This window comes from Hyla sarda, chromosome 11, assembly GCF_029499605.1.
Source record: "Hyla sarda isolate aHylSar1 chromosome 11, aHylSar1.hap1, whole genome shotgun sequence".
Taxonomy (NCBI): domain Eukaryota; kingdom Metazoa; phylum Chordata; class Amphibia; order Anura; family Hylidae; genus Hyla; species Hyla sarda.
The window spans coordinates 9331412-9403500 of NC_079199.1; the positions used below are offsets into that span (position 1 = coordinate 9331412).

Sequence of the window (72089 nt, forward strand, 5' to 3'; positions counted from 1 at the left end):
AAGCATAACCTCAAATTTATTCAGACCCCAGACTATACTCCTAAACTAATTCAGATCCTAAATTAACAGAACCATAACATGTATTCAGACCCCAGATCAGACCCTAAAATGTATTCAGGCTCCAGATCAGACCCTAAAATGTATTCAGACCCTACAATGTATTCAGACCCAAGATCAGACCCTAAAATGTATTCAGACCCCAGATCAGACTCTAAAATGTATTCAGACCCCAGATCAGACCCTAAAATTAATTCAGACCCAAAATCATACCCTAAAATGCATTCAGGTCCCAGATAAGACCCTAAATGTATTCAGACCCCAGATCAGACCCTAAAATGTATTCAGACCCCATATCAGACCCTAAAATGTATTCAGATCCCAGATCAGACTCTAAAATGTATTCAGATCCCAGATCAGACACTAAAATTAATTAAGACCCCAGATCAGATCCTAAAATGTATTCAGACCCCAGATCAGACCCTAAAATGTATTCAGATCCCAGATCAGACACTAAAATTAATTAAGACCCCAGATCAGACCCTAAAATGTATTCAGACCCCAGATCAGACACTAAAATTTATTCAGACCCCAGATAAGACCCTAAAATGTATTCAGACCCCAGGTCAGACCTTAAAATGTATTCAGACTCCAGATCAAACCCTAAAATGTATTCAGACCCCAGATCAGATCCTAAAATGTATTCAGACCCCAGATCAGACCCTAAAATGTATTCAGATCCCAGATCAGACACTAAAATTAATTAAGACCCCAGATCAGACCCTAAAATGTATTCAGACCCCAGATCAGACACTAAAATTTATTCAGACCCCAGATAAGACCCTAAAATGTATTCAGACCCCAGGTCAGACCTTAAAATGTATTCAGACTCCAGATCAAACCCTAAAATGTATTCAGACCCCAGATCAGATCCTAAAATGTTTTCAGACCCCAGATCAGACCCTAAAAGGCATTCAAACTCCATACCAGACCACAAAATTCATTTAGACGCCAGATAATGTATACAGACCCCTCAAGTTAACCATATCCCAGACAGGCCAAAGAAAGACATCCCGACCCCAGACCGTCAGCCGTCATCCATATACCCATAAGCCAGTGTTTCCCAACCAGGGTGCCTCCAGCTGTTGCAAAACTACAACTCCCAGCATGCCCGGACAGCCTTTGGCTGTCCGGGCATGCTGGGAGTTGTAGTTTTGCAACAGCTGGAGGCACCCTGGTTCGGAAACCCTTCCACAAACAGTGATCGGCCCTGGAAACCCTATTAAACAAGAACATGTGGACCGATCTTCTCTATTACTACAGAAGTGATGATCACTCACGGGGTAGATTTGCCCTTCAGGAGTTATGACGACCCCTCTGGTGGGTGACACGGTGGCCATTGTGGTTGCGGCCTGTCAATCCCATGTATAACTAATGTCCATTCTCACCTGCGCAGTCGTTCAAGGTCATAGTGTCATTGTAAAAGCATCGAGTAATCCACATCCTTATATCCATCTATTACAATGATCACACAGGGATAAAAGCCAAAAACGTATTTCACATTGGCAGTCGCTAAATCGCGGAGCTCCAGTGACCACATCCTGGACGGGATCCATATTGTTTTCGTTACCTTGCAAAGTCATTTTCCTTGGCTGGAGTCCAGGGATCATTAAAGGGGTATCCCTTTTCTTTATTTGACTGTGCTACATAAGCTGTAAAGTTAGTGTAGTTTATAATATAGTTTCTGTACCTGTGTTTCATGGTGGTCTTCTGTGATTTTTGCCCCAATGTTTATTTTTAACAGCATACAAAATGCGTGTCGTCTCAGATTTTCCCAGGTTGTAGTGAGGCCCGAGACATTACATCTCTAGTCAGGTGTTCAGAGGGAGCCTGCCTGTGCTTCAATGGGTGGAGCGACCGCTGGGTGGGAGATCATTCTGCAAGAATTTGCAACAGCTGGAGGCTCCCTGGTCAGAAAACACTGGTCTATTGCATTGGAGGCAGCACAGGTGTGTTTCAATGGGCGGGATGGCTGATGTTTGGGAGGAAGAAATGTGACCTCACACTTACAAATAAAGAATTATGGGATTTGTAGTTTGAGAGAATGAACTCCAACAGGAAATAGCCATTTCACAAAAAGATAGCCTCAGCGTTATGGTAATCTGACAACATAGCCATTTAACCCTAAGAGAAGTGCAGATCCTTCCTAAGCATGTCCATTACTGTCTGGCAGGTAATTAACCCCTTAAGGACCGGAGGTTTTTCCGTTTTTGCATTTTCGTTTTTTGCTCCTTGCCTTTAAAAAATCATAACTCTTTCAAATTTACACCTAAAAATCCATATGATGGCTTATTTTTTGCGCCACCAATTCTACTTTGTAATGACGTCAGTCATTTTGCCCAAAAATCTATGGTGAAGCGGGAAAAAAAATCATTGTGCGACAAAATTGAAAAAAAAAACGCTGTTTTGTAACTTTTGGGGGCTTCCGTTTCTACGTAGTACATTTTTCGGTAAAAATTACACCTGATATGTATTCTGTAGGTCCATACGATTAAAATGATACCCTACTTATATAGGTTTGATTTTGTCGGACTTCTGGAAAAAATCATAACTACATGCAGGAAAATTAATACGTTTAAAATTGTCATCTTCTGACCCCTATAACTTTTTTATTTTTCCGTGTATGGGGCGGTATGAGGGCTCATTTTTTGCGCCGTGATCTGAAGTTTTTAACGGTACCATTTTTGCATTGATAGGACTTATTGATCACTTTTTATTCATTTTTAAATGATATAAAAAGTGACCAAAAATGCACTATTTTGGACTTTGGAATTTTTTTGCGCGCACGCCATTGACCGAGCGGTTTAATTAATGATATATTTTTATAATTCGGACATTTCCGCACGCGGTGATACCACATATGTTTATTTTTATTTTTATTTACACTGTGTTTTTTTTTTTATTGGAAAAGGGGGGTGATTCAAACTTTTAATAGGGGAGGAGTTAAATGATGTTTATTCACTTTTTTTTTTCACTTTTTTTTTGCAGTGTTATAGGTCCCATAGGGACCTATAACACTGCACACACTGATCTTCTATGTTGATCACTGGTTTCTCATAAGAAACCAGTGATCAACGATTCTGCCGGATGACTGCTCATGCCTGGATCTCAGGCACTGAGCAGTCATTCGGCGATCGGACAGCGAGGAGGCAGGTAGGGGCCCTCCCGCTGTCCTGTCAGCTGTTCGGGATGCCGCGATTTCACCGCGGCTATCCCGAACAGCCCACTGAGCTAGCCGGGATGCTTTCGGTTTCACTTTAGACGCGGCGTTCAACTTTGAACGCCGCGTCTAAAGGGTTAATAGCGCGCGGCACAGCGATCAATGCCGCGCGCTATTAGCCACGGGTCCCGGCCGTTGTTAGAGGCCGGGCCCGACCCGCTATGACGCGGGGCCACGCCGTGGCCCCGCGTTATAGATCGGGAGTGGACACATGACGTTCCAGTACGTCATGTGTCCTTAAGGGGTTAATAAAATCACCTTATGGTGGAGAACCCTTTTAATACAAAGAACATAACCATTGTGCGACACATGATGATTAAAAAAAAATGGCGGCCTTTATTCAGAAACAGCGCCACTCTTGTCCATGGCTAAATCTGGTACTGTAGCCCAGCCCCATTCAAGTGACTGATGAGGTAAGAACAACTCTGTCATGACCTACTGGGGGACAGGGAGAGTGAGCCCTAACTGACCCTAAAAAGACTCTCCCTGCCTACTTGTCCTTCCATCCTAAACGATGGATCGACAACTGGGCACCGGTCCCTTCCTGCGCTAAAGTGCAGTGGCATAAAACACATAATATACATAGTCGGTCACAGACCAGAAACGGAAAACTACTAGACAACCAGATATACCAAACATGATACAAATACTAACAGGGCAGAATATAAACAGGCAAGAAGATAAGGAAACATAAGACACTGTTCACACTGGGACACAGAACAAACAAACTGGACACCCCACACCACAAAAGGAGTAGCCATTAATAATAAAGCCAAATAGGCTACTGGCCAGCGGACACACTCCACCGTGTGGACAAAATGCTGACCCAGTAGGAAACGGAAATAGAATACATGAAACACTAGACTAGAACAGGATGAGTCTGAATAGACTCCAGAATACAAAACAGGAATGTAACATACAGAGCACAGGGTACAAGCAAGACTCAGACACAGTGTGAACACAGACAGAGCAGAACGAACAAACATAATCCTAAAACTGACTAACGTAACACAGACTAAAATACAAGGAGCATGCTATATAACCATGGCTAATAACCCAGATAAAATGACAAGATAAATACAAGGTAAATGCTCAAACAGACATAGTCAGAATATTGCACAAACAGACATAGTGGCATTAAACTAATTAACCAGCCCTGAATGCAGGAGAAGTCTGGCTTAAAATAGACACACCCGAGTTTTGATTTGTTCAGAGCATTAAGCATTCCCGTCCTAGGAAGAATAGAAAACTGCTCTGAACATCCTAGTGTGTGAATACACACCTAAACAGAAAAATACAAAAGCAAATGAATGGACATTTCAAACTCGATGGGCATGCTGTGGTAAGGGGTAGACCCCCATAGACCCAGGGCCGGCTCTGCCTATAGACAAAATAGGCAGCCGCCTAAAGCACACTCTTGACAGGGGCGCTGCTCTGTCAGCAGCAATAAAGTTAGCCAGCATCTGAAGCACCCGCCCATCCCACTAAACTTCACCATCCCAGTAGTAAGGAGATTACATGAGGAGGAGATTTGTTACAGTGTGTCCCCCCAGTAGTAAGGAGATTACATGAGGAGGAGGTTTGTTACAGTGTGTCACCCCAGTAGTAAGGAGATTACATGAGGAGGAGGTTTGTTACAGTGTGTCACCCCAGAGTAAGGTGATTACATGAGGAGGAGATTTGTTACAGTGTGTCACCCCAGTAGTAAGGAGATTACACGAGGAGAATGTTTGTTACAGTGTGTCACCCCAGTAGTAAGTAGATTACATGAGGAGGAGGTTTGTTACAGTGAGTCACCCCAGTAGTAAGTAGATTACATGAGGAGGAGGTTTGTTACAGTGAGTCACCCCAGTAGTAAGGAGATTACATGAGGAGGAGGTTTGTTACAGTGGGTCACCCCAGTAGTAAGGAGATTACATGAGAAGGAGGTTTGTTACAGTGTGTCACCCCAGTAGTAAGGAGATTACATGAGGAGGTTTGTTACAGTGTGTCATCCCAGTAGTAAGGAGATTACATGAGGAGGAGGTTTGTTACAGTGTGTCACCCCAGTAGTAAGGAGATTACATGAGGAGGAGGTTTGTTACAGTGTGTCACCCCAGTAGTAAGGAGATTACATGAGGAGGAGTGTCACGAACCGGCAGGACTGGTAGTGGATCCTCTAGACCAGAGAGGCGATGGCACGGGCCGTACCAGGGGAACGGAGTCTAAGGGGTTACTGGTCTTCACCAGAGCCCGCCGAAAAGCGGGATGGACTTGCTGCGGCAGGTAGCCCCCAGGTCGTTCCCCCAATAGCGGCTCGACCTCTCTGGCAGCTGATATGGCGAAGTACACAGGGAGCAGGCAAAGGCGTAGTCGGACGTAGCAAAGGTCAGGGCAGGCGGCAAGGGTTCACAGGCGAGTAGACGGTAGCAACGGGTTCGGCAACAGGCAAGGAGATACAGGCTACTAGGAACTCTACAGTGTGTCACCCCAGTAGTGAGGTGATTACATGAGGAGGGGGTTTGTTACAGTGTGTCACCCCAGTAGTAAGGAGATTACATGAGGAGGAGGTTTGTTACAGTGTGTCACCCCAGTAGTGAGGTGATTACATGAGGAGGAGGTTTGTTACAGTGTGTCACCCCAGTAGTAAGGAGATTACATGAGGAGGAGATTTGTTACAGTGTGTCACCCCAGTAGTAAGGAGATTACACGAGGAGAATGTTTGTTACAGTGTGTGACCCCAGTAGTAAGTAGATTACATGAGGAGGAGGTTTGTTACAGTGGGTCACCCCAGTAGTAAGGAGATTACATGAGGAGGGGGTTTGTTACAGTGTGTCACCCCAGTAGTGAGGTGATTACATGAGGAGGAGGTTTGTTACAGTGTGTCACCCCAGTAGTAAGGAGATTACATGAGGAGGAGATTTGTTACAGTGTGTCACCCCAGTAGTAAGGAGATTACACGAGGAGAATGTTTGTTACAGTGTGTGACCCCAGTAGTAAGTAGATTACATGAGGAGGAGGTTTGTTACAGTGGGTCACCCCAGTAGTAAGGAGATTACATGAGGAGGGGGTTTGTTACAGTGTGTCACCCCAGTAGTAAGGAGATTACATGAGGAGGGGGTTTGTTACAGTGCGTCACCCCAGTAGTATGGAGATTACATGAGGAGGAGGTTTGTTACAGTGTGTCACCCCAGTAGTAAGGTGATTACATGAGGAGGAGGTTTGTTACAGTGTGTCACCCCAGTAGTAAGGAGATTACATGAGGAGGAGGTTTGTTACAGTGTGTCACCCCAGTAGTAAGGAGATTACATGAGGAGGAGGTTTGTTACAGTGGGTCACCCCAGTAGTAAGGAGATTACATGAGGAGGGGGTTTGTTACAGTGTGTCACCCCAGTAGTAAGGAGATTACATGAGGAGGGGGTTTGTTACAGTGCGTCACCCCAGTAGTATGGAGATTACATGAGGAGAAGGTTTGTTACAGTATGTCACCCCAGTAGTAAGGAGATTACATGAGGAGGAGGTTTGTTACAGTGTGTCACCCCAGTAGTAAGGAGATTACATGAGGAGGAGGTTTGTTACAGTGTGTCACCCCAGTAGTAAGGAGATTACATGAGGAGGAGGTTTGTTACAGTGCGTCACCCCAGTAGTAAGGTGGGCATATCAAGGGGTGGAGCAAATGGGCGGGGTCAAGGGGAAGCAAAATTAGCTTTCTCCTAGGGTGACATAAATCCTTGCACTAAGCCTTCATAGACCTATAACAGCATGGAAGGTTTGGGCAAAAGCTTTTCACCATCTGACAATACGACCTGATTTAACCAAGTGCGAGAGAAACCGTCAAGCTGTGTGCCTCTGCCAGAGACTGCAACCATAATGCCGGTGTAACTCTTAAAGTGGCAGTAACTACCCAGAGTGTCGTCACTCACCGTGATAAGAGAAATAAAGTTGTTTGCGTGCTTGCACCAATAAGTGTTTGTGACATTCCCGCCGGGTAATACCGCACCCTCTTACACACTGACCCCCATACGTTGCGCTCCTGGAGTTCATAGAAGTTACAGTTTAACTTTTTCAATGATAAATACTTCAGACCAGACACAGTCTGTTTATTGCCACAGTGTAAAGGATATATGGGAACACTGACAAACCCTCCATTGGTTACAAGTGACTCAATCTGAAGCTGCAGTCCTATGAAAGTGAGTGTGAGCGCGGAAGTCGTGCAAATGTTACACAACTTCAGTAATGCAACAATTTGTTGCAGAATTTCTCCCTATCCCTACAACTATTAAAGCTGTGTGTACACCTTTAAGGGGTATTCTGATATCAGAAAATTGTATTTAAAGAAGACCCATATAAATATCACCCCAAGATACAGAACTTCAGCATGTTTTTGTGTGATCACTCCCCCCCCCCCCCCCCCGGAAGTTGTGTAGTCCACTCATTGTCAGTGTGGTGTTGTCTCAGCAGCTCGCCAGCTCCTCCCACTCTCTTGGGAGGAGGCATCATCCTCTGCTGTCTCAGAAGGCGTGGCCGGATCCTATCCCTGAGCTCTAGCCCCGCCCCCGAGTGATCATCACCTCTGACCAGCCCCTACAGACTACATCACCATTTCCCTGTCATATACATATATATATATATATATACATACACACACATAAATATGTTATATATTTTTGGGGACATTTACGGAAGAATGAGGTGTGGTTACTGTATGCTGCCTTGTGCCGAGCAATGCCACCTCCAGAGGAGGAGACAGGGAATGAATACAGCAGGTGCTGCAACCTCTGCTGTGAAATGAGATGTTCTGTAGCAGCTCTGGCTGGGGAACTGGGGAGTAGGCACGGTAGGAGCTAAGGAAAAGCAGTGCATTCTGGGAATTGTACTGAGCAAGTGCAGCAGGAGGAAAAAAAATGGGATGATCTTGTTCGATTCAAGCACAGGCAGAACCGTCTAGCATGCACTGCAGCTGCTGAAGAACCTCTTTCTTGAAAACGGAGCAGTACGTACCAGACAATCAATGGTCAATACAGGAAAGAAGAGATGAGCAGCACTTGTGTGGCACCACCTTATCTCAATGTTTCCCAACCAGGGTGCCTCCAGCTGTTGCAAAACAACAACTCCCGGCATGCCAACGGCTGTCCGGGCATGCTGGGAGTTGTAGTTTTTCAACAGCTGGAGGTGCACTGGGGGCAGCCAACAGCTGTCCGGGCATGCAGAGAATTGTCTTGGCATGCTAGGAGTTGTAGTTTTGCAACAGCTGGAGGTGCACTGGTTGGGAAAACTATATCTCCCGGCATGCCTGGACAGCTAGGAGTTGTACTTCTGCAACAGCTGGAGATACCCTGATTGGGAAACTACAACTCCCAGCATGCCTGGGCGGCCAACAGCTGTCCAGGCATGCCAAGAGTTGTCTTGGCATGCCGGGAGTTGTAGTTTTGCAACAGCTGAAGGAGCATCAATTGGGAAACTACAACCAACAACTCCTGGCCAACGGCTGTCCTGGCATGCTAGGAGTCGTAGTTGCAACAGCTGGAAGCGCATTGGTTGGGGAAACAATATCTCCCAGCATGCCCGGACAGCTGGGAGTTGTAGTTCTGCAACAGCTGGAAGCGCACTGCTTAGGAAACTACAACTCCTGGCCAACAGCTGTACTAGCATGCCAGGAGTTGTAGTTCTGCAACAGCTGGAGGCGCACTGATTGGGAAACACTGCCTTATTTCTATAATCATCATTGCTATAGGAAACTTGTAGTTCTAAAGAAGATAAGTAGGGCAGTCACACACAGATCACCATTGTGCAGCACTACAGGAATCTTGGCAGCACCAACCTCCTGCCAGTGCCAGCTCTGGTGAAGTGCTGCCAGTGAGAGGGTGGCACCTACCCCCAGTGCACACCCTGCCTCTTCCCTCCTGCCTCTCCTACCATTGGTGTGTGTGTGGTTTGCAGCCCCAGCCCAGTAATCACACTGTGGGAGGAGACATCATAGGGGAAGTCACTGCTCCCTACTTTATAAAGTGCAGCCCTGCACCCTGCGCAGCAGAGACAAGATGTCCAAACCCCTGACCGACCAGGAGAAGAGGAAGCAGATCAGCATCAGGGGCATTGTAGGGGTGGAGAATGTCGCTGAGCTGAAGAAAGGATTCAACAGGCACCTGCACTTCACCCTGGTCAAGGACAGGAATGTCTCCACCACCAGGGACTACTACTTTGCATTGGCCCACACTGTCAGGGACCACCTGGTGGGGAGGTGGATCAGGACCCAGCAGTACTACTATGAGAAGGACCCTAAGGTACTCACTCAGTCATTGCATTCTTCGGTCCTGCTGCAAAACTCTGCAGCTTTCTGCAACCTATGTGGTGTCTGCAGGGGAAACATGGATACTTTGTTGTAGCTGTTGCTTTGTTTGTAGCAAATCACTAGGGATAAGTTGCATTAGAATATAGCAGTGTTTCCCCCAACCCACCCCTGGTTAGGAAACACTGATGATCAATAAAGCCCAATGCATCAACCAGTGTTTCCCAGCTGGGGTGCCTCCAGCTGTTGCAGAACTTCAACTCCTAGCATGCTGGAAGTTGTAGTTTTGCAACAGCTGGAGGCACACTGGCTTAAATGAATAGAGCATACTGGATCACAAAGTATAATGGTTATGATTTTTTTTCTTCTATATATATATATATATATATATATATATCTATATATATATATATATATATATATATATATATATATATATATATATATATATATGCAACTTAGAAGTAGTGATAAACATTGTAACAACAAAACCTAAAGACCAAGTGTTACTGTTTTCAAGTGTTGGTAATACTACAACTTCCAGCATGCCTGGACTGCTGTTGGCTGTCCAGGCATGCTGGGAGTTGTAGTTGTGCAACAGCTGGAGGCACACTGGATTGCAATGACACTTGGTCTTGTAGTATGTTCTGCCGGGATTTTTATTTTTTATTTATATTTTTTATATTTTTGCATTTTTTGCATTGTTGCAGTTCAACTCAATTGGAAAAAAACTGGGGTGAGGCTTAAAATAAAATAAAATATAATATATCAAATAAAATGATATAGTATAATAAAAGTAGCAGTTCAATGTACAACGTTCACTGCAACTTCTCCAGGTATCTGTGTCCTAATAATGCAGAGTGCACATGCAGGCCAGTTAGTTGCATCTATAATACATTAAACCCTATACTATAAAAATAAAAGGCACGTAACAAAAACCATTATACTGTGTCATCTGGTCTGCGCCATTCGATTAATCTAGTGTACCTCCCAGCTGGTGCAAAAAACTACAACTCCCAGCATGCTAGTTGTAATTTTGCAACAGCTGGAGGCACCCTGGTTGTGGAAACATTGATTTATGCAGTGGGCCGTTTTGATCCTCAGTTCTTCCTAACTAGGGGGGCCTCCAGCTGTGGCTAAACTACAACTCCCAGCATGCCCGGACAGCCGAAGGCTGTCCGGGCATGCTGGGAGTTGTGGTTTTGCCACAGCTGGAGGCACCCTGGTTGAGAAACTCTGGAATACAGTAACACTAAGATCTTGTCTTATAGTCTACAGGGAATGTTTAGTATTTGTTATGTTGTAGCAGCAGAGTCCTTAACCCTTTCCCTAACACTTTCTCTTGCCGGAAGTAATAAGACTCCATTCTCCACAGGCAGCAGGTCATGTAACCTTTTTAAAGGGGTACTCCGGTGGTACTCAACTGGTTCCAGAAAGTTAAACAGATTTGTAAATTGTTTCAATTTAAAAATATGAATCCTTCCAGTACTTCTTAGCTGCTGTGTACTCCAGAGAAAGTTCTTTTCTTTTTGAATTTCTTTCCCATCTGACCACCGTGCTCTCTGCTGACACCTCTGTCCAGAGTAGGAGAAAATCCCCATAGCAATCCTCTCCTGCTCTGGACAGTTCCTGACAAGGACAGAAGTGTCAGCAGAGAGCACGGTGGTCAGACTAGAAAGGAAATTCAAAAAGAAAATAACTTCCTATGGAGCATACAGCAGCTGAGAAGTACTGGAAGGATTACGTTTTTTAAATAGAAGTAATTTACAAATATGTTTAACTTTTTGGCACCAGTTCATTTAAAAAAAAATTTGTTTTTCACTGGAGTACCCCTTTAATTGTGCCTTTTTTTTATTTTATTTTTTTACTTAGCAGAGCTGCCTGTGTGCATATCAGTGTGTGTGTGTATATGACTTAGCAGAGCTGACTGTGTGCATGTCAGTGTCTGTGTGTGTGTATATGACTTAGCAGAGCTGACTGTGTGCATGTCAGTCTCAGTGGTTTCCAAATAGCGATCACCAGTCTGGAGACCACTAGTATACGTGATTATGACTCTACGGGAGCGATATTATACATACCCCGACCAGGGTCTGGCTCCACATCCTCTGCATGTATGGCTGGCATTGGTATTTCGGTATTTTATACTGCCCCGGGGCCAGAATGGTGAGAAATCAGTGTTTATTTGGGTGTGGTTGTTGAAAAGCTTGTTCATGCTCTGCAGAGAAGGTTTTCTAAACACTCAGAACAGAGTCTTGTAATCAGGGGCGGGAGATGCTGCGGGGCATGCTGGGAGTTGTAGTTGTGCAACCGATAAGCAGCCCCAGGTGGGTTTAGCTGTTGCAAAACTTAATTTCCCACCATTGACTGTCCGGGCATGCTGGGAGTGGTAGTGTTGCAACATCCAGAGGTCCACAGTTTGGAGACTACTGACCTAGTGTGATAGCAAACATTGCAGTCCAAAGTGATGTAAATCCTGCTAATATTGGTGCAGCGTTGCAGTGCGTTGTGTAGCCTTAACCCCATCATTTTTCACATTGGTGTCTCTTAGATTGTACTTTGCATTTGGGTCTACAATGGGTCCATTGGTGGCCCCTTAGCTGGCCATAAGAGGATAGTCGGCTTAAAGGGGTACTCTGCCCCTAGACATCTTATCCCCCTATACAAAGAATAAGGGATAAGATGTCTGATCGCAGGGGTCCCGCCGTTAAGGACCCTCATGATCTCCCTGCTGCACCCAACGTTGGTTTAGCGTGTCGAGTGCAGCGCCTGAAGCTTGTGTCACGGGCACGCCCCCTCAATGCAAGTCTATGGGAGGGGGTGTGACTTGCATCGAGGGAGCGTGCCCGTGACATCACAAACAGGCTGTGCTCGTGACGTCATGAACCTCCTCCCCCCCGCATCGTCAGTCATCCGGCACAGAGCGAAGATTGCTCCGTGCACCGGGTGTCTGGGGTGCCGAAGCCGAGATTGCGGGGGTCCCCAGCTTCGGGACCTCCATGAACAGACATCTTATCCCCTATCCTTTTGGATAGGGGATAAAATGTCTAGGGACGGAGTACCCCTTTACCACCTACTTGGCCGATAATTCTCTTTTGAGTCCAACTCTACCATATATGATAAACGTGCAAAGATACTTCTGGCGCCGCTTATCTTTGGAGCGTGTACTATGCAGTTATAGGTTTTACATGATTTGCATAGCCGTAAGGCAGTGTTTCCCAACCAGTGTGCCTCCAGCTGTTGCCAAACTACAACTCCCAGCATGACCGGACAGCCTTTGGCTGTCCGGTCATGCTGGGAGTTGTAGTTTGGCAACAGCTGCATGGGATGCTGGGCATGCTGGCAGTTGTAGTTTGGCAACAGCGGGAGGGGATGTCCAGGCATGCTGGGAGTTATAGATTTGCAACAGCTGGAGGCACCACTAGTTGAAAGCACTTTGGCCTGTGTCACATGAGCATAAGTGGCCGTAGGTCTGACAGCGTTATAGGGATCCGTGATTCTTCGCGTCTCTATCTAGACGTACGGTTAAGCTGGGACTTGCGGACATAATATGGATGCGCACAAAAAAAAAAATCACGTGCCTGTATTCTGCTCATGTGAACTGGATCCAAGATTGACACTAACATATATACCCAGTATACCCCCTGCCTGGTAGTGATTGGTGCTGTATAATCTCCATTAGTTCAGTAACCAGTTGCTCCTATTGCGTCACCAATAAAAGCGGCTCCATCTCACGTTCCTGGTCCCGGCCTCCTTGGTGACGCAGTAGGTAAAAATGTTGTAATCCCAGAATTAACCTTCACAGGAAAACATTGCTGACTCTGCATTTTTATGACCAACAGAACTGAAGAGTAAAACAAAGTTTCTCAGTCCTTAATTTACCATCCGACCCAAGTACAGATGTGTAATGAATGTCTGGAAATGGTATAAATTGAACATGAATATTTATAAAAAAAAAAAAAAAAATGGACAATCAATAATAAAATACTGTGATAAAAGCGCACAAACCGCAGGGCCCTATGCCTGTATGCTGCTAATACCCCCCCCCCCCCCCCTTATACATATATATGCAAATAACGGTCTGTAGTCAATGCACTTTATAGAATTGAATATACTGCGTTATTTGTTCTGAGAGCAGTCAGCCGATCACCGGCCGCAGCGATATCCTGAGCCCACTGTCATGTAAGAAGCCGGCTTCAGAACAGCACTGGCGGGTAACATGATTTGGGGGGGGGGGGGAGGAGAGCAGAACAGCGCTGGCAGGTAACACTATTTGGGGGGGAGCGAGCAGAACAGCGCTGGCGGGTAACATGATTTGGGGGGGGGGAGCAGAACAGCGATGGCGGGTAACATGATTTGGGGGGGGAGCAGAACAGCGATGGCGGGTAACATGATTTGGGGGGGGGGAGCAGAACAGCGATGGCGGGTAACATGATTTGGGGGGGGGAGCAGAACAGCGATGGCGGGTAACATGATTTGGGGGGGGAAGCAGAACAGCGATGGCGGGTAACATGATTTGGGGGGGAGCAGAACAGCGATGGCGGGTAACATGATTTGGGAGGGGAGCAGAACAGCGATGGCGGGTAACATGATTTGGGGGGGGGGAGGAGAACAGCGATGGCGGGTAACATGATTTGGGGGGGGAGCAGAACAGTGATGGCGGGTAACATGACTTGAGGGGGGGGGGAGCAGAACAGCGATGGCGGGTAACATGATTTGGGGGGGGAGCAGAACAGCGATGGCGGGTAACATGATTTGGGGGGGGAAGCAGAACAGCGATGGCGGGTAAAATGATTTGGGGGGGGAAGCAGAACAGCGATGGCGGGTAACATGATTTGGGGGGGGAAGCAGAACAGCGATGGCGGGTAACATGATTTGGGGGGGGAGCAGAACAGCGATGGCGGGTAACATGATTTGGAGGGGGGAGCAGAACAGCGATGGTGGGTAACATGATTTGGGGGGGGAGCAGAACAGCAATGGCGGGTAACATGATTGGGGGGGGAGCAGAACAGCGATGGCGGGTAACATGATTTGGGGGGGGAGCAGAACAGCGATGGCGGGTAACATGATTGGGGGGGGGGGAGCAGAACAGCGATGGCGGGTAACATATTATTAGTTCCCCGATGTGGGGACAGCGCAGCACTGGGCTGATAATTCATTCATTCCTGAGGGGGAGGGGCCAAACCGGTATTGCGGTATGGGGAAAATTCATATCGTGCAGCACAAAATTTGAGTATTCGATATGAACCGGTATATATACCGCCCAGCCCTAGAGCAGTTCAATTATTTATTCCTGTAAGAAAAGATGTTGGCACCAAGTACCACTCCCGCGACACAGCTGTAGACATCCGGTCCCTGGAGCACGCTGTCCCCATCTGTCTGCTGGAGGCGGCGATGGAAGCGACCTCGGTGCGGCCGTTGCTCCAGCGGGATGTCCACGGCATGTGACGTAGGTGGTCAGCTGACCGGGAGGGCCTGGGGTACAGATATCCCTATATAGTAGGATTGCCTAAAACTTAACTTTTATTCAACTGCAATTAAATAGAACAAAGGAATGGTGCTCAAAGTGAGTTAAAATGACATGTTCTATAAGCCATCCGCCCATGTAGTCAGGTGGAGAACAACTTTCTATTGTCAATTGATAGTGGGAAAACAGTGTTAGGTCCCACATGTATTGGCATATGAAACCTGCTCTAAAAACAAGATGTGCCTCCTACGTGTTTCGGTGAATCATCACCGTCCTCAGGAGATACGGCAACAGCTAAACCACGTGGATGGCCCGGTATTTATGGACGAACATCACTGTCACATGTCAGCACCTGATTAAACACCCAATAGACAGGTCGTTTACAAACAGCCAATCACTACCAGGCGGGGGGGGGGGGGGGGGGTATACTGGGCATATATGTTAGTGTCAATCTTGGATCCAGTTCACATGAGCAGAATACAGGCACGTGATTTAAAAAAAAAAAACATTTTTTTTTTACGCGCATCCATAATATGTCCGCAAGTCCCAGCTTAACCGTAGGTTGAGATAGAGACCCGAAGAATCATGGATCCCTATAACACGGTCAGATCTATGGCCACTTATGCTCATGTGACCCAGACCTAAGAGCTTTCAATTAGTGGTGCCTCCAGCTGTTGCAAATCTACAACTCCCAGCATGCCTGGACATCCCCTCCAGCTGTTGCCAAACCACAACTGCCAGCATCCCATGCAGCTGTTGCCAAACTACAACTCCCAGCATGACCGGACAGCCAAAGGCTGTCCGGTCATGCTGGGAGTTGTAGTTTGGCAACAGCTGGAGGCACCCTGGTTAGGAAACACTGCCTTACAGCTATAACTGCATAGTACATGCTCCAAAGATAAGCGGCACCAGAAGTATCTTCTGCACGTTTATCCCTGCTCACACCATAGGTATGTATGGTAGAGTTGGAGTCAATAGATAATTGTCGGCCAAGGAGCTGTTAAAGGGGTACTCCATCCCTAGACATGTTAACCCCAATCAGACCCCACATCACTTCCTCCTCATAGGTAAATACACCTATTACAAGAGGCCAAAACAGGTGCACAATTACCTGTGTGGGGGGGGGGGGGGGTGTATGGCAGTTAGGGATTTTGCTGTAAGGTATATCACGGGTATAATTAACTCTTGTCAGTCGTGACTCCAGGTTGAGGGTTAATACTGTGATGCTTGGCCTATCTCCACCCTTCCCAAAAGCGATATGGAGATGTAGAATGCAATGTCCACAACCAGAGCTTTGCTGAAAACTTTCGGAAACTTTACTGAAGATTTTCTGTAACATGGGATAACAGGAACAGTCTTTATAACAGTCTTTGTACAGCGCAGCTGAGATTGACGTATGGTTGGGACTCTTGCAAGTTCTTAAGATTAGTAGGATTTTATAAGCATAGATCCGCTGGATTTAGGGGTATGTTTAGGTCCAGAGGTCTCGCTAGCATAAGCGGGGAAGTTGTAAGAACTCACTGTTTCGTTTCAGGCCGAGGCCGGCAGGCTGTGGCCTAGTAGCAGTCGTAAGTTGCGGAGGTCCGTCCTCATGAAGTGTCGGCAACCCAAGAGACAAGAGAGCGACTATTGGCTGCAGCTCCCTTATATGGGCAGGGGCTGGCCATTTTAGGATTGGTCCAGACCATCTGTCAATCAGTTTTACAAAGTATTATGGGTAATCACATGACCCATGAACCTCCAAAGGTCCTCTTACCTACCATAGAGTACTAACCCGAATCGCATGACCTAAGGTCCTGCGACGCAATGAAGGTAAGCATACATATTATATACAGCGGGCGCTTTAAATCAATGAACTGCAGCGACTTTTGCGGGGCCAGAGACCACCGCCGCCACCCGCTGCTCTCCTCCTGCCTGTCTGGGGGTCTTCCTGAGTCCAACCACCACCACCGCTGCCCCATTGCCTCCCCCCATCCCCAGTGTTATAATTACCTGTTCCCGGGGTCCGCGCTACTTCTGGCTCCGGCGGCGTCCTGCACTGTCACTGTGCGCACTGATGGTGACGTCATTGCGCAGCGCAGGATGTCGCAGGAGCCAGAAGTAGGGCGGACCCCGGGAACAGGTAATTATAACACTGGGGATGGGGGAGGCGATGGGGCAGGGGCGGCAGTATGCAGCCAGAGGATGGGGGGGCAATGGGGCAGTGGCGGCGGTATGTGGCCAGAGGCGGTAATCTCTGGCCGGGGGCGGGGCATTACAGGCAAGGTAATTGCTGATACCGATAATGTCCAAAATCGTAAATATCTGCCGATAATTTCAGCCAAACCGATAATCGGTCGATCCCTATTTATTGTATTTTATTTTTTTCAAAAATCTGAGACAAAAGCAGAGAAGAGGGAATTTTGAAAACCCAACTGCCAGAGACTGGTGCAAAAACAGGTTAAATGGTTGGTTATTTCCCTCCAGCATAGTTATATGTATAAACTAGGTAAACCAAAATTATAAAGACTGGTTCACTTAGAGTACCTATCACTAACTTAAATTTCCCTGATCCCCCTCCCCATCTGCCCCTGACACTAACTACATCTATCACTGTATTTATTTTTATCACAATCCCCATAAAAAAAACTTTTTCTAGATCAGCTTCGGTAGCTCAGAGTTGAGCTCTCTGCGTAGGGCAGGAAGTGGGTGGCCCCGGCAGGCATGACGTCATCTGAAGCCTGGCCGGGGCTTGCTTCCGCCCGACTCTTCTCTCTCCTGCAGCTTGTGTGCTGCAATGAATGAGGAGAGGGAGATGTAGGGGGGCGGGATATTAAAATTTTGCGCGCATAGGAAACAGGCAGAGAGCGAGCACAGCGCTCGTGCATGCACGGCGCGCAAAATTTAAATATCCCTGCCCCCCCCCCTGCATCTCCCTCTCCATTCATGTGAACGCGCATTCCGGACACACTGTGCCACGCTGCCCGGGCAGCGTTGCTCAAAACGTGATCAACGTCGGGGGGCGCAAAGTGAGCCATATAAGGTGACACCTAGTGGCCAGGTTTTCAAATGTAAAAAAAAAACACATGTATAACATTATTATTTTTTATTCATTATTTATTTATTATTTATTATTATTATTATTATTATTTTTTTTTAAAATAAAATATATTAAACATTTTTCTTTTTGCATAATCTATTCAATAAAAAATGTTTTTAATGAGTACCCATTTGACTAATTTCATGAACTTAGGGGGAGATTTATCCAAATCTGTCCAGAGGAAAAGTTACTGTGTTGCCCATAGCAACCAATCAGCATTTTGCAGAGGCCTTGTTAAAATGAGTCCTCTGGTTGCTACGGGCAACTCGGCTACTTTTCCTCAGGACGGGTTTTGACGAATCTCCCCCTTGCTGTCCTTCAGTAGGAAGCTTCATGGTTCACTCACCTGGCAGGGGCATTGCTTGTGCCCCCATGCCCTTTAATGATCTGTGCCACTGCACCGCCCAACCCTAAAGCATTGTTATATTAATACATGGCTGCCCACATGTTGCAAAAACTACAACTCCCATCATGCCCTGACACCATCTGAAAAGCCAAAGATTGGGAAAACACTGACTCTAATTAACCTGTCGTCCTGGTAATACTCGCCTGTCCTGGCTCCAGCGCTGCTCTGACCTCCATTAGTTAGGTCTGACCACTGTGGATACAGACAGCACTAATCGTACCCGAATTACATAGCAAGCGCTGAGCGGCAGGACAAGGGACAAAGCCCTTTTATTTTCTTTTTTTTCTTTTTCTGCCTGAGCAGGACCCCTCATGCATTCCGTTGCTTGTTGTCTTCCTCAGGAGTGTTCCCCTAACACCAGGCAGTGGGCAATGTACGTTGTCTCCCCCCCCCCCGGCACTTTAATTATAGGCAGCAAGTATTGATATAGTCTAAGTTCTTTTTTATTACACATTTGGGATATTTCATGGTGTGCACATGTCTATTGAACCAAACTATGGCTACCCATACACAACAGTTGGTGATCCTTGCAGATTTTGGTGGGATCGGCCTAGCATCTGCCGTTGGCTGTTGGGGCATGCTGGGAATTGTAGTTATGCAACAGCTGGAGGCACCCTGGCTGGGGGCAATACCTGTTTATTGGACATTATTCTGACCACGTTTAGATCCTATGTCCTGTTGCCATAGAAATTATTTATTTAATTGTTGTTCCTTTATTGCAGAGAACATATTACCTGTCTCTGGAGTTCTACATGGGCCGCACCCTACAGAACACCATGATAAACCTGGGGCTGCAGAACGCTTGTGATGAGGCCATCTATCAGGTAAGGGATCCTTGGGATAGGGGATTAGTTTTCATATTCCGGAGTACTCCTTTTAAAATGTTCATCCTAGAAACTCTTCTGGTGAAAAATCATTCTGTTATACCTAGTGCAGGTCCTGAGGGGGCGGAGCATGACACCAGGTCAAAGGGGATCTACAGGTCCTGAGGGGGCGGAGCATGACACAGGTCAAAAGGGATCTACAGGTCCTGAGGGGGCGGAGCATGACACCAGGTCAAAGAGGGGATCTACAGGTCCTGAGGGGGTGGAGCATGAAACCAGGTCAAAGTGGGGATCTACAGGTCCTGAGGGGGCGGAGCATGACACCAGGTCAAAGAGGGGATCTACAGGTCCTGAGGGGGCGGAGCATGACACCAGGTCAAAGAGGGGATCTACAGGTCCTGAGGGGGCGGAGCATGACACCAGGTCAAAGAGGGGATCTACAGGTCCTGAGGGGGCGGAGCATGACACCAGGTCAAAGTGGGGATCTACAGGTCCTGAGGGGGCGGAGCATGACACCAGGTCAAAGAGGGGATCTACAGGTCCTGAAGGGGCGGAGCATGACACCAGGTCAAAGTGGGGATCTACAGGTCCTGAGGGGGCGGAGCATGACACCAGGTCAAAGAGGGGATCTACAGGTCCTGCACTAGGCACAAGTGTCTGTACTGACTGAAGGGTCCCATTTTGAGTTAAAGGGGTACTGCAGCGGAAATTAACTTATCCACAGAATATAGGATAATTATCTGATTGCGGGGGGTCCGACTGCTGTGAAATAGGATCTCCGGAGCGGGACCCGACTTCGAGGAGCGGGTGCGGTAGATGGCACACGTTCTGTTGATTTTTCTATGTGTGCTCCGAAGAGAACCCGGTATAGCTCTCCGGTATTATATGCACTTCCATAGAAATAATAAAGCCCGTGCCGTCAACCACACGTGCTCTCACTGAGCGAGACGGGGTCCCGTTCCAGAGATCCCACCCAGCGGACGGATCTCCCACGATCAGTTACTTATCCCCTATCCTGTGGATAGGGGATAAGTTAAACTTTGGCTGGTCTACCCCTTCAATGGGAAATTTTTTTTTTTTTTAATAAAACCACTATTAGATGAAACATGAGTTACCTTATCGGAGATCAGGCTTGTATTGGCACGCTTTGGGCAGGTTCAGAATTTTGTCAATGTGCCAATGTGGGGCTTATGTGTTACTTGGCATCTGTAGCTATGTCTTTCTTCTTCCATAGAATTTGTCCTATTGAGCGGCTCTCCGGTGTATACAGTCGGGTGCGGGCAGCTTTGTAGGGGTGTGATTTATTTTTTATTTTTTTAAATCCACTGATGACAAAGTTAAACAAATAAGTAAATTACTTCTATTAAAAAATCTTAATCCTTCCAGTACTTATCAGCTGCTGTACGCTCCCAGAGGAAGTTAATTTCTTTTTGAATTTCCTTTCTGGCTGACCAGTGCTCTCTGCTGACTACTCTGTCAATGTCAGGAACTGTCCAGAGCAGGAGAGGTTTTCTATGGGGATTTGCTCTTACTCTAGACAGTTCCTAAAATGGACAGAGGTGTCAGCAGAGAGCACTGTGGTCAGACAGAGGAAATTCCAAAAGAAGAAAACTTCCTGTGGGAGCATACAGTAGCTGATAAGTACTGGAAGGATTAAGATGTTTTTTAATAGAAGTAATTTACAAATTTGTTTAACTTTCTGTAATCAGTTAATTAAAATAAATAAATTTAAAATTTCCAGTGGAACACCTCTTTAAGGGAAAAATCTGATTCCATATATTCTAAAGTCTACATTAGGTCTTAGCTGTTTGGGCATGCTGGGAGTTGTAGTTTTGCAACCACTGAGTCTATTACATTAGACCATGCCCAAGGTTGTCCAGGCATGCTAGTCCAGAGTTTCCCGACCAGGGTGCTTCCAGCTGTTGCAAAACTACAACTCCCAGCATGCCTGGACAGCCGTTGGCTGTCCGGGTATGCTGGGAGTTGTAGTTTTGTAACAGCTGGCGGTTCAGTTTGGGGACCTCCAATTTATAGCGTTATTCATCCCAGAACTGTTACATTCTTCCGATATTGATGCTGTGCGCATTGATCACCTGACACAGGACCAGGCAGTAAAGAACCATCCACAGCCGTTCACGTCCATAGACTTCTATGGCAAAATGGACAGTGAAATGCACATGTTTCCAGAAGATTCTGTAATAACTAGTTCTGGGAAGTCTTATCGATTTCTACATAGGAATAATGTTAGGATGGAAGGTTTCAGTCTTGGTATCGGAAATTCCATGCATTAGTCTTGGAAACACTTTTTCCTCTAATGTTCTGTTCTAATGAATACACAAAGACTTACTGTGGTTAAGAGAAGGTCACCTAGATTTTTATTTTCTAATGTTGTTGTTGTTGGGTGTGTTTTTTTTTATTATTATTTTTTTTTTAATCTAAATACATTTTATAAATTTAAAAAATTACATATATAATTTATTATTTTTTTTTCCTTTTTTTGTGTACATTTCTATGGGGTGACCAGCTGGCTGTCTTTTATCTGTGTTTAGAGAGACTCTTTACTGCAAGCCCCATGGACACGGGCAACAATAGACAGGAGATACTCAATTTCACTTAAAGGGAACCAATCACTAGTTTTACCCTATATAATCAGTGGCAACACATAATAGAGGTTAATATCACGTGTTCTGCCATGTCTGGATGTCCGCTGGTACATCTATAAATGTGAAGTTAACAACTTTTATAAATGGTCACATGCTGTATGTTAATGAGGCTCTCGGGCGTGCGGCTGCTAAAGTAGTCATGGCTACCAGAGCAGTAATCGCACCTATTAAGGCTCAAATAATACCTATCTAGGTATGATTGAGCAGCTCAGTCAGGGTCTGACGTCATTTCTTAGAGGTAGGCTGTCAATCATGTCTAAATAGGAGGGATTAGAGCCTGAATGAGCGCGAGTACAGCGTGGGGAGCTGTGACTTCTTCAGCAGGCCGCATGCCTGGTGACTACTTGAGCATGCCTGGTGACTACTTGAGCATGCCTGGTGACTACTTGAGCATGCCTGGTGACTACTTGAGCATGCCTGGTGACTACTTGAGCATGCCTGGTGACTACTTGAGCATGCCTGGTGACTACTTGAGCATGCCTGGTGACTACTTGAGCATGCCTGGTGACTACTTGAGCATGCCTGGTGACTACTTGAGCATGCCTGGTGACTACTTGAGCATGCCTGGTGACTACTTGAGCATGCCTGGTGACTACTTGAGCATGCCTGGTGACTACTTGAGCATGCCTGGTGACTACTTGAGCATGCCTGGTGACTACTTGAGCATGCCTGGTGACTACTTGAGCATGCCTGGTGACTACTTGAGCATGCCTGGTGACTACTTGAGCATGCCTGGTGACTACTTGAGCATGCCTGGTGACTACTTGAGCATGCCTGGTGACTACTTGAGCATGCCTGGTGACTACTTGAGCATGCCTGGTGACTACTTGAGCATGCCTGGTGACTACTTGAGCATGCCTGGTGACTACTTGAGCATGCCTGGTGACTACTTGAGCATGCCTGGTGACTACTTGAGCATGCCTGGTGACTACTTGAGCATGCCTGGTGACTACTTAAGCCTCATTTACATACTGCATGTGACAGTTATTAAAGTTGTTTTTGCCACATTTACAGACGTGCCAGCAGACATCCAAACATGGTAGGAAACATGATATTTACCACTTGTTATATATGGTAAAACTTAATGACGGTTTCCCTTTAAAAAGGAAACGTTACTGGGCACGCTCTGAGACCTCATTCCACAGGGAGAGGGAGACTGAGCTGTGAGCTTCATCTTCTGTCTTCTCTATATACTGATGTCACCTTTCACAGAGAGTCTGTTTGGTAATGAAAATTGAAACATTTCAGGAATATTTTATAATCCTAAAGAGAAATGTACAAAAAGTTTTTAAATTTTTTAACGGAGAGAAAAAAAATGTAATTAGTGTCTGTGCAATCCTGTGTCTCTGTCGTCGTCTGTTTTTTTTTTTAGTTTTTTTTTTTGGTTTCCCCCCACCCCAATTAGTGACATATAGTGGTATACTACTATTTTGTGTTTTAGTTTTTCCGTGGTTTAATGTATTAACAAAGTATACTTTTAAAACTTGTAGGCAACATTGAGCCACACTGGTCGCGTTTTTGGTACGTGTGTGTGACCTAAATGTGATCCTACCCTTTATAGTGTCAAATGTTGTTTGTGGTACAGAAAAGTGATGTACAGACACTTTTCTATACCACAAAAAGTGTACAATCGTAAACAAAATGTAGCCAAGTGACATAATTTTGCCTACAATGGAAGTCTATGGGTAAACCACAGTATACCTTTTTAGGTGCCATTTAAACCTATATTCCGGCGCACAAGCCCTTCGCCAGCATTTAATAGTGTGTTTGGCGATGGCGGCCATGTTGGTTATTATCATGCAGCTTTTCTAATGCCGGCTCAATGTCTCCCATCAATCTCTGCAGCTCGGACTGGACATTGAAGAACTGGAGGAGATGGAGGAGGACGCCGGGCTCGGTAATGGCGGTCTTGGCCGTCTTGCAGGTCGGTATCTCTGTAGTAAAATGAGTTAAACAGATTTTTAAATTACTTCTGTATAAATCTTATTCCTTCCAGTACTTATCAGCTGCTGTATGCTCCACAGGAAGTTGTGTAGTTTTTTCCAGTCTGACCACAGTGCTCTCTGCTGACACCTCTGTCCGTGTCAGATACTGTCCGGAGCAGGAGTTGTCAGCAGAGAGCACTGTGGTCAGACTGGAAAGAACTACACAACTTCCTGTGGAGCATACAGCAGCTAATAATACTGGAAGGATTAAGATTTTTCAATAGAAGTCATTTTACAAATCTGTAACTTTCTGGCACCAGTTGATTTAAAAATTAAATTTGTTTTCCACCGAAGTACCCCTTTAATACTCCGTTCACAATTGAGGTGAATTCCAGCTATTTTATTTATCTTCTGTTATCCAAATATTTATTGTCTCGTGTAACAAAGTCTTTTGTAATTTCCTGAGATCAGGGCCCCGGAGCATTGACATCTGGGCCAAGGGGAGGACACTGGGAAATATTTTCTGTTCATTCCGCTGTTTATACAGATTCAGTTGAAATTTTTGGCTAGTTTGGTGAATGGGAGTAGTAGTCCTGGTACGCCAGATATCATCTGAACCCATAACCTTATTGATGATTCATTATATGGCCATGTGCATGATTCCTATGAGTTCTGCAAACCAGCATGCCTCCAGCTGCTGCAAAACTACAACTCCCAGCATGGATATTTTCCAGAAAGGAGAAGTTGTACAAGGACCTTTCTGAATTTCACTGGTTTATTTTGTGCCACTGGTCGGACCTGCCGAGGCGGCAACAGCTGGAGACAGTTTGGGAAACACTGGTTTAGAGCAGTATTTCCCCATTTAGCGTGCCTCTAGCTGTTGCAAAACTACAACTTCCAGCATGCCCGGACAGCCGGAGGCTGTCCGGGCATCCTGGGAGTTGTAGTTTTGCAACAGCTGGAGCTACACCCATTGTTGTTGGCAAAGATCCAATGCCTCAGATATCCCCCATTGTTATCTATTGGTTTTTGGTTTCCTCATTTGCTTAACCCTCTTGTATATATCTTTAGCCTGTTTCCTGGACTCCATGGCCACCCTGGGTCTTGCCGCCTATGGATATGGCATCCGCTACGAATACGGAATCTTCAACCAGAAGATCAAAGATGGCTGGCAGGTGCTGGACTTCACATATTACTATAAAATGTACTTTTAATTCTTTGAAGCTGTGGTAAACGGAAAGTGTGGCCCCCCGGGGACCCATCTAAGCTTCCATAAAATCCTATTTTTGAACAAGGTTGCTGAAAACAATGCCTAGTGTTCCCAGGGAGATGCCAACCGGTTTACCCCCTTTATTTATTTATTTTTTAAACTAGGGTTATTTATATTTTGTGTGTGTGTATATATATATATATATATATATATATATATATATATATATATATATATATATATGCATAGAACATGGTGCGTTGGGAAAAATAAATATATATTGTTTCCCCCCCCCCCCCCCCCAAGGCACCATGTTCTATGCATATTTTATTTCAGCTGTCAAAAATCTTGTTGCTTTGGGGTCCTTCATTTGGATCTTTCTAGGCTTTAGAGCTGTGTTTTGCAACAGTTTTAGGGGAGGTATATAACCACTATATATCCTGATCCTATAGAGGCAGCAGCAGTATACAGATAGAGCTGGAGGTGTATAAATACTATATATCCTGATCCCATAGAGATGGCGGCGGTGGCAGCAGTAGTATACAGATAGAGCTGGTGGGGAGGTGTGGTGTATAAATACTATATATCCTAATCCCACAGAGATAGCAGCAGTATACAGATAGCGCTGGAGGGGATGTGTATAAATACTATATATATTTCTATCCCATAGAGATAGCAGCAGTAATAGTAGCATACAGAGAGAGCTGCAGGGGAGGTGTGGTGTATAAATACTATATATCCTGATCCCATAGAGATGGCGGCAGCAGCAGCGGTATACAGATAGAGCTGTAGTGGAGGTGTATAACTACTATATATCCTGATCACACAGAGCTGGGAGTTAGCAAGAGAGATGTGGTAGATCGTTGTTACTTAATGGCATAGTAATGGGCCCCTTACCGGCTCCCATAGACATATTATTTCGTAGGAGCCCAGACTGCTCTACGCTCGGAGTCGGTGCCACCCATCTTTACACTCCCACCGTATATTATCAGTTTCCATCACTACTGACCCATCTTTCCCCATTGTGGTTTCTTGGCCGTTCTTACATGTCAGGAAGCATTTGGTAAATTGTCATTGAGAAACGTTACATCTCGTAACAAAAACCAAACTGCTGTTACCCAAGGCCGGTTCCCTTTATTCTTAATAGATCTTTCTCCATGTTTCCTGTTTAATGTTCTTATGTCAGCCCAGCCTGGATGTGGACGCCTGCACTGTGTATGGTGGGGGACAATGATCACGTGCGCGCAGATGTGATCGACAGGAGGCCCTGCTGCTCCATGTACATTCAGTGAGCTACTATAGAATGTTTTTTTCCTAAAGTGTGCCTCCAGCTGTTGTAGTTTTGCAATAGCTGGAGGCACACTGTTTGGGAAAACACTGCTATAGATGCACAGGGGAAAATTATAATATTAACCACTTCACTGCAATGTCTGTACAAATTGTCGTGACGAATGGAGTTGCAGATAATACACGGTCCACATTGGCTTATTGATGAGGATTTATACAGGTTGGCTTACTGTGGTGCAAAACTTATATTTTGGTTGTGACATGATATCCGGAGGGACGTACGCAGGAAACTTTTTGATGTGACAGCCCCTCAGCTCCAAATCCGGCCATGGGTCACTGAAGAGATTGGTGTGTGCAGAGGAGCCCTTGTTCAGCATTATTCTCCTGCCTAAGACTAAACTCCTTCTTGGAGCTGAAGACCTGAAGCGCTTGATCCTCACAGCGTGGACTAGAACAGGACGGTGACTTGCTTGTAGCAGGTTTTTCATTGAACATTATTCCTAGAAATAACACTACTTAAAGAACCAGTCTAGAACTCACTAGTTTAGCTTCATCTCTTCTCCTAGTAGAGTAGGTTGGACTAGGAACTCTTCCCACAGCCATAGGCTAGGGTGCGTCACATGACCAAGGCAATTCTCTCGTTGAACAATATATGCGCATATTCCATAAAGGGAAACTGAACATGCTTAAAGGGGTACTCCAATGAAAATTTTTAAGGTCTTTATAAGTCAACTGGTGCCAGAAAGCTAAACAGATCTGTAAATTAGTTCTGTTTAAAAAAATCTTTACCCTACAAATCAGTTTAACTTTCTGGCACCAGTTAATAAAATAAAAAAAAATATATATATATTTCCACCGGAGTACCCCTCTAACATTACAGTAAGATATAGTATAGCACAAAATCACACTAATGCAATGTGTATATGTCGCTCACCTGCGGCCCAACCCAGCAGCTGTTGGGTACATTCAGTTGGTGCACAATGAATAGATGGGGTCCATACATAGTCCTGCTCCACAGTGTTACTTGGAGTAGGTAGAACCAGCCTCATCACACTCAATTGGTTAGGATCGACCCCCTTGCTGAACTAGGGACTCTTCCCACGGCCATAGGCTAGGGGGCATCACTTGACCAAGGCATCATCCATCTGATTAAACAATATATGCAAATTTTAACCCTTACACTCTTGTTTTACCTGCACTGTGGTGCAGAGACGTTTTCATCCTCCGGGGTTTAGATGTGCAATCCTTATAAGAGTCCATACTGCAGTCTTGTCTCATACATTACTCGTCTCCTACAGGTTGAGGAAGCTGATGACTGGCTGAGACATGGCAATCCTTGGGAGAAGGCCCGGCCGGAGTACATGCTCCCTGTTCACTTCTACGGGCACGTGGAGAGCACCAGGACCGGCCCCCGGTGGGTGGACACTCAGGTGAGAATACCATAAAATTCTAAAGATCCCATCAGATTTCGGCTCCAAATGTTTGGTCCAATGTTTGACTTCTACTCTTCTAGGTGGTCCTGGCGATGCCGTACGACACTCCGGTGCCCGGGTATATGAATAACACAGTCAATACCATGAGGCTCTGGTCTGCAAGAGCTCCCAATGACTTTAACCTCAAAGACTGTGAGTATGTGGGGGACATGTCTGAGATGTGGGGGGATCTACAAAAACATTTTTCAGTTTTTGTAATGTCCAGTCTCTATGTGGGAAAATACAATGTCCGGACACTTGTCTTCAATAGGATTTACCTCCATAGTCTGTAAGCAGCAGGGTGCGTGTTCTTTAATTGTTTCCCAACCAGAGTGCCTCCAGCTGTTGCAAAACCACAACTCCCAGCATGGGATGAATTTTCCAGAAAGGAGAAGTTATACAAGGACCTTTCTTAATTTCATAAATTTTGGGGCTGTGGTCGGACCAGTGTCAGTTTGTCTGCCAAATCGGCAACAGCTGGAGGGCCACCGTTTGGGCACAGTTTGCTCTTGACTCCTTAACTGATCCAGTCGGAGGCTGTCGGGCATGATGGGAGTTGTAGTTTTGAAGGCACTAGAGAGCCACCTGTTGGGAAAAGGTGCTATAGACCAGTGTTTCCCTAATGGTGTCGCTCCAGCTGTTCCGAAACTATAACTCTCGGCGTGCACAGACATGCTGGTAGTTGTAGTTTTGCAACAGCTGGAGAAACACTGGTTGGGAAACATTGTTCCATACAATTACTAAGGGAGTCTTATTTGGGGGTGATGGGGACCCCGGAGCCCTTGCTGAGCACATTACTCTGGGCCCAGCCCCGTATGGAGCATTGTCTATACACAGTGCAGCTCTATGATGGTCTCATAATTGGTGCCTAAAATTTGTGCGATCACTAAATGCAATTTATTTTGCGCCATATAAATACTATATAACCAATTAGTCTTTTTTTATCCTGGTTTATTGGCGTTGGGAATCACCAGTGGTAAAGCTTAAAGGATGCCTGGGGGGGGGGGGGGCAATAAGCTACTCGGCCCTGGCCTGGATCTTTATTCTTCTATCCCAATGTATTAAAAATACATAAAATACATGCCTGCTCAGCCAAACTGAGCATGCACGTGTTCAGGGAGGACTAGAGGAAGTGAGTAGAAATGGCACGAAAATAGGCTAGTTATACCTCCTACACTTGTTTCCCTAGAGCAGTCTGTCCCAACCAGGGTGCCTCCAGCTGTTGCAAAACTACAACTCCCAGCATGCCTGGACAGCCTTCGGCTGTCCAGGCATGCTGGGAGTTGTAGTTTTGCAACAGCTGGAGGCACCCTGGTTGGGACAGACTGCTCTAAGGAGTACAGTTTGCTGGATATAGGAGTGTTGAGAGCAGTCGCTTCCCTCTGGAGGTGACCTAACATTTCATTGGTCAGGATGTGGTCGATTTACAAACCGTTGCAGCCGATCCCTCGCTTTGGCGTAATACTGTGTATTGATAAATTCATCTGGCGTATGTTCCTTGACTTACAGAATAAATATAAGTCGTCTTCTGTACTTCCCTACAGTCAATGTTGGTGACTACGTCGAGGCCGTTTTGGACCGGAACCTGGCGGAGAACATCTCCCGCGTCCTGTATCCTAATGACAACGTGAGTCTCGGCTCATTTAGTCGCCTGAACCGCGACAAAATAGTCCGGTTAACTTTGGTGTGAAGTTATTCAGCTACAGCAGTGTTCGCCCAACCTGGGTCTCCCCAGCTGCTGCGAAACTACAACTCCCATCATGCCCTGACAGCCGAAGGCTGTCGGGGCATGATGGGAGTTGTAGTTTTGCTGCAGCTGGAAAGCTCTCTGGTGTCGGGGCATGATGGGAGTTGTAGTTTGGCTGCAGCTGGAAAGCTCTCTGGTGTCGGGGCATGATGGGAGTTGTAGTTTTGCTGCAGCTGGAAAGCTCTCTGGTGTCGGGGCATGATGGGAGTTGTAGTTTGGCCGCAGCTGGAAAGCTCTCCGGTGTCAATGCATGATGGGAGTTGTAGTGTGGCCCCAGCTGGAAAGCTCTCTGGTGTCAGGGCATGATGGGAATTGTAGTTTTGCCGCAGCTGGAAAACTCTCCGGTGTCAGGGCATGATTTTGAATTGTAGTTTTGCAGCAGCTGGAAAGCTTTCCAGTGTCGGGGCATGATGGGAGTTGTAGTTTTGCCCCAGCTGAAGAGCTGTAGGTTGGACACTGATCTACAAAGTAAATGGCTTAAAGGGGTACTCTGCTGCCCCAGCGTTCGGAATTTTTTTTCCCATAAACTTTGGAAAAAGCGGGGGTTGTGAAGTCACATTCATGCCCCCTCAATGCAAGCCTATGGGAGGGGGTGTGGTGTGATAGCACGAGGGGCGTGGCCGTGACGTCACAACCTCCACCGTCTGCACCCAGTGTTCTAAATGAATGCAGGGTGATGCGCAGAGATCGCAGGGGTCCCAGCGGCAGGACCCCTGCAATCAGACATCTTATCCAAAGGATGGGGGATAAGATGTCTAGGGGCGGAGTACCCCTTAAAAGGAGCCATATGACACTGGATAAATATGGCAGTTATTACAGAAACAGTGAAACAGCACCACTGCTGTCCATAGGAGTTGTTTGAAATTAATTGTGGGTTGGCCCTATTTTCTTTAATTTCCGAGTACTCTGCATTAATTCGTTAGTCTTCAATTTTGGGGACTCGATTGAGATCAAGAGAAACTTGTAGATAAGTTTACATGCGATGTAATGTTCTGATATGGACAGCAGAGGGCAGTGTTGGTTATTGAAAAGTTGTAGTAGTTTTCCTGATACAAGTATTTTATGTTTATTTATATTTTGTCATTTTTACAAATTGAAATTTGGTGAAATGTTCCGGAATCGTTACATTTCTTTGGTCTTTTGATCTATATCCAGTTCTTCGAGGGGAAGGAGCTGCGTCTGAAGCAGGAATACTTTGTGGTGGCCGCCTCTTTGCAGGACATCATTCGCCGTTTCAAGGCCTCCAGGTTTGGCTGCAGGGACACCGTGCGCACCGCCTTTGACACTTTTCCAGACAAGGTCGGTTTAGCATTTTATCACAATTTCGCTTCATGTTCACTACATCACTTACCAAGCACCATAGTGACTTCTCCTTTCCTAGGTCGCCATCCAGCTGAACGACACGCACCCCGCACTGGGGATCCCGGAGCTGATGAGAATATTCCTGGATATAGAGAAGGTTCCCTGGGACAAGGTATAGTGGCGCTATATGGATCCCTGTACTATGTATAAACAATAGGAATAGATCATTCTGGAACATTTGGCTACACTACAGGGGAAATGTTATTTTCCTTTTTAGCCTCATAAGATCGTGTGTGTGTCTGTCTGTCTCTGTGTGTCTGTCTGTCTCTGTGTGTCTGTCTGTCTCTGTGTGTCTGTCTGTCTCTGTGTGTCTGTCTGTCTCTGTGTGTCTGTCTGTCTCTGTGTGTCTGTCTGTCTCTGTGTGTCTGTCTGTCTCTGTGTGTCTGTCTGTCTCTGTGTGTCTGTCTGTCTCTGTGTGTCTGTCTGTCTCTGTGTGTCTGTCTGTCTCTGTGTGTCTGTCTGTCTCTGTGTGTCTGTCTGTCTCTGTGTGTCTGTCTGTCTCTGTGTGTCTGTCTGTCTCTGTGTGTCTGTCTGTCTCTGTGTGTCTGTCTGTCTGTCTCTGTGTGTCTGTCTGTCTGTCTCTGTGTGTCTGTCTGTCTGTCTCTGTGTGTGTCTGTCTGTCTGTCTCTGTGTGTGTCTGTCTGTCTGTCTCTGTGTGTGTCTGTCTGTCTGTCTCTGTGTGTGTCTGTCTGTCTGTCTCTGTGTGTGTCTGTCTGTCTGTCTCTGTGTGTGTCTGTCTGTCTGTCTCTGTGTGTGTCTGTCTGTCTGTCTCTGTGTGTGTCTGTCTGTCTGTCTCTGTGTGTGTCTGTCTGTCTGTCTCTGTGTGTGTCTGTCTGTCTGTCTCTGTGTGTGTCTGTCTGTCTGTCTCTGTGTGTGTCTGTCTGTCTGTCTCTGTGTGTGTCTGTCTGTCTGTCTCTGTGTGTGTCTGTCTGTCTGTCTCTGTGTGTGTCTGTCTGTCTGTCTCTGTGTGTGTCTGTCTGTCTGTCTCTGTGTGTGTCTGTCTGTCTGTCTCTGTGTGTGTCTGTCTGTCTGTCTCTGTGTGTGTCTGTCTGTCTGTCTCTGTGTGTGTCTGTCTGTCTGTCTCTGTGTGTGTCTGTCTGTCTGTCTCTGTGTGTGTCTGTCTGTCTGTCTCTGTGTGTGTCTGTCTGTCTGTCTCTGTGTGTGTCTGTCTGTCTGTCTCTGTGTGTGTCTGTCTGTCTGTCTCTGTGTGTGTCTGTCTGTCTGTCTCTGTGTGTGTCTGTCTGTCTGTCTCTGTGTGTGTCTGTCTGTCTGTCTCTGTGTGTGTCTGTCTGTCTGTCTCTGTGTGTGTCTGTCTGTCTGTCTCTGTGTGTGTCTGTCTGTCTGTCTCTGTGTGTGTCTGTCTGTCTGTCTCTGTGTGTGTCTGTCTGTCTGTCTCTGTGTGTGTCTGTCTGTCTGTCTCTGTGTGTGTCTGTCTCTGTGTGTGTCTGTCTGTCTCTGTGTGTGTCTGTCTCTGTGTGTCTCTGTGTGTCTCTGTCTGTGTGTCTCTGTGTGTCTCTGTCTGTCTGTCTCTGTGTCTGTCTCTGTGTGTCTCTGTGTGTCTGTCTCTGTGTGTCTGTCTCTGTGTGTCTGTCTCTGTGTGTCTGTCTCTGTGTGTCTGTCTCTGTGTGTCTGTCTCTGTGTGTCTGTCTCTGTGTGTCTGTCTCTGTGTGTCTGTCTCTGTGTGTCTGTCTCTGTGTGTCTGTCTCTGTGTGTCTGTCTCTGTGTGTCTGTCTCTGTGTGTCTGTCTCTGTGTGTCTGTCTCTGTGTGTCTGTCTCTGTGTGTCTGTCTCTGTGTGTCTGTCTCTGTGTGTCTGTCTCTGTGTGTCTGTCTCTGTGTGTCTGTCTCTGTGTGTCTGTCTCTGTGTGTCTGTCTCTGTGTGTCTGTCTCTGTGTGTCTGTCTCTGTGTGTCTGTCTCTGTGTGTCTGTCTCTGTGTGTCTGTCTCTGTGTGTCTGTCTCTGTGTGTCTGTCTCTGTGTGTCTGTCTCTGTGTGTCTGTCTCTGTGTGTCTGTCTCTGTGTGTCTGTCTCTGTGTGTCTGTCTCTGTGTGTCTGTCTCTGTGTGTCTGTCTCTGTGTGTCTGTCTCTGTGTGTCTGTCTCTGTGTGTCTGTCTCTGTGTGTCTGTCTCTGTGTGTCTGTCTCTGTGTGTCTGTCTCTGTGTGTCTGTCTCTGTGTGTCTGTCTCTGTCTGTCTGTCTCTGTCTCTCTGTCTCTGTCTGTCTGTCTCTGTGTGTCTGTCTCTGTCTCTCTGTCTCTCTGTCTCTCTGTCTCTGTCTCTCTGTCTCTCTGTCTCTCTGTCTCTCTGTCTGTCTCAAAGAAGTGATCAATTTGGACCAAACTTTTAAGGGGCATTGCTCATTTGAAAGGAGGAGAGAAAAAACCTGAATTCGAAAAAACCAACCCAAAAAAAAAAAAAATGTTGCACAAAAATAACTTGGTGGGGTGTGGGCTCCATGCACTTGGTAGATTTCCTGATATTCTGTTCTATTGCCGGTGTAGACTTCATCCCCTGGCGCACAGTGAAAGATGCGCCATATTTATCAAGGGGCTCACATCTATCCATACAGGATTTTGCATCCTAAAGTCGTATTCCCATCTCAAATAGTTGTCTCCGACCCACAGGATAAGGGGTAACATGCTGGCCGCTGGCGGTCCGACCTATTAGAGGTTGGAGATGTAATGTCTGTAGCGCTGAGTCCTTCCCACTTGTATACAGCACCACACATGGCTTTATCCGTGTCTCTTCCAGGCTTGGGAGATCACCAAGAAGACCTTCGCCTACACAAACCACACGGTGTTACCCGAAGCCCTGGAGCGCTGGCCGGTGGACCTGGTGGAGAGGTTGCTGCCGCGGCATCTGCAGATCATCTATGAGATCAACCAGAGGCATTTAGATGTAAGTCTGCAGAACGTTCTCCGTTCCTAGTATAAAAAGTCCTTGTGTCGTCATCCGTAACCATCTAAAGTCTTTTCGAGCAGTGGTCTCCAAACTGTGTCCCTCCAGAGGCTGCAAAACTACAACTCCCAGCATGCCCGGACAGCCGTTGGCTGTCCGGGCATGCTGGGAGTTGTAGTTTTGCAACCCTGGTTTGGAGATCTCTACTATAGAGCATTGTATGAAATTAGAAAAACATGGCTGACCTCCTTCAAAAATGGCACCACTCTTGGCCATGGGCTGTGTATGGTATTGCAGCAAAGCTGCATTCACATAAATGGAGCTGATCTGCAATGCCAGACCCCTATACAGGCGGAAGGGGTGGAGTTCTACACTCCATAGGTTGAGTGCATAGCAATACCACTGCCGACTGTACAGTAAACAGCGGCGCGTAGCACATCGCTGCTGACTGTATTGGAATCCCTGCTGTGAACAGGGTTTCCCGCTTAAGAGCAGAAGGTGTCAGATTTGGCACACCTGCATCTCAGCTGGGCCTAAGCAAGGAGGCATACATTGCTGTGCATTTCCACTTAACTCGTTTGGTGCCAGACAGTAAGCAGCAATCTGTACAGGTTGCTGCTTACTGTCCCCTTTACACACTGGGGTAAGCGCACTGCATGTGTTGCAGAAAAGGGTTAAATGGTGCACAGCATTGCCGCTTGAGCCTTTAGAGGCCAGAAAGTAACAGAAATAACAATACACAATTTTATGAAATTATATTACTATTAACACATTACATTTATGTTAATATTACTACATTTATATAATCTTATTAAAGAATATAATTAATATAACAATATATTAGTATAATAATGTTAATAGTAGTATATTAAAATATAAATAAAAATTATTTTAATAGTATATTACAATTAACATATTAATTAAAAGTAATTAAAACATTACATTTATATTATATTAAGATATTAATATAAATGTAAAATATTATGTTAGTAGTAATATGGTGATATGATAAAAATTTATTTTTTTAAATGTAATAAATATTTTATGTTCTTGAAAAATCTGATAAAATAAAGCAGAATAGGTTGTTGGCGGGAGCAGCGAACCCTTCTCCTCTGGCAGCGGGAGCAGATTACAATGACCTTTGCCCCCTGGAACCCCATGGCAGTAGCTGAAAGCAGAAGAAGGGGGCGAACTCCACTTTGTTCCTATTGCTGTATTAATTAGATTCTTCTTTGACCCATAGAAATCGTTCAGTATTTTGCTTTCAGTCCCATAGTCGAGGCTTTGCCCAATTTATTGCATTTAACCCTTTCAGAGGATCTCTGCCGCCTATCCTGGAGATGTTGACCGTCTGAGGAGGATGTCTCTGATCGAAGAAGATGGGGGCAAGAGGATTAACATGGCTCACTTGTGTATTGTCGGATCGCACGCGGTGAACGGGGTGGCCAGGATCCACTCGGAGATCGTGAAGAACCAAGTGTGAGTTACCCTTCCTACACTCGCCCATCTCGTGCTGAGTACTGATGCCCAACCTGTGCTACTTTTTACTACCTTTTGTCCCATGCCACACCTTGACGGACTTGGGTTTTCCCTTTAAAAAATTCCAGCTATTCAATTCCCCAGCAGTGCCCCCGCAGGTGAAATGAGGTATTGCACAGATCCTATTAAAATTTTATTTGGCTGTTCACATAATGTATGGTAGAGTTCTGAACGGGGCGACCTCCTTCTATGACTGGGTATATAAGGTTTTTACCAGGAGTGCCTCAAATTTAAATTTATTCTCTCCTTAAGGTTTAAAGATTTCAGTGATCTCGAACCTGGAAAGTTCCAGAACAAGACCAATGGGATCACTCCCAGGCGCTGGCTCCTCCTGTGTAATCCGGGACTTGCAGAACTCATAGCAGAGGTGAGTAGAAGTCCAAATGGAGGTTCTTGTAGGCATCAGACTTTGGGCCTCATTGCGCAACAGGATGAGGCCCTAGAGTAGTGGTATCCAAACTGTGGTCCTCCAGGTGTTGCAAAACTACAACTCCCAGCATGCTCGGACAGCCGTTGGCTGTCCGGGCATGCTGGGTGTTGTAGTATTGCAACTTGGGGCTACAGAACTGAAGATGTGTTGTGTTGCCTTTGGTATCTAGATCAGGGGTCTCCAACCTGTAACACTTGTTCCATTCCAAAACTACAACTCCCAGCATGCTCCGACAGCTAGAGAGCTACAACCACCTACATCTTAAAGGGGTACTCCACTGGAAAACTTTTTTTTTTTTTTTTTTTTTGTAAAACTGACAAAGTTAAACAGATTTTGAAATTACTTCTATTAAAAATTCTTAATCCTTCTCGTACTTACCTGCTGCTGTATGCTCCACAGGAAATTTTTATTTTTGAATTTCCTCTGTCTGACCACAGTGCTCTCTGCTGACACCTCTGTCCATGTCAGGAATTGTCCAGAGCAGGAGAGGTTTGCTATGGGGATTTGCTCCTACTCTGGACAGTTCCTGACATTGACAGAGGTGTCAGCAGAGAGCACTGTGGTCAGACAGAAAATACATTCAAAAAGAAAACCACTTCCTGTGGAGCAAACAGCAGCTAAGTACTGGAAGGATTAAGATTTAAATTTTTTTTTTTTTTTTATAGTAGTAATTTACAAATCTGTTAAACTTTCTATCACCAGTTGATTAAAAAAAATTGTGCATGCGCCTTCATATCAAGAAAAGACATTAAAGGGATACTCTGGCGAAAAAACATCTTATCCCATATCCAAAGGATAGGGAATAAGATGTCTGATCTGGGGGGGGGGACCCCCCATGATCTCTGGCGTGGCAGCGCCCGGAACACTGAAGCTTCAAGATTTCGCCTCCATTCAGGTCTATGGGGAAGGGTGTGACAGCTAGTACATAACAGTCACGCCTCCTCCCATAGACATGAATGAAGGGGGCGTGGCGGCTGTAGTCTCCAGTCATCGAGCAGAAGACCAGGGTGCCGTGCTGCAGATTCCCCCCGGCTGATTAGATATCCTATCCCTTATATGGGATATGTTTTCACTGGAGTACCCCTTTTAGGCATAAGACAAAGGGTTAATTCTTGTATTCCAGAAAATCGGAGAAGACTATGTAAAGGATCTGAGCCAGCTGACCAAGCTGAATAAGTTTGTGGATGATAACATCTTCATCAGGGACATCTCCAAGGTGAAGGAGGTGAGTGACCACAATTCCATATATAGTCACTAATATTAATAATTTTAGGTTCTGTGTATGTGAAAAACTGAGCCCAAACTGCTATAGATGGGGTTCAGAGATTAAATTCCTGCTGTTACCACTAGGGGGAGCTTATTGTTATAGTCTATATCTGTGTAATGGGGTATTTGGGGCGTCTACCTATATCCCTGTGGTTCCTTGTTACCCCTCTGGGCTCAGCAGGCCGATCCTGAGCCTCTGGGGTACAAATCTGCGGCAGGGCCTCCACCCATTGGAGCATCAGGGGATATGGCTGTGGAGTCCTGTTGGGAACATCATTATGTGAGATGAGCTCTCAGTCAGTGTTATTTCTCTCAAACAGTAAGGTATAGTATAGGGTACGATCAGCCAACGACAAGCACTCCTGTGGGCCATCATAATCTTTTCCCTATCGGCAGTTGGGTACCATCAGTTGGTGCACATTGAATAGGTTGGGCCCATTCAAAGTCCTGCTCCAGTGTGATTTGGAGTATGGTCCAGTAGAAGCGCTATGGTGTGCAAAATGGCACCCTAGCCTGAAGCTCTACCCCCCCCCCTCCCCCCTCCCTGCCACGCAGGCTTACTCTTGCATAGGCTGTAATCAGTTTAGTCCAGTTTAAAGTTCTCTTGACTGCTCAGAGGCTTTCCGGTTACCAGCACTGGACCTTCTTCAACCTTCTAGGAGATTCCACTCAGCTGCTGCAGGCACTCTTTGAACCAGGATTCCTTCCAGACTGTCCCTCTGTGTCCTATCCCTCTGCTTGCTCTGTTGAAATTTAAAAAATCAAAGATGGCTACAGGCACATGTCCACAAATCCACCTTTCCCAGTTTTATCTACTGGACACATCATGTAATTTCAGGATAATGCCAACAACCCTCCCAGGGGGTTACATCTGTGTGTCTAGTTAGCTTACCCTATGTGTGTATCTGTATGCAGTAAGCTCCCCCTAGTGGTAGCTGCAGGTAGTATGAATTTTATCTGTTTCAATATAGGAAAGTTGGAGCGGTGTATGAGAAAACAGAGTCCCAGTTGCCATAAACATTAAAATAAATAAATTAAAAAATTAAAGAAATTAAAATTTTAATTTGCTCAGAATGTTGGCCCATAAAACATAATGCTAAAAGTCGAAGATTTGCCATAAGCCAGACTTGCACCATTCTCTTCGTCCCTTTAGGAGAACAAAATCAAGTTTATCCAATATCTGGAGAAGGAATACAAGATGAAACTCAACCCGTCCTCCATGTTTGATGTGCACGTGAAGAGAATCCACGAGTATAAGAGACAACTGCTCAACTGCCTCCATATCATCACCATGTACAACCGTAAGTGCCACCGCGTGGACTCTCTAAAGCAGTGGTCTCACACCTGCGGACCTCCAGAGGTTGCAAAACACAGCCGTTGGCTGTCCGGGCATGCTAGGAGTTGTAGTTTTGTAACCTCTGGAGGTCCGCAGGTGTGAGACCACTGCTCTAAAGTCTTTACTTTTTGTCAGATTTACCTTTTCTGGTTCTTGGGGTTTGTAAATGCCTCTTAGCGTTAAAGGAGAACTCCGGAGAAAGTAAACTTATCCCCTTATCAGCTACTCTTCCCCTATTGACAGGGAAACATTTTTGCTGGATTTCTCCTTATAAATCCATCTCTGTCACTGCAGACTCGGGCTGCTCTTATTTATTTTTTTCTCCTCCGTACTTTACACTGCATCTTTACTTGTTCAGACATCATCACATGGAGAGCGGCTGCCTGACATCAAGGATAGAATAAACCTTCAGTGAGGAGACTCTTTCCCCTTAGGACAGTGTTTCCTAGCCAATGGCTGTCCAGGCATGCTGGGAGTTGTAGTTTTGCAACAGCTGGAGGCGCACTGTCCGGGAAACGCAATGCAATAGTGCAGACCTGGATCACAAACTGTTATATAGATTGATATAGACATTTAGATATAGATATCTATATCTATTCTATATCTATTCTATATCTCTGCTATAGCTCTGCTATAGCTCTGCTATAGCTCTGCTATAGCTCTGCTATAGCTCTGCTATAGCTCTGCTATAGCTCTGCTATAGCTCTGCTATAGCTCTGCTATAGCTATTGCTATAGCTATAGCTATAGCTATAGCTATTGCTATAGCTATAGCTATTGCTATATCTATGCTATGCTATATCTATGCTATGCTATATCTATGCTATGCTATATCTATGCTATGCTATATCTATGCTATGCTATATCTATGCTATGCTATGCTATATCTATGCTATGCTATGCTATATCTATGCTATATCTATGCTATATCTATAATCTATGCTATATCTATAATCTATGCTATATCTATAATCTATGCTATATCTATAATCTATATCGTGCTCTTCATGGCTTTGAAGTCAATAGGGCCTGTGGCAGATTTTCCGCAGTGGAAAATCTGCGGACAGCCGCGAAGAGCTCGCAGCGGGAAACCAGCAAACAAATCCGCCTGTATGAATGTACCCTAAAGCAGCATTGCTCAGACAGCACCTTCTTTGTTAGATTCCTATTAATCTGCACCCTGATCATGTCCTCTGTAGTAAGGGGGGGTGGGAGGGGGTTGTTATAAATAATAAAAATCTGTATCTTATCTCTGCACACAGCCTGAGGGATTTCAGGTGTAGACAAGTGAACATCTGTTTGCCCGGTTGGCTCGCGCCGGTGCCGTATTGTGTCTGGGGGACCCCGGTGTGGGGAAGGCTCATTAGGTGGGTGATTATCCTGATCTGTGTGACAATGCTGTAAGATTTATGGGGGGACGCGGGTGAGATGAGCTATGAGGTGCGGGCCGCACAGACAGGAGCATTCATCACCTGTATATAATTGCTGGGATCCATCTCAGGTGAGAAATCTATTATATCAGGAATGGGGAGGGGGTTGGGGGGGCGCTAAATCTGTATCATGTGCATCAATTATTATTTTTACTTTTATTTTATTTTTATTATTTTTTTTATAAAGGTTCCAATCTGCCCAGAGGGAAAAAATATGCATATATGCACAAAACCCGATTCTGATCACTTGTAAGATTATGGTTATTTTATCTTGTTACAGGCATAAAGGCAAATCCCACCAAGGAATTTGTTCCAAGGACGGTCATTATTGGAGGAAAGGTAGAACGGTCTTAATAGATGTATAGATAGAAATTCATATATTGTAAAATGTATTTATTTTTTATTGATTAAAATAAAGTGTATATATAATAGAAAAAAAATATACACACTGCTCAAAAAAATAAAGGGAACAAATAAACACAATGTAACTCCAAGTCAATGAAATTAGTCAGGTGGAAATTATAGGCAATTAGCAAGACACCCCCAATAAAGGAGTGCTTCTGCAGGTGGTGACCATAGACCACTTCTCAGTTCCTATGCTTCCTGGCTGATGTTTTGGTCACTTTTGAATGCTGGCGGTGCGTTCACTCAAGTGGTAGCATGAGACGGAGTCTACAACCCACACAAGTGGCTCAGGTAGTGCAGCTCATCCAGGATGGCACATCAATGCGAGTTGTGGCAAGAAGGTTTGCTGTGTCTGTCAGCGTAGTGTCCAGAGCATGGAGGCACTACCAGGAGACAGGCCAGGACATCAGGAGACATGGAGGAGGCCGTAGGAGGGTAACAACCTCCGCCTTTGTGCAAGTAGAAGCAGGTGGGGCAATGCCAGATCCCTGCAAAATGACCTCCATCAGGCCACAAATGTGCATGTGTCCACTCAAACTTCAGAAACAGACTGAATGAGGGCCTGACGTCCACAGGTGGGGGTTGTGCTTACAGCCAAACACCGTGCAGGACATCTGGCATTTGCCAGAGAACGCCAAGATTGTCAAATGTGCTCAGTGTAAACCTGCTTTTTGCTAGAGTCTAGAGACGCCGTGGAGAACGTTCTGCTGACTGCAACATCCTTCAGTATGACCGGTTTGGCAGTGGGTCAGTAATGGTGTGGGGTGGCATTTCTTTGGGGGGCTGCACAGCCTTTCATCTGCTTGCCAGAGGTAGCCTGACTGCCATTAGGTACCGAGATGAGATCCTCAGACCCCTTGTGAGACCATATGATGGTGCGGTTGGCCCTGGGTTCCTCCTAATACAAGACAATGCTAGACCTCATGTGGCTGGAGTGTGTCAGCAGTTCCTACAAGAGGAAGGCATTGATGTTATGGACTGGCCGCCCGTTCCCCTGAATCTGATTAAGCACATCTGGGACGTCTCGCCCCATCCACCACAGACTGTCCAGGAGTTGGCGGATGCTTTAGTCCAGGTCTGGGAGGACATCCCTCAGGAGACCATTCTCCACCTCATCAGGACCATGCCCAGGCGGGGAGGTCATACGGGCACGTGGAGGCCACACACACTACTGAGCCTCATTGGGACTTGTATTAAGGACATTACATAAAGTTGGATCAGCCTGTAGTGGGATTTTCCACTGTGATTTTGAGTGTGACTCCATATCCAGACCTCCATGGGTTGATACATTTTATTTCCATTGATCATTTTTGTGGGATTTTGTTGTCAGCGCATTCAACTATGTAAAGACGAAAGTATTTCATACGATTAGTTCAGTCAGATCTAGGATGTGTTATCTTGGTGTTCCCTTTTATTTATTTTTTGAGTAGTGTATAAAATGAAATTTAATTTAAAATTGGAGATATTTATTTATTAATACTTTATATAGAACTATGGCATTATTAGAGACTGCATGGTCCTACCCACTGAAGTATTTGGTGGCACCTGCTGGAAGCCAAATTTATGTCTGTAGTGTGGAGGAGCCCTGTAGCAGAACTGTTGAATATAGGGATATGTCGGCACTTCCGTGGAATCTGCGGTGGTGCACGAGGTAGTGTAAAGCCACAGGTAGAAGATGATACCCGGCACTCACCAGTAATGCACAGTAAAGATTTATTAAGCCATAGTGTAGTACAAGGATGTGTTTCTACTTAGGTGCCTTCCTCAGCTGTCTGAAACGCGTCCTAGTACTACTGTAGCAGAACTGGACATGCTCCCCATACTGAGAGCTCAGCCGAACCTAGGGCCATGTTCAAAGCAGATTCCGAAGCAGCAGAGTCCCATTGATTTTAATGGGACTTTGCTATGCTGTGCACACATCCGAAATTTCAATGTCCACAGACAGAATAAACATGTTCCTATTTTCTGTGGACACCGCACGGAATGTATAGCTGTCTGAGACGGCGCATTCCCGTGCGGTCCTAGCACCGGCATATTATGATGGTGCCCGCACTCTCGAATGTCCGCCCCAAGATTTTCCATGTGGATATTCCAGACATATGAACGTGACCGAATACGACTTTATTAAAGTTGGGGGGGAGGGCTGCATGGCGGCTTTTGTTTGGGGGAGGGCTGCATGGCTGAATAAAGTTACATCGCAGCTAATAGAAGTGAATTGGGTTGTGTTTGGATGCGCCACCTGCTGCAACCAGAAAACCATCCTGGACAGAGCTCCAATATATTTATTTATTTATTTTCATGTCGCAGTTGCCACAATTTGTGCAACCGTATTCACGTTTATTAGCTGCAGTACAGTGAGACGTAGCAATTTTTGGCCAAGCAACCTGTATGGTGGCCACAATGGGAGAGACTTTAAACACTTTAGTATTGAGGAAGAGTGATGCAGTTGCCTAAAGCAACCTATCAGATCGCGGCTTTCATTTTTAAAAAGGCCTTAGAAAAATGAAAGCAATCTGGTTGCTATTGGCAACTGCATCGCTCTTCCTCTACAAAGGTTTAGCTAAATCTCCCCCATTGTCTACCATTACATTCTTATCTACCTTGCTGCGCCCTGTATTTCCCATAATCTACTCTTGGCGGGGCGAGCGCCGTATTGGTGGTAGAACTCCTCCGTATTTTCCTGTATTCTTTTTTTTCAGGCTGCTCCGGGATATTACATGGCAAAGCTGATCATAAAGATGATCACTGCCGTGGGGGAGATCGTGAATAATGACCCCATGATAGGGAACAAGCTGAAGGTCATCTACTTGGAGAACTACAGAGTATCCCTGGCAGAGAAAGGTCTGTCCCGTATTGTATGGCGCCATGGAAAGTTCTGTTTTTGGGATGGGTTCAGGATTAAAAAACATGGCTGCTTTCTTCCAGAAATGGCACCACCCCTGTCCACTGGCTGTGTATGATATTGCAGCTTGGCCTCATCCACTTTTATTGAGCAATACCAGCTACAACCAATGGACCAGTGTAGCCATGTTCTTCTAATCTTGACCCAGTACTGGGCACCAGTTACTAAATAACATGTGATTTTTGTGGCAGTCATCCCAGCGACAGACCTGTCGGAGCAGATCTCCACAGCGGGCACCGAGGCGTCTGGCACAGGTAACATGAAGTTTATGCTAAATGGAGCGCTGACCATTGGGACTATGGATGGCGCCAACGTGGAGATGGCAGAGGAGGCTGGAGAGGAAAACCTGTTCATATTTGGAATGAGGGTGGAGGACGTGGCTGAAATGGATAAGAAGGGGTAAGATCCGTGTGACTTGGGGTAAGATCCGTGTGACTGTGGTTGGGGTCTAATACAGAGTGAAGCCTTGGCCACGTTTCACCTGCCTCTCTATATGGTCATAGGTACAATGCCCAGGAATACTATCATAGACTTCCAGAACTGAAGCAGGCCATGGACCAGATCCAGAATGGATTTTTCTCTCCATCCAATCCTGACCAGTTTAAAGATCTGGTGGACATGCTCTTCTACCATGACAGGTCGGTAAATCTTCAGGATGGCCGGGGGGGACTTGGCCATGATCTTTTCTAGAGTTGAGCGAACTTACAGTAAATTGGCTCGTAGCGAACCTCACAGCTCGGCTGTTGATTACTTTAGTCTGCGTAAATTCAGCTTTCCAAGGGCTCCAGTTGCCTGGAAAAGGTGGATACAGACCTAGGAGACCTAAGACTGTCATCCCAGACTTTTCCAGGCAACCAGAGGCCTTGGAAAGCTGAACTAATTTACACAGACTAAAGAAATCAAGGGCCCAGCCAGGAGGTTTGCTACGAGCCAATTTACTGTGACTTCGTCCAATCTTTTCTATTGGACTCCAGCTGCAGTTTTCTGATAATTCTATTCATTTTTTTATTTTTTCCCATCTTTGCAACATCAGGTTTAAAGTGTTTGCAGACTATGAATCCTATATCAAGTGCCAGGAAAGGGTCAGCGCTCTGTACAAGGTAGGTAGTGCTGGTTTTGTCTTATCCTAAGGCAGTGAGTCCCAACCAGGGTGCCTCCAGCTGTTGCAAAACTACAACTCCCAGCAGATACTGAGAGCAGTCGGCTGTCCGAGCATGCTGGGAGTTGTAGTTTGGCAACAGCTGAAGGCACCCTGGTTGGGAAATGCTGGCTTAATATGTCACAACAGGATGTCAGTTCAGCTGACTTCCTGTGAACTGCTGGATGATAGCAGCAATATACAGATAGAGCTTGGTGGGGAGGGATCTGATAAGCGATATCTCCATAGGCTCAGGATATATTTTAAACACCTCCCCTCCAGCTCTCTGTATACTGCTGCAATCTCTATGGGATTAGTTAGTGTGTGTGTGTGTGTGTGTGTGTGTGTGTGTGTGTGTGTGTGTGTGTGTGTATATATGTATATATTTGTGTGTGTGTGTGTGTGTATATATGTATATGTATATATGTGTATGTGTATATATATATATATATATATATATATATATATATATATATATATATATATATATATATATGTATATATATATATGTATATATATATATGTATATATATATATATGTATATATATATATGTATGTGTAGATAGAGATATATGTGTGTGTATATATTTATATCTCTATCTCTATCTATATATATAATCCCAAAATAAAGCAGCACTACTTATCCAGTCCAACCAAAAAATTGGTGCCAGCGTCCCAAAGGACTTGATCAGAGTCCATCCAAGATAAAAACCAGATACAGGCGCAGCACTCCAACAAAATAAGTGATTTAATGTCTCATGTCAGCATTACAACGTTTCAGCTCCTCCTGGAGCCTTTTTCAAGCATAGTGATACACAAACCTATGAGGGCTTTTATGCCCATACAAATCATTAGTGCCAAACAATTTCATAAAGTGATCATTAATACAAATCAAATAAAAACTATATAAGTGTAAATATAAATTCATGTAGAAAATAGTGCATACTGGTATATAAAGTGCACTAGTGCATACTGTGCAGAGTAATAGTAAAAATATTAAAAACATAGCTTGAAAAATACAATTCATAGTTAAATTACATATAACAAGAAGATATGCAACACATGTGTACACAAAACGATTCATAGAAATCCATACATACTGAACAATGAAGGGGAGGCATTCACCTGATCCATGTAATGGTGCTGCAAGCGTGGGTAATTAGTTACTGCGCCTGCGTGAGAGACTGAAAGCACTTCCAGATATGAGATCCCTGTCATGAGACCAGTCTGGTCACATGACCCGTTGTCCCGGCAACTGTCAACACTGTGCAAGGCAGAGGCAGTGTTTCAGGATCGCAAGAGCACAGGCTGTCAAACCTGCTGAGAGCAGATGTTAACCCTAAGTGAACCAAACCTGCTGAGAGCAGATGTTAACCCTAAGTGAACCAAACCTGCTGAACAATATGCAGAATTAGGTGTAGTGCATCAGTACTGTGGATATAAGTGACCCAGATGAGGGAAGTAATCCATGAAACTAGCAGAAGAACAAGAAGAATCAAAAGAAGAGTGAATAAAATATAGTAGAGAAATATAAACTAATAAAATTGTATGGATAACGAAAAATTAAAAATAGACAAGACAGACAGACAAAATGGACAAAATAAGAATAAAAATGTAAAAAAAATATAGAAAAATAAAAATACGTAATAGAAAAATTAATAATGAAAACATAAATATTATTTTGAGGAATCCTATTATTTTAGCTGTATATCATACAGTAAATATTGTGATGGTGATTTTAGAGGGGTTCTAAAAACTTGTGTAGCTAGGGACGGGTGCCAAACTGGACCCAGTTAAGGGCCAGGATGTTATCCATCAGAGGGGGGACCCCTGTGTTCGGGACCGTCAAGTCCCCACCCCACTAAGGTCACCCCACCTAGCTTCTTATCAAGTGCGCCCGCTTGTCCAGCAGCGCTAACCCCAATGTATCAATACATTATAATATATAATGTAGTGTGTATATATTTATCATATAATATATATATAATATATAATGTGTGTGTGTATATTTATCATATAATATATATATAATATATAATGTAGTGTGTATATATTTATCATATAATATATATATAATATATAATGTGTGTGTGTATATATGCACGCACATGCACACACATATACATACACACATACTTTTATTTAATATATTGTCTGGGCATGCTGGTAGTTGTAGTTTTGCAACAGCTGGAGTCACCCTGGTTTAGAAACACTGGCCTAGGGAATCACAGGGGCTATTTGCCTCAAGGGGGCAGAAGTTCATGATGAAGTAGAAAACGGAGCAGAGAATCCTTGTGTAGTATGCTTAAAACTCCATAAGATTACTCGCATTTATGTATCCTTGCACATATCAGTTATTGCAGTTTGTACAGCCAACGAGTTTCTATGGGCCCCACACAACTTCTTCAGGGATCTTTGAAGAGAGAGGGGATATTATGCTAAAGAGGATAAGCCAGTGTCTTCCATAAGGTGTGTCTCTAGCTGTTGCAAAACTACAACTCCCAGCATGCCCCGACAGCCGAAGGCTGTCCGGGCATGCTGGGAGTTGTAGTTTTGCAACAGTTTGGAAACCACTAGGAAAAGCAATCAATGCTCCAGGCCATCCTATATACAAAGTTTCTCTGCTCGCTGGTTTGTTCATTTTATATGGCACCTACAGGACTTGTTTATAGTCCCGGGCTCCCTAGTTTACTTGGTTTGTCTTCTTTTAGAATCCAAAAGAATGGACCAAAGTGGTCATCAAGAACATAGCGGCATCTGGCAAATTCTCCAGCGACCGGACCATCAAGGAGTACGCCAAGGACATTTGGGGTGTAGAGCCGTCTGATCTGAAGATTCCTCCACCCAATGAACCGAGAGATGCCCTAGAGGACACCATGTTGGCCAATGCCAAAGCCCAGGCCCATGCCAAGGCCAAAGCCTAACTGGGAATGGGTGGCTTGGAACGTGGAGAACCGAAGCTTTGCACTTACCTAGAGATCACTATAGTCCATCATATCCAGTATCCCTAGTGCCATGGACCTGACACAAGGACTGTCTTTCGTGTTCTGGGCGCTTGCTTTGCTGTAGGGTATTGGTTGCACCTTACGTGGGCCGGTGCGGAGCGAGATACCAAGGGTTGGTCCTGCTCGTATCTTCAGGAACCAGTCCTGGCAATGTAACTATGGCTTGGAACAGTTATCTGTCTCTCGCACAATAAAAGAATTTATATGGATTTTGCCCCCTTTTTGACCTGGGAGAGGGGAATAATAAAGGGGACTAGTAGAGATGAGCGAACTTACAGTAAATTCGATTCGTCACGAACTTCTCGGCTCGGCAGTTGATGACTTATCCTGCATAAATTAGTTCAGCTTTCCGGTGCTCCGGTGGGCTGGATAAGGTGTATACAGTCCTAGGAGACACTTTCCTAGGACTGTATCCACCTTTTCCAGCCCACCGGAGCACCTGAAAGCTGAACTAATTTATGCAGGATAAGTCATCAACTGCCGAGCCGAGAAGTTCGAGACGAATCGAATTTACTGTAAGTTCGCTCATCTCTAGTGACTAGATAAAGACACAAGATTTATTTAGGTCCACAATGAAGCTGCTCATCCACATTTAGATGGTCAGTCCTGCGAAAATCGGCTGACACTTATCTAAAGTGTAGGGTAGCCTCTCAAAAGGGGTATTCCAGGCAAAAAACCTTTTTTATATATATCAACTGACTCTGGAAAGTTAAACAGATTTGTAAATTACTTCTATTAAAAAATCTTAATCCTTCCAATAGTTATTAGCTTCTGAAGTTTTCTGTCTAACTGCTCAATGATGATGTCACGTCCCGGGAGCTGTGCATGATGGGAGAAAATCCCCATAGGAACTGCACAGCTCCTGGGACGTGACCTCATCCTTGAGCAGTTAGAGAGAAAACAACTAAACTTTAGAAGCTAATAACTATTGGAAGGATTACGATTTTTTAATAGAAGTAATTTACAAATCTGTTTAACTTTCCGGAGCCAGTTGATGTATAAAAAAAAGTTTTGGCCTGGAATACCCCTTTAACTCTTCCCCCCCCCCCCCAGCACCAGATGTCAGGGGAAGAAAAGGGTCAGCCATGTTGGATTTCAACCACCCAAACTTTTTTGTCTTGGGAAGGATGAGCAGGCATTGAGAACACATGCACACTCCAAGCCACACATGGATGATCAGGCTCGCGTTTTTTTGGACAGCGATCTTAGCCTCTTTAGTTGAAGCCCCCTGCCTTTTAAAGGGGTGCTCCACTGGAAAACTTTTATTTATTTATTTATTTTTTTAAATCAACTGGTGCCAAAAGTTAAACAGATTTGAATATTACTTCAATTTAAAAATCTTAATCCTTCCAGTAGTTATCCGTTGCTGTATGCTCCACAGGAAGTTCTTTTTCTTTTTGAATTCCCTTTCCAGTCTGACCACAGTGCTCTCTGCTGACACCTCTATCCATGTCAGGAACTGTCTGGAGCAGGAGAGGTTTGCTATGGGGATTTGCTCCTACTCTGGACAGTTCCTGACATGGACAGAGGTGTCAGCAGAGAGCACTGTGGTCAGACAGAAAGGGAATTCAACAAGAAAATAACTTCTTGTGGGTCATAACAGCAGCTGATAAGAACTGGAAGGATTAAGATTTTTAAATAGAAGTAATTTTCAAATCTGTATAATAACTTTCTGGGGCCAGTTGATTGGATCATTAAAGGGGTACTCTCCTAGAAATGTTTTTATTCAAAGATGGTGGGTGGAGCATGGGAAAAGGAGCTCATATGGTTATCGCTCCTTGGCATCTTAGAATATTTGGGGTGGAGTGAAAGGGGTACAATGGGCAATGGAACCTAGCGGCTCGCAGCAGTACACGGTGTTCAAAAAGGGCACCTATCTTAGCATATGCCAGTGGTCTTCAACCTGCGGACCTCCAGATGTTGCAAAACTACAACTCCCAGCATGCCCGGACAGCCATCGGCTGTCCGGGCATGCTGGGAGTTGTAGTTTTGAAACATCTGGAGGTCCGCAGGTTGAAGACCACTGGCATATACTATGGATGCCGGATTTGCACATACGGTGATCCCTCAACTTACAATTAGAGCTGAGCGAACTTACAGTAAATTCGATTCGTCACAAACTTCTCGGCTCGGCAGTTGATGACTTTTCCTGCATAAATTAGTTCAGCTTTCAGGTGCTCCCGTGGGCTGGAAAAGGTGGATACAAGTCCTAGGAGACTCTTTCCTAGGACTGTATCCACCTTTTCCAGCCCACGGGAGCACCTGAAGGCTGAACTAATTTATGCAGGAAAAGTCATTAACTGCCGAGCCGAGAAGTTCGTGATGAATCGAATTTACTGTAAATTCGCTCATCTCTACTTCCAATGGTCTCAACATACAATGGTTGTCCTGGAACCAATTAATATTGTAACTTGAGGGACCACTGTAATTGTGGGCCCCATAGCCCTGGTTTCTGCCATGCAAAAAAGCTCCTACTCCAGAACAATCTATAATGTGCAGGGCCGTATTTTCACTTGTGTGAAATCCCACTGTCCACTCAGGAAGAACACTGATTGACAATCAATTTCACATGGAACAGACAACACGTGGAAATTATAGGAGATTAGCAAGACACCCCCATAAAGGAGTTGTTCTGCAGGTGGTTACCACAGACCACTTCTCAGCTCCTATGCTTCCTGGCTGATGTTTTGGTCGCTTTTGAATGCTGGCGGTGTTTTCACTTTAGTGGTAGCATGAGACGGAGTCTACAACCCACACAAGTGGCTCAGGTAGTGCAGCTCATCCAGGATGGCACATCAATGCGAGCTGTGGCAAGAAGGTTTGCTGTGTCTGTCAGCGTAGTGTCCAGAGCATGGAGGCGCTACCAGGAGACAGGCCAGTACATCAGGAGATGTGGAGGAGGCCGTAGGAGGGCAACAACTCAGCAGCAGGACCGCTACCTCCGCCTTTGTGCAAGAATGAGCAAGAGGAGCACTGCCAGAGCCCTGCACAATGACCTCCAGCTGGCCACAAATGTGCATGTGTCCACTCAAACAGTCAGAAACAGACTCCATGAGGGGGTATGAGGGCCCGACGTCCACAGGTGGGGGATGTGCTTACAGCCCAACTCAGTGTAGGACGTTTGGCATTTGCCAGAGAACACCAAGATTGGCAAACTTGCCACTGGCGCCCTGTGCTCTTCACAGATGAAAGCAGGTTCACACTGAGCACATGTGACAGTCTGGAGACGCCATGGAGAACATTCTGCTGCCTGCAACAGCCTCCCGCATGACCGGTTTAGCAGTGGGTCAGTAATGGTGTGGGGTGGCATTTCTTTGTGTGTGCTGACCAGCCCTCCATGTGCTTGCCAGAGGTAGCCTGAATGCCATTAGATACCAAGATTAGGTTCTCAGACCCCTTGTGAGACCATATGCTGGTGCGGTTGGCCCTGGGTTTCTCCTAATACAAGACAATGCTAGACCTCATGTGTCTGGAGTGTGTCAGCAGTTCCTACAAGAGGAAGGCATTGATGCTATGGACTGGCCCACCCGTTCCCCTGAATCCAATTGAGCACATCTGGGACGTCTCGCTCCATCCATCACAGACTGTCCAGGAGTTGGCGGATGCTTTAGTCCAGGTCTGGGAGGACATCCCTCAGGAGACCATCCTCCTCCTCATCAGGATCATGCCCAGGCGTTGTAGGGAGGTCATACGGGCACGTGGAGGCCACACACACTACTGAGCCTCATTGGGACTTGTATTAAGGACATTACATAAAGTTGGATCAGCCTGTAGTGGGGTTTTCCACTGTGATTTTGAGTGTGACTCCATATCCAGACCTCCAGGGGTTGATACATTTGATTTCCATTGATAATTTTTGTGTGATTTTGTTGTCAGCGCATTCAACTATGTAAAGAGGAAAGTATTACATACGATTAGTTCATTCATTCAGATCTCGGATGTGTTATCGCAGTGTTCCCTTTATTTGAGCAGCTTACTACATAACCTAGGCTGCTAATACAGACCAGGCACCACCGAGGAGGGAGGAAGTGTGATGGAATGAGCGTCTAAAAGGGGTTGTTTCACGGTTTATACCACTTCCCTTGACGCCCATTTCAACGGTATGGGCATTAGACAGATGAACACTATGGTGGGTTACTTTTGTGAGGACCACTTGAACAGTAAGGACGTCCTAAGGACTCGCATACAGTTTTAAGCGGCGTTCATCCTCTAGGCCACAGGCAGCTTTATACCTTTTAGCCACTTGAGGTCTGGAGCATCTTTTCGGGAGGCAGAAGATGACATCACTTATCCTATAGGTGTGCATCCTGAAGGAAGGGACCTAGTCCTAAAGCTTCCTGTGCCCACAAAGGTAGACTCTGGCGACTGCGGGGAGCCAAGGTAAGGTTTCGGCAAGTTTAAAAAAAAAAAATAATAATTTCTACAGCAGAAAACCACCTACACCAAAAGGTCATTATCACCGTTTTAGGCCCTATAGATGGAGGGGGGAGGTTGTCTGGCAGATTCTGCTGAGATGATTTGTGGCGGTCTGGGCCAGATACACAAAAGGGAAGGTGAAAGACTCTGATTAGAGAAGATTACAGCTGTAGTCAATGGATGTAACTGCACTGTAATCACTTATAGGGTCTTCAGAAACCATGTAGTGTGGGTATGTTTCACTGTATGGGAGGGGATATTGGTACGATTGTCCTCCTGGGGAGGGTATGGGGGCAGTAAGTTCTTCTAGTACTACTACTCCCATCATCCTGCTGCATAAGGCTTTAGTCTTTTAGTCCAACAGGAGCAGCTGAGCCATAAATATAATTTTGTATGTCAGAATGTAAAATTTCTCTGCCCCCATTCTCTTAAAGGGGTACTCAGCTGCCCCAGTGTTAGGAACATTTTGCTCCGAACGCTGGATGCAGGCTGCGGGGGACGTGACGTCACACTGCGCCCCCTCAATGCAAGTCTATTGGAGGGGGCGTGGCAGTTGTCACGCCCTCCCATAGACTTGCATTGAGGGGCGTGGTGTGACTTAACAAGGGGTGTGGCTTTGATGTCACGACCCATGCAGCCCACACCCAGTGTTCGGAACAAAATGTTCCGAACCCTGAGGCAGTGGAGTACCCCTTTAAGGCTGGGGGCACAGGCGGGGAGAGTTGTAGTCCTACATTGTACAAGGCTCTGCTGCATTCTAATTCCTGGGGGGACTAAAAGTTTCAGCATTACCCACCTGTCTGCTGTGAGAAGTGAGCGCACTGCCCAGTGATTGCCAACCTGTTGCGATATGGGGTGCGGGATGATTTTTTGGGTGCATTCTGGCATAGAGGTTCTCCCGGCTGTATTGCATTATGGACTGCACATTTATTTATACTCTATAAGGTTTCCAAGCTGTCCGCATGCTGGGATTGTAGTTTTGCAACAGCTGGAGGCTCACTGCTTGGGAAACACTACCTATATAGGCTGTAAGTAAATGTGCAGGTTGGCACAGGGTAAGTGTTGGTACCAGGTTTGGACTACTACGAGTCCTCCCAAAACTATATCCTTTACTATTCAGCAGATATGGGCAGCAAGGGGACCCAGTGGATTCCAAATATTGGGACAATGGGTTTGACTTTTCACGAGGAATTTTGTGCTTTTTTTGATATCCCTCCAACATTCCAAAGGCCAATTGTTTGATCCCCAACCTTTACATAAGGAGCTTCCCCTGACCTGATTTGATCTCCGATTGCATGATTTAGAATATGGAGAGAATTTTAAAGGGGTACTCCACTGGAAAACATATTTTTTTTTAAATCAACTGGTGACAGAAAAATAAACAGATTTTTAAATTACTTTTATTAAAAAAAATCTTAATCCTTCTAGTACTTATCAGCTGCTGTTATGATCCAAAGGAAGTTCAGTTCTTTTTGAATTTCCTTTCTGTCTGACCACAGTGCTCTCTGCTGACACCTCTGTCCATGTCAGGAACTGTCCAGGGCAGGAGAGGTTTGCTATGGGGATTTGCTCCTTCTCTGGACAGTTCCTGACATGGACAGAGGTGGCAGCAGAGAGCACTGTGGTCAGACAGAAAGGAAATTCAAAAAGAAAAGAAATTCTTGAGGATCATAACAGCAGCTGATAAGTACTGGAAAGATTTAAGATTTTTTAATAGAAGTAATTTACAAATCTGTTTAACTTTCTGGCACCAGATGATTTAAAATATATATATATATATATATATATATATATATATATATATATATATATAATTTTTTTTTTTTACAGTGGAGTATCCCTTTAAATACTTTGTCCTTTCTTTATTCCTTTTTAAGTTTTTTATTTTTTTTTCAGAAAATGACCATGAATCCAGTAACATTGTAACAAAATATTTATATTCCTCATTTGCACAGTCCTGGTTCTGGGTCAACTTCAGATGGAGTTCAGGAAATTCCTGGAAAAGAAGGATTATTGTAATTGTACATTTGTATGTGACGATATATAACTTACTAATATAGGGTTATTACAAATTGTACTGGCTTCAGCATGTTTTTGCTTGATTCACCCCTGAAGTTGTGTAGTCCTTTCATTATCAGTGTGGTGTTGTCTCAGCAGCTCCCCCGGCTTTTCCCTTTCTCCTGACAGGAAGTTGTGTAGTCCTCTCATTGCCAGTGTGCTTTTGTCTCAGCAGCTCCCCGGCTCTTCCCTTTCTTCTGACAGGAAGTTGTTTATTCCTCTCATTGTCAGTGTAGTCTCAGCAGCTCCCTCTCCCGAGACACTGCATCATCCTCTCCTGCCTGTGTGGCTGGATCTTGTCTCTGAGCTCTAGCCCCGCCTCCTTAGTGATGTAATTGTCTCTGACCAGCCCCTCTAGCTACATTACCATATACTCGTATACATATATATCTTCTTATTGGCATATTTAGGAAGAATGAGGTGTGGTTACAGCATGCTTTCTTGTGATGAGCAATGCCACAGGCAGAGGAGCAGACAGGGAATAAATAGTAGGTGCTGCAACCTCACAGTGCTATCATTTGCAGTAAAATGAGATGTTCTGGGAGGGGAACAGGCAGGAGCAGAAGGGTATTAGGCAGGGTGGGAGGACTGTGATGAAGAGCTAAGGGAATGTGAATGCAATGCATTCTGGAAATTGTAGTACTGAGCAACTGATTTTACAGGAAATACAACCAGGGGGTACAGGACTAAAACCCCCAAACCAATGGATTTTTGGTGATTTGAGAACTGGGCAGACAGGTAAGCAATTGTCTGCCCAGCTATTGTAAAACTCCAACTCCCAGCATGCCCGGACAGCCCAACCTGTGGCTCTCTAGCTCATGTAAAACTCCAATCCCCATCATTGCCCGGACAGGCATGCTGTGAGTTTTAGTTTGCAAAGTTTTGAATAGCCACAGGTTGGGGAACACTAAGGAGGGGGGGGGTCCGGTAGCTATTAAGAGAATTAGACTGAGTTGCAGTACCGCACACAATCAGTGGACAGGGGTGGCGCTGTCTTTCTAATCTTGGACAGCCCCTTTTAACAGTCATAGAGACTTGCAACTTCACCTGTAATGTCCATGTTGCATGCCACCACACAGACTGGGGGGAGCTAGAGAGCACCAACCCGTCAATATTTATTAGTATTAATCGAGATGTCTGGTACGGACTATTCTTATTCCATCCTGCCCGGGCTGCTAAAAAAGAGAAAACAAACTTTCACTTACCTTCCTACACTCCCCCGGAGCTCCGCAACAGCTGATCTGTCGGCCGGGCTGTCTTCTTCCTACTTCCCTTAGTCCGGGACGTCACATGGCACTTCAGCCTATCACCGGCCACAGCAATGTCCCGCCTCGGCCGGTGATAGGCTGATGCACCATGTGACGCCCCGGACTAAGGGAAGTAGGAAGAAGACAGCCCGGCCGACAGATCAGCTGTTGCGGAGCTCCGGGGGAGTGTAGGAAGGTAAGTGAAAGTTTGTTTTCTCTTTTTTAGCAGCCTGGGCAGGATGGAATGGGAATAGTCTGTACCAAACATCTCCTTTAAGATACAAATAAGGTAAACTATCTGTGGTGGCCCAGCACGGGAGTTGTTACCCTGTACCCTTGCTGTCCTGTCAGGCAGCCTCCCTGCAGTGTCCCCTGCCCCCCCCCCCCCCCCCCCGCACCTGTTCTACTGTAATTGTATATTATCCTCTATGTTATGTATATAAGAATGTTGTATCCTTAAGAAAGGTTAACACGTGATCACCAGTTGTCATGTGATTGTTACCCAGGAGGTGTCAGTGACCAGGTGACTTAAGGGTGACCAATGGGATCCTCCTGAGTCTCCCCCATAAAACCCCTGGGAGGAGTCTCTTCTCTCTCTTAGTCCCTGAGTCTTTGCTGAGGTGCAGTCGAGCCTAAGAGTCTGGAGTCATAGGAGCCTCAAGTCAAGTCAGTCACTGTCATATATTGTCTAGTCAATGTGGCCTGCAATAAATTGTCCAAAACCACTGCAAGTCCCAGCAAGCCCTTAAGGTCTCTGAAGTCACTGGTCACCTCCGTGGGCTCGTCTACACTATATAGACTGTACCATCTGTCACTCAGTAAAGCTACCGTTGTCTATAACTTGGTGTCGGTGGAATTATTGCCCCTGTGCCTAGCCCAGGATTCAGCGGTATACCTTCAGGTGGTATTGAGGATAAACCACGTCCTGGCGTCACGAATACAAGGGATTTATCTAACCCTAGGGTAATTCCATCTGCCCTGTATCACACCCCATACCTTATTTCTAAGACCCCATAACTTATTGAGCAACAGGACCACCCTGAGAAATAGTTTATGTATGGGGTAGAGCCCGGTGCACCTACCACAGCGTCTCTGGCAGTCGGGGGTCTTTATAAATATACTTGTGTTTGTAGCCCAGCTCCGGAGGGTATAGGACCAGCTTCACTCCTCTGCGGTGACGAGAGTTTATGGCAATTTCATGGAGCTGGAAGCGAGAGGGAATAAATTTTTTTTTTTTAAAACACGTGTGAATATCTGAACAAGTGACAGCGCCTCCCCCTGTCTATATGCTGTGTCTGGTATTGCAGTTCATCCAATAGTTAATGAGCTGGTATACCACACATGACCTGTATACTCATGTGGCAGCCATGTTTTTACAATCCAGGAGAATCATCTAGAGCAGTGTTTTTCCAGCAGGGGTGCCACTAGCTTTTGCAAAACTACAACTATTGACTCCACCTCCTTGACACTTGGCTATAAAAAAATACAAAGGCAGTCTGCCCCAGCTGTTGAAAGACTACAACTCCCAGCATTCAAATATTAGGATCACCAATCTTGTTACATTGTGTGGGAATGTTGGTCTCCCAATGCCTGGGACAATGGGTAGTCTGTATTGTCTTACCTCTCTCCCCATCGAGGAGGGCACCACGTGGTCATCCTCTGCGTGCAGGATCAGAAGGGGGGCACTCAGCATCTTAATACTGCAGGCAGAAGAGACGTTTAGCTGTGACCACCGCATGGTATATGGGGCCATTGGGGCCCAGGGCATGGTATATGGGGCAGTTGGGACCCGGGACATGGTATAAGGGGCAGTTGGGGCCAAGGGCATTGTATATGGGGCCGTTGGGGCCCAGGGCATGGTATATGGGGCAGTTGGGTCCCAGGACATGGTATATGTGGCAGTTGGGGCCCGGAGCATGGTATAAGGGGCAGTTGAGGTCCGGGGCATGGTATATGGGGCCGTTGGGGCCCGGGGCATGGTATATGGGGCAGTTGGGGCCCGGAGCATGGTATATGGGGCAGTTGGGGCCCGGAGCATGGTATATGGGGCAGTTGGAGCCCGTGGCATGGTATAAGGGGCAGATGGAGCCCGTGGCATGGTATAAGGGGCAGTTGGGGCCCAGGGCATGGTATATGGGGCAGTTGGGAACCGGGGCATGGTATATGGGGCTGTTGGGGCCCGGGGCATGGTATATGGGGCAGTTGGGAACCGGGGCATGGTATATGGGGCAGTTGGGAACCGGGGCATGGTATATGGGGCAGTTTGATCAGCAGCAACAATGGTGGAGATTTATCAAAACCTGTCCAGAGGAAAAGTTGCCCAGTTGCCCATAGCAACCAATCAGATCGCTACTTTTATTTTTCAGAGGCCTTTTCAAAAATGAAAGAAGCGATCTGATAGGTTGCTATGGGCAACTGGTGCACCAGTTTTCTTAAATCTCCCCAAGTTTCCATAAATCTGTCCCATTTATACAGCAGTCATTTCACGATTGATGCGGAATACGGATTGACGCCATGTTGGCGACACCTACTTCTCGTCATTGGGGAACACGATATTATCCAGCGCCATGGTGTCCAGGAAGAAGTATTCGAATCCTGGGAAAATGTGATAAATCTAACGAGAGAAGGAAGAGCTTAGATTACTATAGAAGTCAATGGAGTCTGTCAGACATGTCGACTTCTGACCGATTTGATCATGTGACCACAATATTTTATTATGAGGGAAACCAAACAGTTTCCTTAGAGCCTGATTCTTAAAGTGGCAGGAAAAGAGTATGCTACAAGGGTTAATAGTCGGCTGTGCGGCCTCCTCACTGACCTTCCCGAAGGGGTGAAATGCGCCGGCGTCTCGGATGTTGGTGTATGGCGCTTCCAGTATCACGCAGTCAGCCGGGTTACCTGCAGAAATGGGACGGTCATATATAATTTAGAAAACAAGTTGGGTTCACCTCAGGGGTTCACAAACTTTCCAAAGGGGCTTCAAGTGATGCAGGACAGGTTTTCCCCAGGTTTCCATTCTATGACTGCAAGCAGAGATCTTGAAAACCATAGTACACTAAATATTTTGACCTAGTCTTGCTCACACAGATGTGGGTTTGCTACAATGGATTTGCAGAGGAAATACGCAATGACAGTGGTCTCCAACCTATGGCTCTCCAGCTGTGGCAAAATTACAACTACAACTCCCATGTGCTACTTAGTCCTTGGCATGCCGTATACTATATCCTGCTCCTTGGCATGCCGTATACTATATCCTGCTCCTTGGCATGCCGTATACTATATCCTTCTCCTTGGCATCCCGTATACTATATCCTGCTCCTTGGCATCCCGTATACTATATCCTGCTCCTTGGCATGCCGTATACTATATCCTGCTCCTTGGCATGCCGTATACTATATCCTGCTCCTTGGCATCCCGTATACTATATCCTGTTCCTTGGCATCCCGTCTACTATATCCTGCTCCTTGGCATCCCGTATACTATATCCTCCTCCTTGGCATGCCGTATACTATATCCTGCTCCTTGGCATCCCATATACTATATCCTGCTCCTTGGCATCCCGTATACTATATCCTGCTCCTTGGCATCCCGTATACTATATCCTGCTCCTTGGCATCCCGTATACTATATCCTGCTCCTTGGCATCCTGTATACTATATCCTGCTCCTTGGCATCCCGTATACTATATCCTGCTCCTTGGCATCCCGTATACTATATCCTGCTCCTTGGCATGCCGTATACTGTATCCTGCTCCTTGGCATGCCGTATACTATATCCTGCTCCTTGGCATGCCGTATACTATATCCTGCTCCTTGGCATCCCGTATACTATATCCTGTTCCTTGGCATCCCATATACTATATCCTGCTCCTTGGCATCCCGTATACTATATCCTCCTCCTTGGCATGCCGTATACTATATCCTGTTCCTTGGCATCCCGTATACTATATCCTGCTCCTTGGCATCCCGTATACTATATCCTGCTCCTTGGCATCCCGTATACTATATCCTGCTCCTTGGCATCCTGTATACTATATCCTGCTCCTTGGCATCCCGTATACTATATCCTGCTCCTTGGCATCCCGTATACTATATCCTGCTCCTTGGCATCCCGTATACTATATCCTGCTCCTTGGCATCCCATATACTATATCCTGCTCCTTGGCATGCCGTATACTATATCCTGCTCCTTGGCATCCCGTATACTATTTCCTGCTCCTTGGCATCCCGTATACTATATCCTGCTCCTTGGCATCCCGTATACTATATCCTGCTCCTTGGCATCCCGTATACTATATCCTGCTCCTTGGCATCCCGTATACTATATCCTGCTCCTTGGCATCCCGTATACTATATTCTGCTCCTTGGCATCCCGTATACTATATCCTGCTCCTTGGCATCCCGTATACTATATCCTGCTCCTTGGCATCCCGTATACTATATCCTGCTCCTTGGCATCCCGTATACTATATCCTGCTCCTTGGCATCCCGTATACTATATCCTGCTCCTTGGCATCCCGTATACTATATTCTGCTCCTTGGCATCCCGTATACTATATCCTGCTCCTTGGCATCCCGTATACTATATCCTGCTCCTTGGCATGCCGTATACTATATCCTGCTCCTTGGCATCCCGTATACTATATCCTGCTCCTTGGCATCCCGTATACTATATTCTGCTCCTTGGCATCCCGTATACTATATCCTGCTCCTTGGCATCCCGTATACTATATCCTGCTCCTTGGCATCCCGTATACTATATCCTGCTCCTTGGCATCCCGTATACTATATCCTGCTCCTTGGCATTTCGTATACTATATCCTTCTCCTTGGCATCCCGTATACTATATCCTGCTCCTTGGCATCCCGTATACTATATCCTGCTCCTTGGCATCCCGTATACTATATCCTGCTCCTTGGCATCCCGTATACTATATCCTGCTCCTTGGCATCCCGTATACTATATCCTGCTCCTTGGCATCCCGTATACTATATCCTGCTCCTTGGCATCCCGTATACTATATTCTGCTCCTTGGCATCCCGTATACTATATCCTGCTCCTTGGCATCCTGTATACTATATCCTGCTCCTTGGCATCCCGTATACTATATCCTGCTCCTTGGCATCCCGTATACTATATCCTGCTCCTTGGCATCCCGTATACTATATCCTGCTCCTTGGCATCCCGTATACTATTTCCTGCTCCTTGGCATCCCGTATACTATATCCTGCTCCTTGGCATCCCGTATACTATATCCTGCTCCTTGGCATCCCGTATACTATATCCTGCTCCTTGGCATCCCGTATACTATTTCCTGCTCCTTGGCATCCCGTATACTATATCCTGCTCCTTGGCATCCCGTATACTATATCCTGCTCCTTGGCATCCCGTATACTATATCCTTCTCCTTGGCATCCCGTATACTATATCCTGCTCCTTGGCATCCCGTATACTATATCCTGCTCCTTGGCATCCCGTATACTATATCCTGCTCCTTGGCATCCCGTATACTATATCCTGCTCCTTGGCATCCCGTATACTATATCCTGCTCCTTGGCATCCCGTATACTATATCCTGCTCCTTGGCATCCCGTATACTATATCCTGCTCCTTGGCATCCCGTATACTATATCCTGCTCCTTGGCATCCCGTATACTATATCCTGCTCCTTGGCATCCCGTATACTATATCCTGCTCCTTGGCATCCCGTATACTATATCCTGCTCCTTGGCATCCCGTATACTATATCCTGCTCCTTGGCATCCCGTATACTATATCCTGCTCCTTGGCATCCCCGTATACTATTTCCTGCTCCTTGGCATCCCGTATACTATATCCTGCTCCTTGGCATCCCGTATACTATATCCTGCTCCTTGGCATCCCGTATACTATATCCTGCTCCTTGGCATCCCGTATACTATATCCTGCTCCTTGGCATCCCGTATACTATTTCCTGCTCCTTGGCATCCCGTATACTATATCCTGCTCCTTGGCATCCCGTATACTATATCCTGCTCCTTGGCATCCCGTATACTATATCCTTCTCCTTGGCATCCCGTATACTATATCCTGCTCCTTGGCATCCCGTATACTATATCCTGCTCCTTGGCATCCCGTATACTATATCCTGCTCCTTGGCATCCCGTATACTATATCCTGCTCCTTGGCATCCCGTATACTATATCCTGCTCCTTGGCATCCCGTATACTATATCCTGCTCCTTGGCATCCCGTATACTATATCCTGCTCCTTGGCATCCCGTATACTATATCCTGCTCCTTGGCATCCCGTATACTATATCCTGCTCCTTGGCATCCCGTATACTATATCCTGCTCCTTGGCATCCCGTATACTATTTCCTGCTCCTTGGCATCCCGTATACTATATCCTGCTCCTTGGCATCCCGTATACTATATCCTGCTCCTTGGCATCCCGTATACTATATCCTGCTCCTTGGCATCCCGTATACTATATCCTGCTCCTTGGCATCCCGTATACTATATCCTGTGCCTTGGCATCCCGTATACTATATCCTGCTCCTTGGCATCCCGTATACTATATCCTGCTCCTTGGCATCCCGTATACTATATCCTGCTCCTTGGCATCCCGTATACTATATCCTGCTCCTTGGCATCCCGTATACTATATCCTGCTCCTTGGCATCCCGTATACTATATTCTGCTCCTTGGCATCCCGTATACTATTTCCTGCTCCTTGGCATCCCGTATACTATATCCTGCTCCTTGGCATCCCGTATACTATATCCTGCTCCTTGGCATCCCGTATACTATATCCTGCTCCTTGGCATCCCGTATACTATATCCTGCTCCTTGGCATCCCGTATACTATATCCTGCTCCTTGGCATCCGTATACTATATCCTTCTCCTTGGCATCCCGTATACTATATCCTGCTCCTTGGCATCCCGTATACTATATCCTGCTCCTTGGCATCCCGTATACTATATCCTGCTCCTTGGCATCCCGTATACTATATCCTGCTCCTTGGCATCCCGTATACTATATCCTGCTCCTTGGCATCCCGTATACTATATCCTGCTCCTTGGCATCCCGTATACTATATCCTGCTCCTTGGCATCCCGTATACTATATCCTGCTCCTTGGCATCCCGTATACTATATCCTGCTCCTTGGCATCCCGTATACTATATCCTGCTCCTTGGCATCCCGTATACTATATCCTGCTCCTTGGCATCCCGTATACTATATCCTGCTCCTTGGCATCCCGTATACTATATCCTGCTCCTTGGCATCCCGTATACTATATCCTGCGCCTTGGCATCCCGTATACTATATCCTGCTCCTTGGCATCCCGTATACTATATCCTGCTCCTTGGCATCCCGTATACTATATCCTGCTCCTTGGCATCCCGTATACTATATCCTGCTCCTTGGCATCCCGTATACTATATCCTGCTCCTTGGCATCCCGTATACTATATCCTGCTCCTTGGCATCCCGTATACTATATCCTGCTCCTTGGCATCCCGTATACTATTTCCTGCTCCTTGGCATCCCGTATACTATATCCTGCTCCTTGGCATGCCGTATACTATATCCTGCTCCTTGGCATCCCGTATACTATATCCTGCTCCTTGGCATCCCGTATACTATATCCTGCTCCTTGGCATCCCGTATACTATATCCTGCTCCTTGGCATCCCGTATACTATATCCTGCTCCTTGGCATCCCGTATACTATATCCTGCTCCTTGGCATCCCGTATACTATATCCTGCTCCTTGGCATCCCGTATACTATATCCTGCTCCTTGGCATCCCGTATACTATATCCTGCTCCTTGGCATCCCGTATACTATATCCTGCTCCTTGGCATCCCGTATACTATATCCTGTTCCTTGGCATCCCGTATACTATATCCTGCTCCTTGGCATCCCGTATACTATATTCTGCTCCTTGGCATCCCGTATACTATATCCTGCTCCTTGGCATCCCGTATACTATATCCTGCTCCTTGGCATCCCGTATACTATATCCTGCTCCTTGGCATCCCGTATACTATATCCTTCTCCTTGGCATCCCGTATACTATATCCTGCTCCTTGGCATCCCGTATACTATATCCTGCTCCTTGGCATCCCGTATACTATATCCTGCTCCTTGGCATCCCGTATACTATATCCTGCTCCTTGGCATCCCGTATACTATATCCTGCTCCTTGGCATCCCGTATACTATATCCTGCTCCTTGGCATCCCGTATACTATATCCTGTGCCTTGGCATCCCGTATACTATATCCTGCTCCTTGGCATCCCGTATACTATATCCTGCTCCTTGGCATCCCGTATACTATATCCTGCTCCTTGGCATCCCGTATACTATATCCTGCTCCTTGGCATCCCGTATACTATATCCTGCTCCTTGGCATCCCGTATACTATATTCTGCTCCTTGGCATCCCGTATACTATTTCCTGCTCCTTGGCATCCCGTATACTATATCCTGCTCCTTGGCATCCCGTATACTATATCCTGCTCCTTGGCATCCCGTATACTATATCCTGCTCCTTGGCATCCCGTATACTATATCCTGCTCCTTGGCATCCCGTATACTATATCCTGCTCCTTGGCATCCGTATACTATATCCTTCTCCTTGGCATCCCGTATACTATATCCTGCTCCTTGGCATCCCGTATACTATATCCTGCTCCTTGGCATCCCGTATACTATATCCTGCTCCTTGGCATCCCGTATACTATATCCTGCTCCTTGGCATCCCGTATACTATATCCTGCTCCTTGGCATCCCGTATACTATATCCTGCTCCTTGGCATCCCGTATACTATATCCTGCTCCTTGGCATCCCGTATACTATATCCTGCTCCTTGGCATCCCGTATACTATATCCTGCTCCTTGGCATCCCGTATACTATATCCTGCTCCTTGGCATCCCGTATACTATATCCTGCTCCTTGGCATCCCGTATACTATATCCTGCTCCTTGGCATCCCGTATACTATATCCTGCTCCTTGGCATCCCGTATACTATATCCTGCTCCTTGGCATCCCGTATACTATATCCTGCGCCTTGGCATCCCGTATACTATATCCTGCTCCTTGGCATCCCGTATACTATATCCTGCTCCTTGGCATCCCGTATACTATATCCTGCTCCTTGGCATCCCGTATACTATATCCTGCTCCTTGGCATCCCGTATACTATATCCTGCTCCTTGGCATCCCGTATACTATATCCTGCTCCTTGGCATCCCGTATACTATATCCTGCTCCTTGGCATCCCGTATACTATTTCCTGCTCCTTGGCATCCCGTATACTATATCCTGCTCCTTGGCATGCCGTATACTATATCCTGCTCCTTGGCATCCCGTATACTATATCCTGCTCCTTGGCATCCCGTATACTATATCCTGCTCCTTGGCATCCCGTATACTATATCCTGCTCCTTGGCATCCCGTATACTATATCCTGCTCCTTGGCATCCCGTATACTATATCCTGCTCCTTGGCATCCCGTATACTATATCCTGCTCCTTGGCATCCCGTATACTATATCCTGCTCCTTGGCATCCCGTATACTATATCCTGCTCCTTGGCATCCCGTATACTATATCCTGCTCCTTGGCATCCCGTATACTATATCCTGTTCCTTGGCATCCCGTATACTATATCCTGCTCCTTGGCATCCCGTATACTATATTCTGCTCCTTGGCATCCCGTATACTATATCCTGCTCCTTGGCATCCCGTATACTATATCCTGCTCCTTGGCATCCCGTATACTATATCCTGCTCCTTGGCATCCCGTATACTATATCCTTCTCCTTGGCATCCCGTATACTATATCCTGCTCCTTGGCATCCCGTATACTATATCCTGCTCCTTGGCATCCCGTATACTATATCCTGCTCCTTGGCATCCCGTATACTATATCCTGCTCCTTGGCATCCCGTATACTATATCCTGCTCCTTGGCATCCCGTATACTATATCCTGCTCCTTGGCATCCCGTATACTATATCCTGCTCCTTGGCATCCCGTATACTATATCCTGCTCCTTGGCATCCCGTATACTATATCCTGCTCCTTGGCATCCCGTATACTATATCCTGCTCCTTGGCATCCCGTATACTATATCCTGCTCCTTGGCATCCCCTATACTATATCCTCCTCCTTGGCATCCCGTATACTATATCCTGCTCCTTGGCATCCCGTATACTATATCCTGCTCCTTGGCATCCCGTATACTATATCCTGCTCCTTGGCATCCCGTATACTATATCCTGCTCCTTGGCATCCCGTATACTATATCCTGCTCCTTGGCATCCTGTATACTATATTCTGCTCCTTGGCATCCCGTATACTATATCCTGCTCCTTGGCATCCCGTATACTATATCCTGCTCCTTGGCATCCCGTATACTATATCCTGCTCCTTGGCATCCCGTATACTATATTCTGCTCCTTGGCATCCCGTATACTATATCCTGCTCCTTGGCATCCCGTATACTATATTCTGCCTGTCCCTGTTCTCGTTCTGTCCTACTCACCTTTCTCTTGTAGTTTTCTGGCTGCGTTTGTGGCTATGCTGTAAATATAGAAAAATCAATGATAAAATAATTGTATCTGTACCTGGGAAAGTTGGGTCACAGTCGGTAAATACAAGTATTTGGCGGTGTTGCTATAGGAGTCGAGAGGTTCTAGTTGCACCGGGGCCCATGAGGGGGCTATAAGGATGTTGTATGTTATAGCTTGAGAGGGGGAGACGGTCTGACCTCGGCTTCTGGGCCCCAGTGTAAATTATGTAACAGGGTCCCCTGGTACCATTTATACCAGAGGTCCTCAACTAGGGTCGCCACCCTTCTTGCAAAAACATACCGGCCATGTTAATTTGCATAATTAATTATATAAGCGTAACATCACAGGATACACATATGCGGGGGAAATTTTGTCCTATTCTGACCCCTATAACTTTTTATTTCTCCTTATATGGACCTGTATGAGGGTCATTTTTTGCGCCCCGATCTGTAGTTTTGAACAGTACAATTTTTGTTTGGATGGGACTTTTTGATTGTTTAGTTTTTTTAATTAAATTTGTGAGTTGCAGTTAGTTACTAACTACAACTCCCAGCATGCCCTGATACAGCCTGTGGCTCAGCAGCTGCCCCAAATGAAAACTATAACTCCCAGCACATTGGACCATATAGTAGTATATAGTATAGGTCAGTGTTTCCCAACCAGGGGTGCCTCCAGCTGTTGCAAAACTACAACTCCCAGCACATTGGACCATATAGTAGTATATAGTATAGGTCAGTGTTTCCCAACCAGGGGTGCCTCCAGCTGTTGCAAAACTACAACTCCCAGCATGCCCAGGCATGCTGGGAGTTGTAGTTTTGCAACAGCTGGAGGTGCTCTGGTTGGGAAACATTGGTATAGGTTATGGTGCAACATTCCGGGAGTTGGAGGAATGGTTGGATAAATACAGTCCATTGTATTGCCGGTATTTTAAATATAAAAATACCGCCAGGGTGGCCGGTAAAATACTGGCCAGGTGGTAACCCTGTCCCCAACCCAAGTCCCACCAACAGTCCAAGCTTTGTGGCTGACACCCAATATGGCCACTTCCTGAACATTTAACATTTAACAATTCAACAGAAGATGGTGACCCAAGGTTTGTCGCTTTTTACTTGTAAACTGCTAAGTAGGATCTTACCCGGTACCAAGAGAGTGTCCCCAGAGACACACCGGGTTTCCATGGCTTCGGGCCTTAACCCATTCATACAAGAAGACAGAGTCAGTGGTCACCCCCTCCTCGGTGGGCACGCCGGTGGAGTCAGCATAACCTGCACAAGCAGAACATCCATAGTGAACCCACAATACCAGCACCGCAGACGGTCAATGGCGCTGGTCACTTGACAAACCTCTGTAGTCCAGAGACAACACGTGGAAGCCGGCTTTGCTGAGGACCTGCAAGAAATTCCATAAGTAGTCAGCGGGGGGCGATACAGATATCCTGCCTCCTATCTACAGGGCTCCTGTGAAGCAGCCCCCTATATCTGTATGTCTCTTGTGAAGCTGCCTCCTATCTACAGGGCTCCTGTGAAGCTGACCATATATCTATAGGCCTCCTGTGAAGCAGCCCCCTATATCTATAGGTCTCTTGTGAAGCTGCCCCCTATATCTATAGGTCTCCTGTGAAGCAGCCCCCTATATCTATAGGTCTCCTGTGAAGCAGCCCCCTATATCTGTAGGTCTCTTGTGAAGCTGTCCCTATATCTATAGGTCTCCTGTGAAGCTGCCCCTATCTATGAGGCTCTTGTGAATCTGCCCCCCCCCTATCGAAAGGGCCCCTGTGAAGCTGCCCCATTTACACGGCTCCTGTGAAGCTGCCCCCTATATCTATAGGTCTCTTGTGAAGCTGCCCCCTATATCTGTAGGTCTCTTGTGAAGCTTCCCCCTATATCTGTAGGTCTCTTGTGAAGCTTCCCCTATATCTATAGGTCTCTTGTGAAGCTTCCCCCTATATCTATAGGTCTCTTGTGAAGCTGCCCCCTATATCTATAGGTCTCCTGTGAAGCTTCCCCCTATATCTATAGGTCTCTTGTGAAGCTGCCCCCTATATCTATAGGTCTCTTGTGAAGCTTCCCCCTATATCTATAGGTCTCTTGTGAAGCTTCCCCCTATATCTATAGGTCTCTTGTGAAGCTTCCCCCTATATCTATAGATCTCTTGTGAAGCTGCCCCCTATATCTGTAGGTCTCTTGTGAAGCTTCCCCCTATATCTATAGGTCTCTTGTGAAGCTTCCCCCTATATCTGTAGGTCTCTTGTGAAGCTTACCCCTATATCTATAGGTCTCTTGTGAAGCTTCCCCCTATATATATAGGTCTCTTGTGAAGCTGCCCCCTATATCTATAGGTCTCTTGTGAAGCTTCCTCCTGTATCTATAGGTCTCTTGTGAAGCTGCCCCCTATATCTGTAGGTCTCTTGTGAAGCTTCCTCCTATATCTATAGGTCTCTTGTGAAGCTTCCCCCTATATCTGTAGGTCTCTTGTGAAGCTGCCCCCTATATCTGTAGGTCTCTTGTGAAGCTTCCCCCTATATCTATAGGTCTCTTGTGAAGCTGCCCCCTATATCTGTAGGTCTCTTGTGAAGCTTCCCCCTATATCTATAGGTCTCTTGTGAAGCTGCCCCCTATATCTGTAGGTCTCTTGTGAAGCTTCCTCCTATATCTATAGGTCTCTTGTGAAGCTTCCCCCTATATCTGTAGGTCTCTTGTGAAGCTGCCCCCTATATCTGTAGGTCTCTTGTGAAGCTGCCCCCTATATCTATAGGTCTCTTGTGAAGCTGCCCCCTATATCTGTAGGTCTCTTGTGAAGCTTCCCCCTATAGCTGTAGGTCTCTTGTGAAGCTGCCCCCTATATCTATAGGTCTCCTGTGAAGCTGCCCCTATATCTAGAGGTCTCATGTGAATCTGTCCCCTATATCTATAGGTTTCTTGTGAAGCAGCCCCCTATATCTATAGGTCTCATGTGAAGCTGCCCCCTATATCTATAGGTCTCCTGTGAAGCTGCCCCCTATATCTATAGGTCTCTTGTGAAGCTGTCCCTATATCTATAGATCTCCGTGAAGCTGTCCCCTATATCTATAGGTCTCCTGTGACGCTGCCCCCTATATCTATAGGTCTCCTGTGAAGCTGCCCCCTATATCTATAGGTCTCCTGTGAAGCTGCCCCCTATATCTATAGGTCTCCTGTGGAGCTGTCCCCTATATCTATAGATCTCCGTGAAGCTGTCCCCTATATCTATAGGTCTCTTGTGGAGCTGCCCCCTATATCTATAGGTCTCCTGTGAAGCTGCCCCCTATGTCTATAGGTATCTTGTGAAGCTGCCCTCTATATCTATAGGTCTCTTGTGAAGCTGTCCCCTATATCTATAGGTCTCCTTTGGAGCTGTCCCCTATATCTATAGGTCTCCTGTGGAGCTGTCCCCTATATCTATAGGTCTCCTGTGGAGCTGTCCCCTATATCTATAGGTCTCCTGTGGAGCTGTCCCCTATATCTATAGGTCTCTTGTGAAGCTGCCCCTATATCTATAGGTCTCCTGTGAAGCTTCCCCCTATATCTATAGGTCTCCTGTGAAGCTTCCCCCTATATCTATAGGTCTCTTGTGAAGCTGTCCCCTATATCTATAGGTCTCCTTTGGAGCTGTCCCCTATATCTATAGGTCTCCTGTGGAGCTGTCCCCTATATCTATAGGTCTCCTGTGGAGCTGTCCCCTATATCTATAGGTCTCCTGTGGAGCTGTCCCCTATATCTATAGGTCTCATGTGAAGCTGTCCCCTATATCTATAGGTCTCCTGTGAAGCTTCCCCCTATATCTATAGGTCTCCTGTGAAGCTTCCCCCTATATCTATAGGTCTCCTGTGGAGCTGTCCCCTATATCTATAGGTATCTTGTGAAGCTGTCCCCTATATCTATAGGTCTCCTGTGAAGCTGTCCCCTATATCTATAGGTCTCCTGTGAAGCTTCCCCCTATATCTATAGGTCTCCTGTGGAGCTGTCCCCTATATCTATAGGTCTCCTGTGGAGCTGTCCCCTATATCTATAGATCTCCGTGAAGCTGTCCCCTGTATCTATAGGTCTCCTGTGAAGCTGTCCCCTATATCTATAGGTCTCCTGTGGAGCTGTCCCCTATATCTATAGGTCTCCTGTGGAGCTGTCCTCTATATCTATAGGTCTCTTGTGAAGCTGTCCCCTATATCTATAGGTCTCCTGTGGAGCTGTCCCCCTATATCTATAGGTCTCCTGTGGAGCTGTCCCCCTATATCTATAGGTCTCCTGTGGAGCTGTCCCCTATATCTATAGGTCTCCTGTGGAGCTGTCCCCCTATATCTATAGGTCTCCTGTGGAGCTGTCCATTTTCAAGGGAGATTTATCAAAACCTGTCCAGAGGAAAAGCTGCTGAGTTGTCCATAGCAACCAATCAGATCGCTTCTTTCAGTATTCACAGGCCTCTTCCGAAATGAAAGAAGCGATGTGATTGGTTGCTATGGGCACCTCAGCAGCTTTTCCTCTGGACAGGTTTTGATAATGGTATAGCCTTCTCTGAAAACATGGTTCATTGCACCAATACTTACCTTCATGAGCTGGAGTCTGTGATCGACGGCCCTGAGGGAAGAGTAAAATGTCTGTGAGGTGACGTCCGTACAAAGGTCTGAATTATTATAATAAATCTGTCATCTCCATTGTATGTGCGGAATAATGCAACTCCATGTCCTAGATTATCAGAAGATGATTATAATGTCTGAAGATCCCAGTGACAACTACTTTATCTATTACATTAATGAAGACAGATAGATATGAGATAGATAGATAGATAGATAGATATGTGATAGATAGATATGAGATAGATAGATATGAGATAGATAGATAGATATGAGATAGATAGATAGATAGATATGAGATAGATATGAGATAGATAGATATGAGATAGATAGATATGAGATAGATATGAGATAGATAGATAGATATGAGATAGATAGATATGAGATAGATAGATAGATATGAGATAGATAGATATGAAATAGATAGATAGATATGAGATAGATAGATAGATATGAGATAGATAGATAGATATGAGATAGATATGAGATAGATAGATAGATAGATAGATATGAGATAGATAGATAGATAGATGGATATGAGATAGATAGATAGATAGATAGATATGAGATAGATATGAGATAGATATGAGATAGATAGATAGATAGATAGATATGAGATAGATAGATAGATAGATAGATATGAGAGATAGATATGAGATAGATATGAGATAGATAGATATGAGATAGATAGATATGAAATAGATAGATAGATATGACATAGATAGATAGATAGATATGAGATAGATAGATAGATATGAGATAGATATGAGATAGATAGATAGATAGATATGAGATAGATATGAGATAGATAGATAGATATGAGATAGATATGAGATAGATATGAGATAGATAGATAGATAGATAGATAGATATGAGATATATAGATAGATAGATATGAGAGATAGATATGAGATAGATATGAGATAGATAGATATGAGATAGATAGATATGAGATAGATAGATATGAAATAGATAGATAGATAGATAGATAGATATGAGATAGATAGATAGATATGAGATAGATAGATATGAGATAGATAGATAGATATGAGATGGATAGATAGATATGAGAGATAGATAGATAGATAGATAGATAGATAGATAGATATGAGAGATAGATAGATAGATAGATAGATAGATATGAGATAGATAGATATGAGATAGATAGATAGATAGATATGAGATAGATAGATAGATAGATATGAGAGATAGATAGATAGATAGATAGAAATGAGATAGATAGATATGAGATAGATAGATATGAGATAGATAGATAGATAGAGAGATAGATATTAGATAGAGAGATAGATATATAGATATGAGATAGATAGATAGATATGAGAGATAGATAGATAGATAGATAGATATGAGAGATAGATAGATAGATAGATATGAGATAGATAGATATGAGATAGATAGATAGATATGAGAGATAGATAGATAGAAATGAGATAGATAGATAGGAGATAGATAGATAGGAGATAGATAGATAGATATGAGATAGATAGATAGATATGAGATAGATAGATAGATAGATAGATATGAGAGATAGATAGATAGATAGATATGAGAGATAGATAGATAGATATGAGATAGATAGATATGAGATAGATAGATATGAGATAGATAGATATGAGATAGATAGATATACATATGAGATAGATATGAGATAGATATGAGATAGATAGATAGATATGAGATAGATATGAGATAGATATGAGATAGATATGAGATAGATATGAGATAGATATGAGATAGATAGATAGATATGAGATAGATAGATAATGAAATGTGAGTCACAGCGATCCTCGTGTCTCTTCTTGAATAGTCTCTCGTTCTGTAGTCAGATCCCCCTCGTTCTGTAGTCAGATCCCCCTCGTTCTGTAGTC

The 72089-nt window shown here is 45.5% G+C and overlaps 3 protein-coding genes across 5 annotated transcripts in view; 2 read left to right on the top strand and 1 right to left on the bottom strand.

The window, feature by feature from the left end:
• Positions 1-9250: 9250 nt before the first annotated feature.
• Positions 9251-47492, top strand: PYGL (glycogen phosphorylase L). Of its 2 annotated transcripts, none has more exons than XM_056545989.1 (20): positions 9251-9540; positions 19217-19318; positions 23827-23905; positions 24978-25081; positions 27702-27833; positions 27917-28028; positions 29420-29502; positions 30778-30921; positions 31004-31096; positions 33731-33877; positions 35193-35356; positions 35669-35783; positions 36970-37071; positions 38266-38413; positions 40158-40216; positions 42982-43123; positions 43376-43583; positions 43688-43822; positions 44218-44284; positions 47036-47492. In XM_056545989.1, exons 1-20 carry the CDS (start codon positions 9298-9300, stop codon positions 47246-47248), a joined length of 2592 nt encoding a protein of 863 aa, XP_056401964.1. In that variant the 5' UTR covers positions 9251-9297; the 3' UTR covers positions 47249-47492. The 2 variants fall into 2 exon arrangements, with proteins under 2 accessions (XP_056401964.1, XP_056401965.1); XM_056545990.1 differs by lacking the exon at positions 9251-9540 and adding an exon at positions 15818-15959.
• Positions 47493-53660: 6168 nt separating this feature from the next.
• LOC130295017 (lysophosphatidylserine lipase ABHD12-like) overlaps positions 53661-72089 on the bottom strand; it is a 28199-nt gene continuing 9770 nt past the window's right edge. Inside the window, exons 5-13 of one of the 2 annotated variants that reach the window (XM_056545199.1) lie at positions 70174-70204; positions 66959-67004; positions 66751-66880; positions 65588-65625; positions 57869-57948; positions 57582-57664; positions 56672-56750; positions 56133-56254; positions 53661-53741 (exon numbers count right to left, since the gene is read on the bottom strand). In XM_056545199.1, coding sequence (XP_056401174.1) covers positions 53720-53741; positions 56133-56254; positions 56672-56750; positions 57582-57664; positions 57869-57948; positions 65588-65625; positions 66751-66880; positions 66959-67004; positions 70174-70204 — 631 coding nt within the window. In that variant the 3' untranslated portion in view covers positions 53661-53719. The remainder of the gene's footprint in view (positions 53742-56132; positions 56255-56671; positions 56751-57581; positions 57665-57868; positions 57949-65587; positions 65626-66750; positions 66881-66958; positions 67005-70173; positions 70205-72089) is intronic. The other variant, XR_008848662.1, reaches the window with a different exon arrangement.
• Positions 70151-72089, top strand: part of NIN (ninein) — a 135898-nt gene continuing 133959 nt past the window's right edge. Inside the window, exon 1 of the mRNA XM_056545195.1 lies at positions 70151-70248. The gene's annotated coding sequence lies outside the window, so the exon portion shown is untranslated. The remainder of the gene's footprint in view (positions 70249-72089) is intronic.

Excerpts from the sequence above, each read along its gene's own strand:
- PYGL (XM_056545989.1), top strand. The coding sequence starts at position 9,298 with ATGTCCAAACCCCTGACCGACCAGGAGAAGAGGAAGCAGATCAGCATC. Across the intron at positions 9,541-19,216 it reads ACTATGAGAAGGACCCTAAG|AGAACATATTACCTGTCTCT; the intron begins GTACTCACTCAG and ends CCTTTATTGCAG. Across the intron at positions 44,285-47,035 it reads GGGTCAGCGCTCTGTACAAG|AATCCAAAAGAATGGACCAA; the intron begins GTAGGTAGTGCT and ends GTCTTCTTTTAG.